A 72,089-nucleotide genomic window follows, 5' to 3' on the forward strand; every position below is an offset into this window, starting at 1 on the left:
TAGGAGTTCTAAGAGGTCTAGGATTACTACCCTTAGAATTTCTTAGCTTATCAAAACAAAATGGCTCCAAGTGACTAAATTTATCACAATAAGAGCATTTGTAAACAAGACGATTCACTTTCTTCCTATTAAACCATTTACTATGTGATCTACCATATTTAAATTCTAGTCCAGTTTTATTCAAGGAACGCCTTTAATTTGATAGAGACAAATTTAGGTTTTCTTTTCCCTTAATAAGTTTACTTATGGTTTCATGCAGGTCTTTCACTTTATTTTTTATCGAGACACTAGTCTCACAATTACTAATTTGGCTTCTAATATTAATCATTTCATATTTTAGTGTTTCATTACTCTTTTCTAAAAACTTAAGATAGTCTTTAAGATCTAAGTTATGCTTCTTAATATTGTTATTTTCTTCGATTAACTTAGCACCTAATTTAAATAGTTGCTTGTATGATAACTTTGTTACCTCACAATCATCTTCTTTGTGAGAAGCTTTCAAGAAAATTTCACCTTCTTCATTGGAGGAAGATTCTTCGAAGATTCTACCAAAGGTTGATTCTTCAATGTTGTTTGTTGAGACTTCTTTCTCATTTCTTATTTAAAATATTATACTGGATGAAGCTTCTTCTTCTATATATTCTCTTATTGATGAGGTTCCTCCATTGGACATTAAGTCTTCTGAGGATCCCTCAACTGCCGAGATTATTCTTTCAAATGAATCTATTAGAGTTAATGAAGTTGCTAAATATTCTTCTAGACTTGAGCTCATCACTTCATCCTTTAATAGTTGAATCAACTAATTCACTTTCTCGATGATTTCTTCCTTCTTAAATTTTTTCTTTAAATTGTAAACATTTTCATCTCTCGATTTAAGGGTTGGACCAGGTTTCTGATTCTAATTATTAACTATTTGATATTTGTTACCGACGCAGGTTATAACATAGTAAAGTTAGAAAAAAATTGTGAAAGAAGCATTCTTCTTCGCCTTGTGTGTTCATTCCCTTTTCTTCAATAATTGAAGATACTACATATATTGTTTCAAGAGTGTCCCACATTTCTTTGGCGGAATTACCCTTAAGTACATAAAGAAATTAATTTTCATTTAAACACATAACTAAAAAGTTTTTAGTTTTGAAATCAATTTTGAATTTTCTCTTTTCTTCTTTGGTCCATAGAAAATCAGGTTTATCTACTAATTTACCATTAATGTAGTGAGTAGGGATAAATAGATTGTTGATTATTCTTTCTCATAATTTAACATCAAAACTTTGAATGGACATCTTAAATTTAGCTTTATGTAATTCAAACCTATCACCCTCAAATGGTGGGTGGGTGTTTAGGAAAGTCCTCTTGTTAAAAATAGTGTTGGAAGTCATATTCCTCCTGAGACGATTAGTCTTTTTATGCATGTTCAGTGTGCTCGTGTATTGGTGTCTAGGGGTTTCGATCACGTTCGTCATACGCCTTAGGCATTTTAGACAACTACCCGAGTTTGTGTCGTGGGGCTTCGACCCTTCCGATCGTACCTCAGGCTCACCTCTACCTTTCATGATAAGAAAGGAAAAACAATTTAGTGAGAAATGTATTCTTTACTTTAATAGTTCCATTAGATTATACAAGTCATATATTTTTTTTCAAATAAAAGTGAATACAAAATATAACATAGCCACGTGGCAAGGCCACCGCTTATTAATCTTTGAGATATGTGTTACCTGTTTTCCTTCGAATTAGTCACTTTTGTTCATCAACTTGGATCACGGTGCTTTCATGGCTGGAGGATCAATGGCCATAGCCTTGAGTTGCTTAATCAACGAGGCCCTATTGATTTCCATATTTGTGGTCTCGCCTTCCTTGTGATTGTGTTGTAAATCCTGATAAATCCTGTTAGCTCATGTCAGATCAGTGTTGATAGTGATTGCCTCATTATAGATGTTATGGTACTTCAACTTCAAATAAACTGTGGAAGCTACTGCGTCTAACGTTGTTGCAAAGGTTCGGCGTAGAATACAATTATAAACGCTTCGACATGAGTTGACCAAGAATTGGATATCAATGGTTCTAGTATTTTGTCATTCCCCTAGGGTAACCATCGGCTCGATGTACCCCTAAGGACGATTCACTATTGCATTAAAGGTTTGTAAGTCAGGCCCCTCATACGGCAATAACTTATGTTTCTTCAATCCCATTTTTTCAAAAAGGTCAACGACTCAGCGTACATGATAGTGCATGAGCTATTGCTATCAATCAGAACTCGAGATACATCAAAATTGGCTATTGTCACTATTATCACCAAATGAAATATCATGTTCACGACTCCACCTACTTTATCGTTATTTCAGAGTCCGAGGATTAGTCTTTTCGGATCGGAAGATGAGGTGTTTTTCTTATTTATCGTGCCTTTGGATGGATGGATCGACTTGGGGGATCCTTTGATTATAGAGGCAATGTATTGACGATTTCTTTTATGTTCTTCACTCTCTTCGTTACATGTCTCTATACCCTTTCCTGCAGCCACGACTTCAACTGTCTTTTTAGGAGACTTTCTTTCTTTGGGATTCTTCTCTATGCCTCTTACCATCTTCTATGTATTCAGATTGTTGTCCCTTCTTGATAAGCCTTTTGATCGCATCCTTAAGTTGAATGCAATCGTTAGTATTAAGTTCGTGACTTTTGTGGAACTGGAAATATTTTGATCGGTTAATTTAGGCGGATTCTTTTATCACATATGGGTTCCTTATCCATGGTTCATTAAATTAAGTGTTGGGCACTTCGCCGAAATCTTTTTCTAACACTTGACCGAATCCAATCCATGGCTTCCTCCATTAGCCAATAATTTCTCCTCATAATTCTCATAAGATTGTGCCCTACTCAAAAGATCTTTCAAGTTAGGGGCTTCTTTGCGCCCCAATTTTTCTCAGAATGTGTTGTTAGGTCTTAGTCCTTTCTCAAAAATCCAACACTTAAAGCTTTCATTTGTTCATCTGGCGACCACTGCTACCTTGAACAAGTCGATGTACGCGCGTAGATTTTCCTTTTTTCGTTGAGTTACTCCACTAAGGGCGACCATAGTTTTCAGTTGCCTTTTCCTAGCAGTAAAGCAGGCAGTAAATTTTTTTACAGAACTCAGACCACGAATTTATGCTCTCGCTAGGGAGGGATTTAAACCAAGCTCGAGCAGACTCGGTCAAAGTGAGTGTGAAGAGTTTGAGGGATTTTTCTAGGGATCTTGGAATCCTGTTGTCTAGGATACGAGCATGTAAGGATTCTTTTTCCTCAATTGAGTTGAAGTAGTCTCCTGCTTCCTTCCCCTTCTCTTCAAAACTATTTTTTTTAAGATTAATTTACAAAATATTTTTTATAAAATGCATGTAGTTTAATCAAAGTTTCCATAACACCAATAAAAATGCATGTAAGTTATAGATTTTTATCGAACATTTTGAAAATGTCTGTAAAAATTGCATGGTTTTTGTAAAAAAAATGCGACAAACATCTTAAATATTCTATAAAAATTCAAAATACTAATGTAAAAAAAGGAAAAATCCAATAGAAGACTCGAAAAATCAAGTAAATCACACATGTATTGTTAAAATTATGAAAATTGACAAATGATATGAATTTTTTTTCTCTTTTTTAGTCTACTAAATTTTTTGGTGGGTGCTAGGTAAAATTTTGGAAGTGTGAGGCCAAATTCCCAATGCTTTGCCTTCAATTATAAAATTATAAATTATATTGGGTTTGAGTTAAGAAATGTCAGGGGATTAGTAATAAAGGGGGTTGAAATAGAAATATAGCTCAATACAAAATAGTATACCACAATACATAATCATTTAGTTTTTTAAAAAACTTCAAAAATAGACTTATAAAATATAATTTTATAGAAACTAACACAATTATAAAGAAATTAGACTAGTAATTTTTTTTTTCTAGTTACAAGCCTCCTTTTTTTGACCGTGCCATATAACAATCCAACTTGAATTTGTTTTGTTGAATAGTCTAATTCTAATTTAACTTCTTTTTCATTAGAACGTCATTTTAAAGAAATTACATAATATAACTTCAATAAAATCACTCTATTTCGTCGTAAAATCCAACATGCAGCGTAAGCAATTTTGACCTACCAACCAAAAACCAGTCAAATTTATTATATACACTTGTATATAAATGACACTAACAGAGAGAAGCATAAGCATAAGATTGATTAATCAAGTTTCAATTTGCAATTATGGGGGGTTTAATGTATTTGTTTGTGCTGTATTTAGGTATTATAATCCAAATTAACAACTGTTTTAGTAATAGCATGATCATGACATGCTTGCCCAAGAAACATGGTGCACTATTCATATTTGGAGATTCTCTATTTGATAATGGAAACAACAATTACATCAATACTACCACAGATTATCAAGCTAATTATCCTCCTTATGGACAAACTATCTTCAAGTATCCTTCCGGCAGGTTTTCCGACGGACGCATGATACCCGATATTGTTGGTACTATTTTTTTTTAAAAGCATGAGTTTATTTTGTTGTGCTAGTATATAGACTCAAACTATCCTCTAAACTCGAATGAAAGTTGATTTGTAAACGTCTTTTGAATCTTGATTGTGTTAGTATATGCTAGACTCAAACTATCCTCTAAACTCAAATGAAAGTTGATTTGTAAGTGTCTTTTGAATCTTTGATGTTTGCTCTAACTCTGATGAGTCTTGCAGCTGAATATGTCGGTTTGCCTTTGCTTCCACCATATTTGCATCCGGGTCACCCTGAATATATCTATGGAGTTAATTTTGCATCAGGAGGATCTGGTGCACTATCTCAAACAGCTCAAGGAAGTGTAAGCTCATCTTTAAATTCATTAGTTATTGTCTCGTTAAGCCAACTTAATAGTTGTGTAGGGTCATTAGATACAACGACGCGGGTTTGAACCCGCGACATCTCACTCATTCCACTCACTAGGCTACTTGACTCAACAAAAAAAAAAATTCATTGGTTATTATTTTAACTATATGCTAAATTTATGGTTATTACATATAGGTGATAGACTTGAAGACTCAGTTGAGTTATTTAAGAAAGGTAAAGAAATTATTGAGGGAGAAACTTGGACATGAAAAAACAGAGGAATGGATGTTCAAATCTGTGTACTTGTTTAGTGTTGGAAGCAATGATTATGGTACTCTTCTTGATCCAAACTCAGGTGTTCTTCTACCTGTTGATCATCAACAATTTGTTGATATTGTCATTGGAAACCTCACAAATGTCATCAAAGTAGGTCAAGTTTTACTAAATCATTTTTTAATATGATTAAATATCCTTGTTTTATAAGATCTTAAATACTAATTTTGTGATTTTTTTTTAGGAAATTTATGACCTAGGTGGAAGGAAATTTGGGTTGCTTAATGTAGGCCCTATAGGATGCTCTCCAAGCATAAGAATATTGGTAAAGAATGGAAGAAAAGATGAATGCTTAGAAGAAATTTCAGCAGTGGCAAGACTACACAATAAGAAACTCACAAAAATGGTTCAGAAGCTAGAGAATCAGTTAGAGGGATTCAAATACTCAATCACTGATTTCTACAGTGCCCTTTCTCAAGTGTTGGAATACCCTTTAAAATATGGTATTCTCTCACGCAAATATAGAGACGTGATCTGTTAAGCAAACTCAATTGATAGTTGTGCATGAACATCAAATATAGAGACATGGATTCAAACTCACGACATCCCACTTATTCATCTTTAAACGATGAATTTCAGCCACTAAGTTGCCTGACAAAAAAAAATTATTATGTTGTGATTTTTATTTGTTAGCATGTATATTATAATCATTGTTAAGTTTATGTTTGATTTTTATTTTTTTTTGGAAAGGTTTCAAAGAAGCAAGTAGAGCATGTTGTGGAAGTGGCCCCTATAGAGGAGAAGACAGTTGTGGAGGGAACAAAGGGATAAAGGAATATGAGTTATGTGAAAATGTGAATGAACATGTGTTCTTTGACTCTCATCATCCTACAGATAAAGCAAATCAGCATTTTGCCAAATTGATTTGGAATGGAAATGGAAATGTCACATGGCCTTACAATCTAAAACAACTATTTGAAATTTGAGTGTTGTACCAAAACAAAACAATGTTTTCTTGTTTTGATTAGAGAGTAATATTGTTTTAATGGGTTATTGCTTTAATGCTTTGTTTTCTTTGCATCTGTTTTCTCTCTTTGCTTTTGCTTCTGCTTTGAATTTCATTACTAAGGAAACAGACTGAAATAGAGTCTGTGCAACCGTAAATACAATCCAAGAGGAAAGTACAATTAAAAAACAGATCTAAATCCAGTGATAGACACACACATCATGCGCACAATCCAGTTAACCCGCACACGAGAACGAAACCAAATTGCAAAAGATCTGATGTGTGAACTGACCAACACTAAACCCAAATTTTAAAAATGGTTAATGAACTTGACTCCAGCACGGTAACAATACCATTAGCCAAAAAATTACAATGGTTAATGAACTTGACCGCCAACACGGTGACAATACCATTAGCCAACAACTTACAGACGAGTTGCAGCAAACAATCCAACCAATTCTGCCCAATCAAACTGAGGCACAAATATGAGGATGAAGAACTCATCATACAAAACAGCATCAAAGAAAGTGATACAATTGGTTTCAAAAACAAAACAACAGTCCATTAATGGCAAACCGAAAAACAACTGTGAGTTGAGAAACACGAACAACACAAATCTGAAAAAGCCACAAATCCACAACTTGGAAAAGCAACCAAAATGCATATCGAACGCATATCCAACATTGTATGAGGGAAGAACGACAAATCCAACAACCACGTGCCGGAGGAGCTGATCTGAGAGAAGAACAACCACCCAAAGATCAGAGAATGTGAAGATCGGATAATGAATCTGACCGCCAACACGGAAGCAGAACCACTTACCCACAACAGAACCTTGAACGCGTCGGTCACTGGAGAGCAAATCCGCCGTGAAAAAAGAACACATCGTCTAGGGCGAAGGTGAAAACAACAATCCCGGATGGGTTAAAAGGTAGTGCTGTTTGAGAACATCGCACCACCTCACCATGTCTCTACATAGTTACAGTAGCGTTTGGATATGGAAAGGATGGAGGAAATAGAAAGGGAACGACAGTGGAAAACGAGAGAGACGAGAGCTCTAGGTTTTGCTTTCAGATGGATCACCTTTTTTTCAGTATATCTCAATTATGCTATCTAAAGTAACTTCCTAAATTATAATTTGATGTCTCATCTTATCGCTTATCAAGAATACAAATACAAATTACATTTAAAAGGACAAAAATTAGGCAGCAGCCACACCCAAAAATCAGCAATCAAAATGAAAATAGTGAAGTTTTTTTCGCCCCCAAACCCAATACACTGGGTAATCAAAATAGATCAATCTTACAACACAGTTGAACTACTTCAAGGATGCAGAGAAGTCATTAAAGAAAACACTGGGTAATAAAAAAGCTGAGAGTTTGAACAATGTTGTATGCTAATTTTCTTTTGCGGTTAGAGTATAGGATGGTTATTTCACAAAGATAAAAAGAGTAAGAAAGCAGAAGAATTTCAAAACTCAGATGAATCTGATAGATATTATTACAAACTAACAATATATAACAATGCAAACAAGTTCAGCTCCTTAGCCATAATAAAGTTGATACTTGTTCAATAAGACACTTGAAAGGCTAATAAGATATGACGTTTAACTAGCCGAAGGTTTTACACCAAACCAACAAAGAAAAATGTATCTGATCTGAACAACTGAAATCTTGGCAATTGCACTAGACAGCATGAGAACGTATCTTAATCAGTTCACAAATATTCGAGAAATTGGCCAAAGAAAAAAGATTGACTTGGCACTACACTAAGGGTAGCTTTCTCATACACCTGGTTTTATTCATCCTATAATTTCAAAGCAGTTGACCATGTACCTTGGACACTAGGGTGTTTGGTTACATGCCTTGTCCTCAGTTTTATAACTTTCCTTCCCAGTGCATTCCTCAGCCGAGTAGCATGCAGAAGTATCTCTTCAGGGTCCATATTCTTCACACACACCACTCGATCGTTATGGTTCTCTGTTTAGCGCAAGAGAATCATTGGTCACAGTTACCAAAACAAAACTTACTGACAAAATTACGAGCGAGTCCGGGAAACTTACTGTAAAAAGCCTTTAGATGTGGATGCTGACCACGAATCATTTCAGTGGCCACCTCTAACTGAGGATTTGATTCCTTAAACGCTGGCATGTGCGACTCCATAAATGCCCTATCGAATATTTAAAACTAAAAGTAAGAATTCCATGTACAATACAGATGCAAGAAGAAGATGCATTCTGATTATCAAAACTATCTCAACTCAAACTTGTTTGTTAAAATGCAGAAACTAAAAAATTAACTGTAATTCATATTGAATTTGTTCTAACTGTAATGCAGAAACCTAATACTTATACATGAACATGATTTGAGATTGGGCATAAATCAAAAATTGAATAAAAGCAAGAAAAAATGAATCATTTTCCTAATAATTCCACAAATCGAAAAAGAAAAAAAAAACTTGATGGTTTGTGAAAGCATAAATCGATGAAATGGAAAATTTAAGGGGAAAGTGAATGTTGTATATTTATACCTTATACCTTTGCTACTTCCACCCCAATCGCTGTAGCTAACAACAAGCTTCTTAAGTTGCCAAACTCCTCGCAGAGCCATTTGATCCTGCGGCGGTTGTGGGGCGGATGACGGTGGACAGGGACGGAGGCTCTGTGTGATGTGCCGTGTTTAGGGTTATAATCTTTCAGCGTGCGTTTCAGTGAATAATAAGTGGTGAATTTTTCCCCATTTTTTAATCAAAATAGTTTTAATTTTAAAATGAGAAAATAGAATGTGAATGAATTTTAGATTGAGAATTTCTCACTCCTCCCCTTAGATCTCTCACGCACCACTGATTTGACAAAATTTCTCTTCTGTTTTCGTATATGTATTTGTGGAAGCTCTTTTTTTTTGTTTAACGTTGTTTTGTTCCGTAGATGTACCTACAGAAGTTTCTGTAAATGCATCTACGGAAGTATTTGATGTTATATTCGTGTCAGACTCTTGCTCTCCCCAATTCTTCACTTTCTCATTTCCAAAACCTCACTTTCTCTCAAACTCAAAAAACAAACTTCCAAACAAATTCATTTCTTGCTCTCGAGTTCGGCCGGGAACGTCAATATCAACTACCAACACATTCCAACAAGTTCCAAACTATATTTAATTAGTAAGTTTTTGACTTATTTTAGAGTTTTTTAAAAATAGAGATTGAATTCGATTTTTAGGTGTACGAATGATTGAGTAGTATTAGAAATAAGGCTTAGCTATAATGTAGAGCTTGTTCCAAGTGTAAAATGGACGATCAATCCATTAAAAAGTGGTTTTGAACCCTCTGCAACAGTGACCAGACGTCATTGTTGCGTTTTGAAGGTTTCAGAACCTTCCGTAGATGCATATAGAAGAGTGGAACGTTGGATCCTTCCGTAGATGCACCTACGGAAGAAAACATTTTTTTCAAATGTAAGACACTTCCGTAAATGTCGCGTGCCAGAGCCTAAGTCCCCCTCAGAGGGAATTAGGTGTCGGATCCTTACAAGCGTTGTCTTTACCACATGGCTGCTGAGGACATCCACTGCGATTGCTATGCTGATCACCGTGAGACGGTTCCGTTTGATGAGATCATACTATGTTCTGGATGATTGGCTGTCAGTTTGACCATCATTGTCTGTTATCTTCCGGAGCGCGTCATGCGTCAGTTCGGCTACCAGCAGACCATACCTCGCCACCCTTCTGACTCCGCTCCTATCGCCATGACTCGTCAGCAGCTAGATGAGGTCTTTGCAGACTGGGAGCACCATTTGATTCCTGACGAGGCTCAGGCGACCACATCAGAGGGGGACTGGAGTTGCGTCGACGGGTACATCACTTGGTACTACAGAGTGTCGCACCCATACATGCTTCCCACCGCACCTGGATCACCGCCCAGACCAGCCCACGAGGAGATTATGCGGGCTCATCAGGCTCAGATGGACCACACTCAGGATGTTCTTCCTCGGGGTTGTGAGATAGCTGACATGGCGCGGGAAGGCATTCCCGATGATTTCATCACTAAGGGGTCTGCTGGCCTACGTCTTGTGGAGGGTATCCTTAGGGTGACAGAGAGGGCATTTTTGTACCGTAGAAACCGTTCCAAGACAGGTGGGCCACTCGACGGTAGAGAGAGAGTAGCCAGCAGACGTCGCGGTGGACGTGGAGGCGGGGCCAAAGGCGCGGGATGATGTACGGCACACACAGTAGTAATGCCGACGGATTTTTAAAATATGTGTATTTTGATTTCATTTTTGCACGGGGATTTGATATATGTATTCGACATTATTGGGCGACGATTTATACTATGTTTATTTTTCGTGTACTATTTTCTTATTGTCTTTAAATCGCATTACTTTGATTGACTGAATGGGGTTTTTCATTGTTGTTATAAAACTTTTGCTAATTCAGACAAGTAATTGGGCTCGAGTGGTAAATGAGCTCCTGCTAAAGAACGAAAATTTGAGGAATACCGAATTTGATTCTTAGTGGGAATAATACTTAGTCAATGCCATGACCTGTCGGCACGACTACGGATGGCAACGGGTCGGGGACGGTTATTACCTTCCCCAAATCCAAACCTGAATCCCCAAACAATTCTCGTTTCCCACCCCAAGCCAAAACGGGGATGGAGAATTAAAACCTAAATTCGACCCAAACACATTCGGATATCCTCGCCCCGCTACCATCCATTTAGTAAAATCAATTTTTTTAATAAAAATACTTATTTCTTTCAAAATTAAATTATTTTATAAATAATAAAATGAAAAAATTTCAAAAAAATTCATACATACATTTCAAATATTTTAAATAATAAATACAAATCAAAATATCAAAATTTTGGCCACGTATTTAATATTCTAAATTATCAAAAATATATAATAATATACATATAATAAAATAAACGGGGCGGATTCGGGGTGGGTACTAGTATCCCCATTACCCGATCCGTCCACATATTTTGTAATCGGAGAAAACACAAACCCGAATCCAAACCCAGTCATAATGAATTTTTCCTGTCAACTTCGGGATGGGTTCGAGTGGGTATCCGCGGGTATAGGTTTTATTACCATGCCTAGGCACGACTATATTTAGCCAATGCCATGATCTCTCAGCATTAACTTTGGATTACTATAACCCATTTTCGTAAGAACCAGAGAGCATAAATAAAACTTTTGCTAATTCATTTTGAGTTAAAATTTCGAAAAAAGAAGGGTGTCAATCCAAGTAACATTGGGCTTAGAGATAACCTAGCCCATAAAGCAAGAACCGTTACAAGATAAAAAAAATAGTAATAATGAAATTAACCGTCACAATAGTAAATATGTAAACGGTAGGATGTTATCATAAACCACAAATCACGAAAAAAAAATCCAAATAACCAAGTTTAATAAATAATTTACACCAAAAACCATGTTTTCGGCAAAATTACGCATATGACCAGGTTTCAGAGGTGGCCTCCACATAGGAGCCACCTCATGTGGCGCCATAGGCCAAATTCCCTTAACTCATGCGCCACCCAGGGTGGCTTCAATGAGTATTTTGGCCTTTTTAGCCACCTAGGGTGGCGCCTACTCTCATTTGTTTTTTTTTTTTAATTTTTTTTTTGTTTTTTTTTTGTTGTTTATATACTATTTTTTAATTTTTTTTTATTTATTAATAAAATGGTTTTTAACATAAATATATAAGTTCAGTGAATCAGCTAAGTCGAGTGTCCACTGAAAAGAGTAGTTCATTGATTAATTAAAAGGTAGCATAGAAAATAACCAACAGAAAAGATAAAGTAAAACATCTAAGAAATCACCACGGTTAAAACAATGTCATTAGGTCCATGCATCATTTGAATGGCATCAATGTCGTATTCCACCTTATGCCAGAAACTTATCGTTGCTCCAGTCACAGGATCGTCCCTTGTTTTAAGCCTGTTGATGCTTCTTATCTGTTCGCCGGCCTCGTACTCCCCCTCTAAAAATCTCAGGAGAGTCCTCTTGAGTTGCTCGACGGAAGAGATATTCCAAAACATTACCGGCATGGGAGGTTTGACGGCGGAGAATATGACATGTCCGTTCCTTCTGCGATACTCCGGCTCAGGTTCGGCACGCCATGTTGATCTCCGGGGCGGCAACTCTGTTGTCCGGTGACATCCATCTGGCCTAATGGTTGTCCGGCGAGGCATGGTTGTGTTTGTGTGATTGTTTGGTATTTGTAGTTTGTGTATGTGTGTGTAAACTCAACCATAGGAGCCACTAATTTATAATAGTAGTGGGTAGAAAAAAGTAATGATGTTGCGTACTGTTTACAAGCACGCCTAACACGTATGATAAATGCAGACACACTGACTTGATGGGACTAGACGAAAGCATGCGTATTTGACTGACTGTCCAAAATAAAGAGTGGCAGTATGGGCCATGAAGACAATTTCACTACGAGACAAAGACATAACTAGTTGATTTAATAAAGGATAATACAAATACATAACAAATACAAATACGAATACCAATACAAATACAAATACAAATACAAATACAAATAGGAATAATAATACAAATACAAAAACATTGTCAATAAAAATACAGATGACATACAACTAATTGTTGGTGGAATTTGATCCACGGTTAGGACAGGTATTTTTATTGTGCCCGACTTCACGACATATGCTACACTTTCGTACCATTTTCTCATGATCCATCTCGGTTGTGATCCGGGTGCTGTTCGGGCGACCTCTTTTCTTTCTCCGCATGTTATCATTATGCCAAACCACGTCCCCTTCATACGTAGGCCAATAATCCTCCTTTGCCATCACTTGAAATGAGTTGTTGTACACCCCGAGCAAGGTATCTGCCTTGTAAATGGGAGATAAAAGTGCTAACGGATCTTGATGCGCATACGAACATGCTGCAATTACATGAGAGCATGGCATCCGAAAGGCTTGAAACTTTCCACAATCGCACCACCCTTCATCTATAAGAACCCTGTATTGTTGTCTCGGAAGGCCCTCGTTATGGTCAATCGTTTCCTTAACACTGAAGGTCCGGTTGAATCGATCGAAAGATGTCACAATGTGGCTGTTGGCTTTGGCAGATTGCTCTTTCATGAATTTGACGCATGTTTCGCTCCATAATTGTCCGGATTCTATAACTGCATTCCAACGCTCACCTCTTCTTGCGAAAAGAGAAGCCATCCTATAGTATGTTGCTTCCACCAAGGCAGTAATCGGAAGGTGTCTGATGCCCTTAAACACCCCGTTCATAGACTCCACAAGATTCGTAGTCATGTGCCCCCATCGCTTCCCGTTGTCATATGATCTGGTCCATTTCTCTCTAGCAAGACTGTCAACCCATCTGCCTGCATCTGGATTTGCCGCTACAATTTCTTGTCGATAATATTGGAACGTCGGTTGCGTCAACGCATATCCGGCATTTACGAGAGTCTTCCGAAGAGCCCTGTCCTTTATCTCCCGCGTGAAATTTTGTGCGATGTGTCGAATACAATAAACATGCGTTGATGTAGGGTTTTGCCACCCGTTTGCTGGATTGTTGTACGCACTCTCGATGGCAGCATGTCTGTCTGAAATCAAGCAAAGTCCAGGTTGGGGGGCAACGTGTGTCCGAAGATTTCTGAGAAAGAAACCCCAACCTCCAGCAGTTTCTCCTTCCACAAGAGCGAAAGCAACAGGAAAGATGTTACTATTTCCGTCTTAAGCCACAGCCATCAACATGGTGCCTTTATATTTTCCGTACAACCAAGTTCCATCTATTTGAAGAATTGGTTTGCAATATGAAAATCCTTGTACACATGGGCGGAAAGCCCAGAAGAGCCTGTTGAATATCACATTTCCTTGAAGTGATGTTCCGTCTGGAGATTGCGCCGGAAGGGTCTCTAAAATAGTAACAGTTCCAGGAGCATAAATTTGAAGCGCATATAAGAAATGTGGGAGTCGTTTATACGAATCCTCCCAATTTCCATACACAACTTCGATCGCCTTGGTCTTCGCCAGCCACGCCTTTCTATAAGACGGAGTGTAGTTGTACGTTGCAACGATATGAGAGATTATCGTTTTCACCTTTAACGATGGATCTTTTTCAACTAGAGGCAAGATTTCTTGACAAATGATGTCATAACTGAGCTTACGGTGATCTTGTGAAACATTTGTGTTAATACATGTGTGATCTTGGGAAATATATCCTATAACCCATGAGTCACTTCTCTTCCTGTATGATGCATGCAACCTGAATCCACAATCAGTGTTACTACAGTAAATTTTGTACCTTTCGACATTGGCGCGATCAACTCTAAAGTCAACATTGTTTGCCATATGAAATCTTTTTATGGCCATGATACATGCCTCCTTAGAACGAAATCTGTCTCCTACTTTTAACCGTTGATCTGTTTGGGTGTATGGATCATAGAAAATATCAGTCGATGGTTCGTCATCCCCATCAAAATTCAGGTTCCTCATGTGCACTGGAGGCATATGCACTTGATCTCGTGGTACAACAACTTCCGGTTCATCTTCACTTTCCTCGTTTACCAGGTTATCAACTTCTATTTCCGGTGCTTCTTCTTCTTCATCTACAACGTCGACCTCTGCTTGCTCGTCTTCAAGTGCATCAATGACTTGTGACTCAACCATTTGTGTGGTTTGAACTTCTGGTAGAGTAACATACAGTTCTATGCATTCGTAACCAGAATACTCATGATTGGCAAACATATTCTGCATGTCTTCATCGTCTTTGATCTCAACTTGGATAAACTTGACCGGGTTGTCTCCACGAAGAAATCGATATTGGTAAAAAATCTGGGATACACCATCCATTGCAAGCTTCGTCTCTAATCTCCCTTTGAAGTAACTGAAATTTGCTTTTCTGCTTAAACAAAATCGTTTAACCTCAGTGTTTCTAAACAGAAAACCAACTTCTTCGTCGTCATAGGTCTCGCCAAAAATATGAGCGTTGATGATGTATTGCGGAGGGGCCATTGTTGAGTGGGTAGAGAGTTTTATTTCAAATATGTAATCAGATGTGTAATGTGTTGTGTTAGTTTACACGTTATAGGTTTCCTTTATGTAGACGAACATTGAGTGATGACATTTGTGAGATGTGGAGGCAGCGTCGCAGCCGTCTGTTACAATTCCCTGTTGCCCAACTCCCCATGTTTCCAACCGCGGGATACCTTGCTTGGTATAGAACAGTCACAACCCCCGATATGTATGTGTCCGACCCCTACTACCTACACGACCCCCGCCAACAACAACACGCACAACAACCACCCCAACAATACGCACAACAACCACCCCAACAATACGCACAACAACCACCCCAACAACCACCCCAACAACGACAACAACGCCAACAACGCCGACAACGCCAAACATCCGAACAACCTGACCATGAGGAATTTCAAACAACACCAACAACGCCCTACCAAAGTCAACCCTTCCAACAACAATCATGGGGCTTCACCCAACAACTCCGTGACGCCGACCCCTCCACTAGGCTACCCGTCCAACAACAATCGTGGGGCTTCACCCAACAACACTACGACGCCGGCCCCTCCTCCTCCACTAGGCAACCCATCCAGCAACAATCATGGGCCTTCACCCAACAACACGGCGACGCCAGCCCCTCCAGCTACAATAGGCAACCCAGCCCCGACATGGGTCTAGATGACAATTACGACCCAAACGAGCAAATGACCACTCAATCGTCACAGTACGAATTTCCACAACACCAACAATATGGGTACACCACACCCCAGCAAACAATGCCATTTTTTCAAGGTCAATCAAGCGCTGGGTTTTACCGACCATGTGACGCAACTCCACCGCCAAGACAAATCTTTGAGGGCATGGGGACCCGACTATTTGACAGCAACATACAAGAATACATGTCCAATGAGCGCATGGAGGGGCTAATCCGAGGACCGCCTACCCAGACACAACAAGAACAACCAAGGAATAGGGGGGGTCGTGGAGAAGTCGGTCGTCGAGATCCTTCCAACCGGATTCGAGTAGTTCCAGATTGCGGAACTGGCGGTGAGAGGGGTCATGGTCCGGCGCCGGGTCGGGGGGGTCATGGTCGGAGGGGTCGTGAATAGCATAATATCCATGTTTTATTATTTATCTTTTTTGTACCGTATTTGTAATGTTTGAACTGTATGACCGTATTTCTAATGTTGTTTCTGCATTTCTTGTATTTGTAATGTTTGGAATGAATGACATGTGGTGTTTCATTATTTATTTAATTGTTAAAACAATTTTGTTAATAAATAAAAAAAATTTAAAAAAAAAATAGTATATAAACAATTAAAAAAAAACAAAAAAAAAAACAAAAAAAATATATATATATATATATATACATAGGCGCCACCCTAGGTGGCTAAAAAGGGAAAAATATGCATTGATGCCACCCTGGGTGGCGCATAGGTTAAGAGGTTTTGGTCTTTGGCGCCACCTGAGGTGGCTCCTATGTGGAGACCACCTCTGAAACCCGGTCATATGCGTAATTTTGCCGAAAACATGGTTTTTGGTGTAAATAAATTATTAAACATGGTTATTTGGATTTTTTTTTCACAAATCACATTAGTAATAGGTTTATGGCCTTTTTTCTTTAATTGAAAAATAAAGAAAGATAGGTCAGCCTTGCAAGCGTGGTGGTTATAAACTTGCAAGCATCATCGGAACAAGATGAGTAAAAGCAACATTATTCAGAGCACGTGAAATTTTTTACACTTTACATAAATTGCGGGTTATGTCTCTTCAATTATTTACACAACAGTCTCTATCCCCATCTATATATAATTTTAATTCAGTGTAAGTATTAAACTTAAGGTAAAAAGACTTTATCCCCAACTCTATCACTATGGGGTAATGCAGCAAAGTCTATCGAAGCAAAGGACATAACAGGAACAAATCAACAAAAAGCTATATAATTAGTAAAAAAAAAGTTAATATACATTTAATAAACCTTTCAGAAACACACAACAACATAGATAAGGATAAACCATGTAAATATATATATATATATATATATATATATATATATATATATATATATATATATATATATATATATATATATATATATATATATATATATACACACACACACGCCTGAGAGACATATGGTGGATCTTAACCCTCAAAAACATTAATCATCAATAGAAAACCATAATTCTTCAATCAAGAACACTCTACGACATGAATAAAGTTTAAGACTCTCAACCAAGCGCTTGGGCTCGAGTGGCAAACGAGTCTCTGCGAAAGACGACATTCGAGAAATACCGAGTTCGATTCCTGGCAAAAACAACGTTTGGCCAGTGCACGTGCTTCCGTATCACGAGCCAGATTAGTCGATCTACTAAATAGGTTGAAACTGGTGCGAAAGAAAAAAAAAGTTTAAGAAAAAAATGTAAAACTTGATGACAGATCTATATATTAAAATATTGTTTTCAAGTCAAAAGTTATTATTTTTCTTCCACGTCCTTTATATTAGTTGATAAATCTGAAAAAATAATATCATTTAGTGTAAATCCTCATTCTAAAAAGACGGAAATATAGAAATAATAAACTCTAATTGAACATAAGAAATCGAGATCATCCAAAATACTATATTCTAACATGGCGCCACCATCTTTTTCTATAGAGAGTCGCCTCATGGATAATAGAGCAAAAGATTGAGAACCAAGTCATATTCAATAATTAATATAATAAAAAACTCATAAACTAAATTTGTTTGATGATAAATTACTATTATTTTCTATTAGGGTTTGATGACAAATTATAATAAACAAACAAAAATATATAAATACAAAAAGTAACAAGCAGAGAGTATGTATTTTTGAATATTATTAAAATTTGTTTGATGATAAATTACTATTATTTTCTATTAGGATCATTTATAGATGATGAACTAATTAAGTATGTGATAAGTTGTATTTTTATCATTTTTAAGGGCTTGATTTTATCATTTCATCTAGTACATTTGTCCCATTTTTGTTCTATTTCATTCACTTCTCTTTCCTTGTTTTCTTCATGTTTCAGGAGGTTTTGAAGCTGTAAAGTCATGACCGAGTGGATAGAAGCTGAAACGAAAAAAAATACAAGAAAATGCATGGAAATTAGACAATAGATTATCAAGGGACATTACGGCTGGGTCGTAATGGCCAATATATTTTTAATGGCCCCAAAAGCAACTTCCTATTTTTGGCATTTTAACAGCACAAAGCTGAGGGCATTACGGTCTGACTGTAATGGCTCCAGCAACCTCTAGATTTTATGTGTTTTGTTATTTCGCTTTTGACCCTTCCACTTCTCAGACTGTTACATTTTGTTTTTAAGCCTCTCTAATTGCAAATTATGGCTATTTTTAATAGGTTCGTGGCTATTAAAATACCTTGTAATCTCATATTACGCGCTCTTACCATTTCTGTTTTTTGTATACACTAGTTTAGAACACTTTTATTTTCCTAGCAATTTTACATTCTTGCAAAAAGGTCTCCAATTGAGCATGTACTTCGATGTAATCCAGTTTCATAATCCAGGTTCAATTTCCTTATTCCTTTATCAATCATCTACTTTTATCTTATGCTTATGTATAGGTCTAAAAATATGTATGTGCTTTTCTTTAACATGTGTTAATAGTTTTATTTAGATTTAGGACCGCGGGGACTATCTAGATGATAGACCTCATGTAGATTCTAAATTCTATTAACAAAAAATTATGTGTTTGCTCTGCTCTTTTAGGACTTAATGTATATCTCTCTCTGAAAGCAGAGATAGTCTTGTATATCAGTCGTATACGGAAAGAGAATGATTGATATCCAAGCTAAAAAGACTATATGGTTAAATCGATGCAACAAAAGTGTCTCTAGTTTGACTGAGAAAATCTCTTTCAAAATAGCTTTTCTTAAAGGATCCTAAACTAATTAATTACGCTACAAAGTAGGTGGTTCATTGGTTTAGGACAAGATCATACACTGAAGAAATGAGGTATGATCATTTTTATCAATTCATTTATGCAAAACATGAATTCTCATAAAAAAATGTAACACACGAGTTTTAGATAAATGAGGCATAGGTTGAAATTGTAGTCCTATGTCTGTTTTTATAAACTTTAAATGAACCAAAATCACTTCAAATCAAATTGATCATAAATTTAGCTAATTAAAAAAATAGAAAAATATGTACTCCGAACGGTCCTCAATTGAACAATATTTTCTTACTATTTTAATATGTGTGCGTTTGCAGTCTTTCAGTATGAAGGTGCGGTTTCAGAGCTGAAATATATTGTTTGTGAATGCAATTATTTTGATTTGGCAGGTATAGTTAAGAATATGGGATATAGGGAAGTAGATACTATATCGTACATGGACTTAATGTTTGGGATGAATATTTTGTCTGATGACAAAGGTACCCAAGATATTACAAACATATGTGAGGTGAACTTAAGTGTTGATATTTATGTACAACATCCACTGTCTCACCTAAGTTTTATGATGGTCCTATAGAGGATGAAGATATAAATCTTGACGATATTGTAAATCTTTATGAAGAAGATTTCTAAATTGTATGAAGAAGTAATGAAAGGTGATGAAATGTAGGTGCATGAAGATATAGACCGTGGTGATGAGGTGAAAATAGTGAATCCAGTGAAGGTATGTGACATGGTGATGAGGTTAAAGATGGTGGAATGAATACAAATGGAGTACAAATATGTGTGGTGAATGATGGTGGAGTGTAAAATAGTGAGGTTAATATATGTGAGGTGAATGTAGGCTCTGAAAGTGATGATGATAGGAATGATGTGACTTTCAATTATGAAAGTGCATGCATGGGATATAGCATTTAGTTACTTCAATGATAATGATGATTTTATTTAAGACGAAATGGATAATTTGTTAGACTATGATCATGGTCCACGTGGTACAAGAAATATATAGAAACACATGAGGGAAATTAATGAAAGTGAAAATGACATTGAGAAGTAGGAAACTGGGTATGAAACTCGTGAGAATATCATAACAAACAAGAAGAAACAACTAGTTTTCAAGTTGCAAAAATATATGACAAATTATAATTGGGAGTTATGAATTTATTTTGCTATCAATTGTGATTTTTTGGAAGAATAAAAAATCATGATGTGCAATCTAATAGGAATCTTAAGCTCATTGAAAATGAAAAATTAAGGGTTAGGGTTAAATGACGAAGATATCATTGAATGTTAGGTGCACTAGGTGCAAAAATCTGGTCATAATAAATCAACTTGTAAGGTTCAACGATTAACAATCGGATTTGTGAGCACATACATGAGTGAATCAAGGGTGTCACACATGAAGGCTATAAGAAGAATCCTGAGATACTTAAAAGGATCGATAAACTGTGGAATTCTATTTCGACGAGATTCTGAAAACAAAGAAGCTACGGTTACTTGCTATTCATATGTTGATTGGTGTGGAGATAAGGAAGATCGAAGAAGTACAATTGGTTATTTCTTTTAAGTCTTTGGTGCCTCAATCTTATGGTACTCGAAAAAACAACTTGTGGTGGCATTGTCATTGTGTAAGGTTGAATATATAGCAGGATCATATGTTGCATGTCAAGCAATTTGGATCAGATATGTGTTGGAAGATATCGTAGTCGAAGTGAAGAAACCTCTGGTGCTGCAGACCGATAACAAGTCAACTATTAATCTTGCAAAGAATCCAATTCTGCATGGAAGAGGGAAGCATATTAAGCTAGATTTCACTTAATCAAGGTGAACTTAAAGTAAGGCATTGCTCAAGTGAAGCACAGTTGGCCGACTTTTTCACCAAAGGATTGAAGATCGACAAATTCTTGAATTTGAGAAAGAAATTAAGAATAATTCATATTGACTATCATTAGCGTATGCTCGACAATTTCGATTATAGTGGATATGTTGAGATTGAACTTAGGTACAAGTAATTGTATATAAATAAACATAGTTTGTAAGTTCAACTCCATATCAAAAATATTCTTCATCTCATTTGAGGTCACCCATCATCAACTACTTGTGATTCTTAAACGGAACAAAATTCAATAATTATTTTATCAATGGTAAAAAAATATTTAAATACTAAATTTACTTTACATATCAAATAAGTCATGTATAGCACTACGTATATATATATTTCTATTCTAATGGGGAAAAGTATGAACGTGATCTCAATGATTAGATAACTAAGATGACGGACGATAAGGGAAAACGTAGTGGAGGCTTAATTACCATTCATTTTTCATTTATGGTAATAAAGACATGTATTTCACTTTAAGGTGGTTGAAAATGATCATTCATTGAAAACGAGTTGCATTGCATGCACACAAGTAGGTGATAGTGGATATGCATGTACTTTAATTATCATTTTTGTTTCAACTCAACAATAACTAGTGGTGTGTAATAATTGATTCATAGTTTGACATTGATTTCCAATCTCAAGTCTCGACCAAAATTCAATAATATGTTACCCACCTTATCAATAATATATAAGAAGAAAGAGAATCATTGAAAAGCTTATTTTCGACGTTATACGCATTTATTTGGCTTCTCTCATTACACGTTGTCTACTCAATTATTTGCATCTCATTCTCATGTATCTTTTGAAGGGCATGTGTCGATTTTGGGTCATGTCAAACTTGGACAAAGTTACTTGAAGTTGAATAAGTTGAAGACTAAACAAGAGTGCCATGAAGAATGCGTTAAGAGTGGGGTTTCTAACTATTAGGTGTTGATATTTAGAAATATTTGGTGTATATATTTTGAGAGAAATAAAGTAAAAAAAATTGATGTGATAAATAAGATAAATTAGTGATGTGATGGAAAAAAAATATAGAAATAAATTTAGATCTTGAATAGATGTTAGAGGGGGTGTATATTACTAGTAATTTGTTTATTATTATAAAAGAGTCTAGTAAAAAGTATAAAATGCAAAGGAAGTAGTAGCACTTTATAAATAATAGAATTAAATGTATTTTTTTATCTTTTGATTTTTCAATTGTGTTATTTTAGTTTTTTTACTGAAAAACTCATTATTTGATTTTTTTTCCCTTTCGCTTAATCATATTCCACCCAATTTTTTTTCGTGAATCGTTTGAAATTATCTATATTCTTCACTTTAAAATTTGTTGAAATTAATGAACAATTAATATTCATGGATATGTTCCAATATGACAAAAATGAGCAATTGGATTAATGACAATGTATTGCAAATAGTCTCACATAGAAAGTTCAGCTAACTTTAAGAGCAATTTATAAAGACCTTGGAGCATTGAACATAACAAAAGGACAAAAGAGAATAAAGTGCCACATGGACTGGTGTGTGGTCCCAAGCATTATGACACTTGTCTCAATCATACAAACCATCGTCGGGTGGCGACACCCGCTCTGGGACCGGGTTCGAGGGCGTGGGCGTGGAGGCGCTAGTGCCGACTTGTAGGCAGCACTTAGGCACGACGCACCGAGCAATCGGATTATTTGTCGCGTTAATGAGGCGACGCCTACGGATAATTTAAAACATGCAACACTTCATAAAGTGGTGCAGGATGTATCTATAGGAGAACCATTGAAAAATTTATACTGAAAAGTGTTGTTTCATCAAGAGTTGCACACTTATGAAACAAGACATGCATGACCTATAAATATATTATTCATAATTTTGAAAAACACATAGTCAAACGTACATCCTCTTCATTATTACACACACTCTTCCTTGCAAATTTGGTTTTCTTCACCAGTCTTGTGCAGACTCGATTAATAGGCTGAATTATCCTGGATATTCTTGTTTTCCAACTCTAAGACAATAAAGAGGGTGCTTGAAATACTCTTAAGGAAAGTGACTTTATTCACGATTCAGACCTGGATCCATTTAATCTTACTGAAATTCCTAACAGTCTTAAAAGTATTTACACAATGGCTTCAGAGCTGCAGTTTCAAGAATCAAAGTTATGAACCATGACCTTTTCAAGTTGGATCGCTTTGGTGGAACCAACTACACCAGATGGCAAGACAAGATGATGTTCCTGTTGAATGCCCTGAAGGTTTACTATGTCCTAGATCCTGACTTAACACTGATTCCTGAACCAACAGAGAATGACTCTATAGAACTCGAGAAGGAGCGCAAGAAACATGAGGAGGACGAACTGCTGTGTTGTGGACATATTTTGAAAATGTTGTTTAATCGTCTCTACGAACTTTATATGGATAATTTATCTGCAACAAAAATGTGGAAAGCACTCGAGTTTAAATTCAAGGTCGAAGAGGAAGGTACAAAGAAGTTTTTAATTTCTAAATATTTTTATTTTAAATTTATAGGCTCCAAGTCCATTCTTCCCCAAGTGAGTCCTTGTGAATAAAATAAAAGTTGTGAAAATAGAAATCCCTGAGACCTTTCAAGTCAGTGCAATCACTATAAAATTACCACCTTTATGGAAAGGCTATAGAAAGAAATTGTTGCTTAGTTCTGAGGACTTCTCTTTGGAGAAAATCTAAAAATATTTTCAAATCGAGGAGGAATTGAAGGAGAGGGAGAAATCAGAATCTGCGGGTCTTTCCAAAGCCAATGATGTGATCGCCAATGGAAAGAAGAAACATGATAGCATGTAGAGTCATCTTGGACCAAAAAATGAACATATTAATTTCAATAATTGTGGCGGTCAGAAGGGTGCGGAAATTGGATGTTTTGTTTGTGAAAAACTTGGATGCTATGCTCGCTATTGCAGGTACAACAAGCCAAAAAATGAGATCAATGGAGTTCATACAAATGATGTCAGAATTGCTACAGTGAGTGAAATAACGACAATGAAAGACAAAGTTCAAGGTCGGTGGTACGATACATGTGCTACAGTACATGTCTCTTATGACAAGGCTGCATTTAAAATATATTTTGAGGCAAATGATGGACAAGAAGTACAAATGAGAAATGAAGTATGATCTAAATTTGTTGGAATCGGATCTGCCGAACTCAACTTCACTTCCAAAAAGAAAGTCACTCCTGTCAATGTCCTTCATGTCCTCGACATGAATAGGAGTCTTGTTATCGGGGATTTGTTGGGAAAATCGGGTATTAAATCTTTTTATGAATCGGGCAAACTTATATTGACCCTTAATGGTGTATTTGTTGGAAAAGGATATTCTGCTGAGGGAATGATCAAACTCTGTACTACCAACAATATTAATAATGAAATTTCTAATTCCACTTACATGCTTGAATCCATTTCTTTATGACACAATAGATTAGCACATACCAGTATTAGTTCCATGAAGATACTAATTAATTATGGATTGATATCATGTAATATAAATTATTTTCAAAAAATGTGAATTATGTGTTAAATAAAATATGATTAAGAAACCTCTCAAAGGTGTTGAAAGCAATACAAATCTACTTGTTCTTGTACATTCAGATTTATGCAAATTTAACGACAAGTTAACCCGTGGGGGAAATATATACTATATTACATTCATCGAAGATTCTTTTAGATACACACATGTATATCTCTTAAGGCATAAAGATGATACTTTTAATGCCTTTAAAATTTTTAAAGCAGAAGTAGAAAATCAATTAAGTAGAAATATAAAAGTCCTTAGAGTGATAAGGCCGGTAAATACTTTTCTACTGAATTTAATTCATTTTGTAAAGAACATGGCATAATACATGAATGTTTTGCACCTCGCACGCCACAACAAAATGGCATGGCTGAAAGAAAGAATAGATCATATCAAGAGATGTTGAATTTCATGTTGATGCACTTTGAACTACCACTCAATTTGTGGGGTGAGGCCTTATTATATGCTTTCCATATATAAATATATATATATATATATATATATATATATATATAATAGAATTCCTTTAAAGAAAACCGATATATCTCCATATGAGGTATGGAAAGGTAGAACACCAAATATCGATTACTTTAGAGTATTGGGGTGTGTAGCCTACTATAAAAATATGGATCCTAAAAGAACCAAGTTGGGTCCTCAAGGGATAATGTGCACTTTTGTAGGATATGCACAAAATAGTAAAGCATGTAGAATTCTAAACTTAGAGTCTAATGTAATTGTAAAATCCCGGGATATAGAATTCTTTGAGAATCTTATCACCAAGGATAAAGAATCTGAGTGGGCCGCAAATGAAAAATCTTGTGAAGAAGATTCCTTTCGGGTTGTAGAAATATAACCTGAAAGAACTTCTCAGATCATTGAATTACAACCCAAGCCTAGGATAAGAAAGAGAGTTCAAAAAACAAAGAATCTAGGATCAGACAAAATTGATCCTCAACTTATTTCCTTTTATCTAATTGAAGGAAATTGTAAGAATTTCATTCGAAATATTCCTATTATTCTTCAAGTGGAGGATAATCCCAAAATCTATAAGGTAGCAGTAACCTCAAGGGACTCCTCCTTTTGGAAGGAAGCTATCCAATATAAAATGGATTCAATTGTGTCAAACCACACTTGAGAACTTATTTACTTCCAAGGGGATCAAGACCCATTGGATACAAGTGGGTGTTTAAAAGGAAGTTCCATAGTGATGATACCTTAAACACTTATAAGGCCAGATTAGGGGCAAAAGAATTTAGACAAAAAGGTGTATATTACTTCGACACATATGCATCAATAGAAAAACAACCACAATTAGATTATTTTTTGCCTTAGCCTCTTTGAATGACCTTATAGTTCATTAGATGGATGTTAAAACAACATTCCTAAATGGAGATCTTGATGAGGAAATATACATGGAACAACCAGAAGGCTACGTGCTTCGTAGAAATGAACAACATGTGTGTAAAGTTGACAAATCCTTATATGGCCTAAAATAGGCACCAAAACAATGGCATCCAAAATTTGACTCTGTAATAATCTCAAATGGATTTATTCGTAGTTCTTGTGACAAGTGCTTATACACGAAGGTGTGCAAAAACATTGTAATATTTCTTTGTCTCTATGTTGATGACATGTTGATAATTAGCAATGACTTGAATGGAATTTTAGAAACAAAGAGGTTTCTAACTTATACTTTAAAGATGAAAGATCTTGGACTGGTTGACACAATTTTAGGGATCAAAGTTAAGTGAAATAGTGGGTTATGAACTTAACCAAACACATTATATTGAAAAAATGATTGATATGTTCAAACACCTAAAATTTAAGGAAGTAACCACTCCATTTGATAATGTCGTCAAACTTCAAAATAACAATAGAAGAGCAGTGGATCAATTGGAATATGCAAGTGCAATAGGGGGTTTTATGTACTTAATACAATGTACCAGACTCGATATAGCATTTGGAGTCAGTAAAATGAGTAGATTTACTAGTAATCCAAGTGAAGAACATTGGAAGGCAATCACGAGGATTTTTGGCTATCTAGCCTTCATTATGGTTGGTTCCCTGCCATACTAGAAGGATATATCGATGCAAGTTGGATATCTAACATTGAAGACCATAAATCTACAATTGGGTGGATATTTACATTAGCTGGAGGAGCAGTTTCTTGGAAGAGCAAGAAACAAACAAGCATTACTCTTTCGACCTTGGAATCAAAGTGCGTGGCTCTTGCTTCCGCTAGTCAAGAAGAGGAATGGTTGACGGATCCTCTGTTAGAAGTTCCATTGGCTAAAGACAATGTTTCAAAGGTGATGATACACTGCGATAGCTAAGCCACCTTAGCAAGAGCATTCAACAAAGTGTATAATGAAAAGTCTAGACATATAAGGCTTAGATATTCATTCGTGAGAAAATTGATCGAGGATGGAATCATTTCACTCACCTACATATGAAAAAGCTATACTTTGGCTGATCCATTTACTAAGCCACTATCCAGAGACTTAGTAAAAACAACCTCGAGGGGAATGGGTTTGAAACTTCTTGAATAAGAGTTCTAACAACGACGACAACCCAATCTTATGTTAACAAAACATTAACTTTAAGATTTAACGGGTAACAAGAAGTCATTGAATTGGATGTATGTCGAGCATTGAGAATAATGTTGACTATTTTAATTGGAGGGTTGGGGTTTTTAAAAAACCTCTTAATGAAGTTCAAAACCGATGGAAAGTATCTCATGGTAAAAGGATACAACATGAACTTCACCTATGTGAATTTCGAGATGGTGTCGTCTAAAAGTGAGAGTTGGAGTTTTTGTCATGGAAAATTCATGAAATAAGATAACATATGGCCATAATAAAGTGCTAAGTGAGATATGTAGATTAAGAACCTGTCGCGGGGAAAAATCGTTTGTGGGAATAAGACACCTGATGCCTTCTTTGGGCTCGAGTGCTCAAGAAAAAGATTTTTCTTTGTTTTTGTCACGACCAAACTTTTTATTGTTTCCAAAGTAGGAAAAGGAAAAAAGCTGCAATAACCTTAAAAGTGGGGGAGAGATCTTGGGTAAGAGGGTTGGTTATACGAAGGGAGGGTGGAGATCCTCTCCATTTCTTAAAAGAATGGAAGACTCCATTACTATAGTTTTGAGTATATAAAATTAAATAAATGTGAAATAAATGTCACATATCATGAAAATACGTGTTATTTATATACAAAACTATAATAATGGAGAAAATGGAAAGAGAGAAAAATGGAGAGGATCTTGACCCACGAAGGGAAGGTATTAGCACCCAACGTATCTATAGTACACTATAGGCTTCTTTGTTATGTTTGTTTCATTCTATGCTATTGAGGAGGTTCTGTTGTGAGATAGGTGGGAAACTAAGGTGTTTGTTTGATTATGCTCGCAAAGATCATCGCGGTCCTCTGCATACATATCCCTTAGAGGGAATCAGAGCATCTGTAGCTCGAGGTCCACGGGTGCTAAAGTTTGAGTGGTTTGAGGGAGAATTTTTGCTCGCCAAGGATACGACCTTGTGCCTACGTATTCTCAAAGGGATGTTGAGAAAGTCAGAGCAATCGTAGTTCCCACTTATGCTAGTGGAAGCAAAGGATAAGAGACAAATGTCATCTAAATGTTCGATGTATCTAATCTATATCATCACATACATCTATTTTTTTTTTGAAATCTTTTCATTATAAGCCCTGGGCTGTGCCACTTATGGCGCTTAGAATGATAAAGATGTTTTTTTGTTTAGCCAGCCTTGTGGCAAAAACAAGTTGATTAGTCAGCCTTGTGGCAAAAACTTTCAATGAAGTCAGCCTTGTGACAAAAAGTTTTGATTAATCAGCCAGCCTTGTGGCAAAAGTTTCGACGAAGCCAGCCTTGTGGCAAAAACTTTGATTAATCAGCCAGCCTGGTGGCAAAAAGTTTGATTGATTAGCCAGCCTTGTGGCAAAAGAGAAATTTGATTGATTGATTGTTTGTGATGATATAGATGAGATACTCCTATCATAGAGATGATAAATGTCTAATCTCCTAGGGTATTTGTTTTGGATATTGGGGATGCTTATAAGAAGCCCGTGGGTTCTTGTACGAAGCCCAAGAGGAGGCTATCCGAGGGTCCTTGCATTGTAAGCCCAAGAGGAGGCTATGGGAGGGACAATCGAGGGTCCTTGCATTGTAAGCCCAAGAGGAGGCTATGGGAGGGATAAGTCGTTTGTACGAAGCCCAAGAGGAGGCATGGTATAGTTGGTTTGAGCTATTAGAGCGATTTCACCGGGAAACCATACTCTATGTCCTAACCTAAACTAGGGAGATTCTTTGCACGAAGCCCAATAGGAGGCTATGGGGAACCTAGTGTTGTACTAAGTTGAACAAGTATATATAACACGATCACAAATATGAACAAGTACAAACAAATATGAACAAGTACATGAACAAATATGAACAAGTATGAACAGTTATATATGACAAGGTGTGTGTATACAATGGAGTTTATGAAGGAAATATACCTGTAAGGATGATCCGTTTGTATACACGGGGCTCAGGACTTATACTCGGGGAGAGGCCCATTGAGTTTATTCATGGCTATGTAAACAAATATTTATAAATGGGCTTGGGACTTATACCTTAAAGGAGGCCCATGTTTTATTTTATAAAACATGGTTGATTGTTTTGTTAAAAAACACGAGGTTTCGTCGTTTGAAAACAGTTTGAAAGTTTTGTTTTGAAAAACGTTTTCTATTTAAAGAAAAAAACTGTACAAAGAAAAAGGAATGAGACTTATACTCTCTAATATTCGAGAGGCCCAGTTGTTTTGAAAATCAATTGATCAATCCAAAAAGATTTAATCAATAGTTTTCTTTTGAAAAGAAAACCAAAAAGAAATGGTTTATCGTTTTGAAAAACTGTGATCGTTTGTTTTAAAACGGTTCGAAATTTGAAAGAAATCAACTTAATTTAAACAAAGACTAAAATTATGTTTAACTAAGACCTAAATGATTAGGATTTGATCACAAAAAATATTTACAAGTGATTAGGTTAAAAAAAATCAAATGAAAAGTAATATTTAAAGTATTAAAACCATTTAAAAACATGTCATTTTAAATTTAATAAAAATATATCAAATAAATATTATTTTTGTGATTTTTTGGATATTCATAAAATATATATATTAAATGAGAAGTGTACAAAAATGAAGTAAAAAAGAGTTGATTTGATTGGTTAATTAATTAAGTGAAGTTGTATAAAAATGAAGAAAAAATAAGTGTTAAAAAATGGTTTTGTCTTCACAAGGGGTTGAACCCACGCCCTCACTCTCACCAACCAAAACATGAACCAACTGTACCACGCTTGTGGCTTGTAAATCATACGCGTTCAATTAATTATATTATCAATCAATTTTCCAGAATTCATGAACAAGAAAACGCGCCAAGAACACAACCCCAACTGAAATTTGAAAATCTCTAAAACTGTGTTGTTTTGATCAAGTAAAGGGTCTATCTCAATCGGTTTTTCACGAGGAACATGATGGTGATCTCATAATTCATTTATTTTTGCTCTAAGGTGATCAATTTTGTGATGAACACGAAGAACCCTAAAACTGAAATTCAATGTGAAATCGTGTAGGTGCAAGTTATGATGCAATTGATTGAGGGTTAATGATCCTCATATATGCAGAAACAAGATGGTAAACCAGTTTTTCATTTATGATGCATGTATGTATGAGTTTGAAGTTCATGAAGCTTACCTTCAAAAACGACAAAACTGGAAATTGAATTCTTCAATAGAGGTGTTACAGATGTTGTTTCTTGATCTGGACAGCTTCAATGATGATTATAGAACATGTTTGAATGCTTGGAGTGGATTGAAAACATCTGGATCAGTTGGTGGTACCCGATCTGCAGTAGGGTCAATTTGAGGATCAAGCTTGATGATTCTGATGTTGCAGGCTATATGTGATGGATTGGATAGTTCATATGTGATATATGGATGATGTTAGAAGTGTTAGTTTGGACAGAAATGAACTAGAATTGATTTTGGCATGATAAGGCTAGTGTTATGCATATTTGGGAAGTGAGGTAGTGATTCTGAGATTTAGTTGTTTTTGGGGTGTGTGAGTGGATCAAACAACTTCCATGTGATGTTTAGGAAGTGTTAGAAGCAACACTTTGCTCAGAATTTGCAAGAGATGGAAATTGCAATTCTTCCTCTTTGAAACTCATGAAACTTGCAACTTAAGAAAGAAGAGAGAAAACCTATGATTTGTGAGGTTTTGGTGTGATTTTGAATGCGGATATGACCTCTATTTATAGGCCAAGTTTTCTGAATACAAAGCCTTGCAAGTTGATCAAAGAATGGTGATTTGGCATTTGGAGATAAAGTGGAATCTTTCACATTAAATGCAAATGGTTAAAATGACTTAACCATGGTTAATCTTCCAAGCTTCTTATCTCTTTCCAATCTGATCTCAAATCAGAAAATGACTTGAAATTTTAAGTGAAATGATCACTAATAGCAAAATCCAAAACCATAGCTATGCTCCATATTTTTTCATGCTCTTGGACATTTTGGAAAGCTCATGTTATGTACTTCAAAACCCTAGTTGAAAGTTTCTTCAAGGCCTTTAAGGAAATGGGTGAAAAAGAACCATGAACTTTGAAGAAAATGAGATTTTAAGTGAAATTTTCAAAAGATGGTGGCTTTGAAGCTCCATATCTCTTAAATGGTTGATCTTTTGGAAAAAAATCTTATGTGACAAAGTTGTTTATTGGATCAAAATCTATAACTTTCATGTTGGAAGTTTTTTTCAGTTTGTAGGTGAAATTTTGAGTTATTCCCTTCCAAAGTTTGGGAAAAACCATTGAAAAACACTTAGAAAATTTTCTAAGTATGAAAGTCAAACTTTTGACTTTTTGATTCTTGATTGATTTTCTTGATTTTCCTTGATCAAATGACTTCATATATCATATATTGATGATTTAAAACTTCAAAAGTCATGGTTGACCAAAATTTCAAAAAGTCAATGGTGATCTTGTACAGTTGACTTTTTTCAGACGAATCGCGTTTCTGGAGATTTCAAATGAACCAGACTATCCTCACCAAATGAATGGTATGAATGGATCACATTGAATTATTGGAGGACCTTGAGCCATAGTTTAAGTTGTGGTACCATGTTCTGATTAAAAAGTCAGTTATTCAGGTGAATTAGGTCAAAAACCCTAATTGTCGACCTGATGAAATTGATGACTGTGGATCTTGAAATGAGATAAAATTTCCATTGGATATTGTCATAGGGATTATTTGAAGATGATTGAAACCTTTGAGTGATTGCCTGGAACTTTTTAGGGTTTCCCAAATGTGATCCCTGATTTTAGTCCCTGATAGTTCAAAACCCTAATCTGTTGATTTGAAATTTCACTATTGATCAATCCTTGTGTGAGAGATGTCTTGAGTCAATAGATTAGGTCAAAATGATGTGCTTGGGGTCTTGAGGTCATGTCCCAAGTCATTAGGTCAAATCCTGAGCAAAAATCAAGAGTATGCTATCTTCAGTCAAAACCCTAATCTGGTTGATTCAGAGCCTTTGAGCTTGTTGAAATGAACCTTTGAGGACCAAATGTTGATTGTTGATGAAGATGATTCATTTGAGATAAAGGGAGAACAAACCCTAATTGTTGCTTGTACTGATGAGTGATTTCTTAATTAAACCCTGCTGAGTTACAAGTAGCAAACACAAGCTATGCAATTTGTTAGAGATGCAAATGATGCATATGCAAATGATATGAGGTGGTATCTTAGGTCAAAAATTGGGGTATGACAGAACCCTTAAAGAGTCTGTGTAAGGTAACGTCGGTCTGATCATATGGATTAATGGTTTTAAAGCTTTGCTACCTAACATTTTGATTAAACTTTATGTTGTCCTTACTAAGGTTAAGTTTTAAATCAAAAGATACCTAACTGTACTAACACTTTTATACCTCATTTTTTTGAATTAGATTTGTCATTATTAGAACAAGTGGGAGATTGTTGGAAATTAATGAATAATTAAGGTCATGGGTATGTTCCAATATGATAAAAATGGGTAATTGAATTAATAACAATAAATGCATTGCAAATAGTCCCACATAGAAAGTGGACTAACTTTAAGAGCGTTGATAAAGAAATTGAAGCATTGAATTCAACAAAAGGACAAAAGAGGATAAAGTACCATATGGACTAGCGTGGTGGTGGTTCCAAGCATTATGTCACTTTTCTCAACTATACAAACCTCCGCCGTTGTCGCCACATGTGACACCTGTTTCGGCTCCAGCTCCAGGATTGGCTTTGAGGGTGTAGGCGTATAGGCACTAGTGATAGCTTGAAGGTGTAGAATATATCTATAGGCGGACCATTGCAAACTTCTGCTGAAAAGTGTTATTTTATCAAGAGTTGAAAACTTATGAAACAACACATGCATGACCTATAAATACATTATCGAGAATTTCAAAAAAACACACAATCAAACATTACATCCTCTTTGTTATTCCAAAAACTCTTCCTTGCAAATTTGAGTTCTTCACCAGTCTTGTGCAGACTCGATTAAGAGGCTGAATTATCCTTGGCATTCTTGCTTTCCAATTCTAAGATAATAAAGAGAGTGTTTTAAATACTTTTAAGGGAAATGATTTTATTCAAGATTCAGACCTGGATCCATTTAATCTTATCAAAACTTCTAACAAGGTTTGCATGAGTATTTTCCATGAAGAGCTATGATGGATTGTAAGAACAGAAAATTATTTGGGTTTAAGGTTTGTGTTCTTAGATATTTTTAAAGGAGAAAATCATTTATTTATCAATCCTTTTTTATCTAACCTTTATTTGTTTATATCATAAACAAATACATAAAAAACAATTGAGAATATAGTGGTGCTCACCATTTGATCTTGTCTAAATATCAAGGATTTGAAGATCTAACATATGATCTTCATGGACAAAATAATTTTTATTTTTAATATTCTGTGTAAACAATGTAATATTTCGGGTAAACATTGTAGTTTGTAAACAAATTATATTATTAATTTTATGTGTAAACAATATAACAAGTTTTAATTTAAAAAATAAAAAGAAGACAATTTATCTTACCCCTCGATTTTATTTATTAACAATATGTATAAGGCGCTAGTTTTGTAGATAATAAAAGTGCAAATGATGGGTTTCGAACCCATGTGCAAATAAATTTACCATTCGGTGTTTTAAAAACCGAGGTGTGAAGTTGTTACTTTTCATAATGCCCTTCTTTACCTCGCTTCTTTAGCCTAGGTAAAATTCATTTTACGTTTGAGGTTAAAAGTACTTTTGTAGTAGTGATATAATACAAAACTAGACAACCGATAAAATATATGGTAAAACATAAGCAAAAGCAAACTATTAAAGAGGCCGACTACACCATCCTCAGTAATCAAAACCATCAGTCCTCAGCCTCAACTTGTGGATTACCTGTATAAAGTAAAAAAGTAGAAACATAAAGACAAGAAAGGGGTGAGAATACATTCCACAATTTATATGGTATTAAAATAACGACACTGAATACGGAACTATACAACCAATAAAAGATATGACAAAACATAAGCAAAAGAAAATTATTAAAGAGGCCAACTACGCCATCCTCGATAACAAAAACTATCACTCCTCGGTCTCAACCTGGGGATTATATGTATAAAATACAAAAGTAGAAACATAGAGATAAGAAAGGGGTGTGAATACATTGTACAATTCAAATAGTGTTAAAATAGTAAGTATAGTATAATCATCATATACACTCAAATCATAATCAGATAAAATAGATAATTATGCATGCAATGTTCATCTCTTCTACTTTCATGCATGTGGTACTAATCTCTTTCATATCAAAGGTGTGTTAGTGATGTGTCCAACCTGTCACTGGATCGAAATCATACTCATCACTGAATCGAAGTCCTACTCATCACTGGATCGAAGTCCTACGTATCTCCAATATACATGATGCCTAAATTCTATAACTAATACAAATCGGCATCCACAATACTCCAACTCCAATCCTCTCCATTGAACATCAGTCTTACATATCACTGATTCTTTCGAACCTAAACACATTGTCATCATCATTAAATAATTGTCGGTGTAAGGCCACATCACTAGTTCTCTTGCATCTAAACATCTCAACATGGATTCTTTCGAACCTAAGCATATATCACATAAACACTTGCACCATAACCTTAGTAAATTAACTCATATACATATTATCAACCATTGAACATGTGCCCTAAAATATTAACAACTAAATTCACATAGTATCTAATCAAAATAGCCCCAAAATCATGTTTCTTGTTAGCCATACCTTAGATTCGAATAATTATGAAAAATATCAAATAGAGTTGAAATCAAGCAAATGAATATGTTTCAGAAATATTAGAGAGTCTATTTTAAGAATATTATTTTATTTGGCATTCGACGTGTAATATATGTTCACTGAGAAGTGCCAAAAATGTACTTATTTTGTGTATGTAAATAGTGGCACTTATCGATACTTTTGTTAATACGGTTTGAATAATTCCCCGTTTTGTGTATAAATACGTATACTTTGTGAATAGTTGTATTTTCATATACTTTTATACCATTTGATAGTTTTTCCTGTGTTTTGTAGGTAGTTATGCATATTGGAGCCTTGAAGAATAAAGTGTCAAAGGCACGACTTCGATTTCGCAGTTTTGGTGCAAAATTATCATTTTGGATGATAAGGATGATAAAAATTATCATTTTGGTTTCCATTCATTCATTATTGGATAGAGCATTGAATAAGCTTTCCAACGCTTCGAACCGGGCGCAATTCGGAGTTACGGTTCTCAACTTATGGCGAAAACAAGATTTCACTTTTGCTGTCAGTCCGCTGAGCGGAGGGGGTCCGCTGAGCCGAGCTCCAGCGGAGCAAATCAGAGTCTGGATGCAATTTTGAGTCCGCTGAGCGGAGGGGGTCCGCTCAGCGGACCTGCTAAGACAGCAGCTCGTTAAAAGGGGCAAAAATCACATTTTTAGGTTATGGTTTGGGTATTTTTGAGTCCCAACACCATCAACTTCATTCTTAGAGTAGAATTGGCTTAGAAAACAACTTCGGAGGTTGCATAAGGATGATCGGGGGTGGATTGAGCGTCGAGCGGAGCTGACAAACCGGGAGATCTTCGGTTCATTTCTCTTCTTCTTTGTGTATTTCTCCTTGGTTGGGTTTGTTTGTATATTTACTTGAATCTTATGTATATTTACCGATTATAATGTTATATTTAACTTGCTTTACGAATCTGCGTTGATGTTATCGTGGATTTTTGCTCTATGCTGGGGATTTAGGGTGCTTTAGAGATAAACTTCTTGAATCCTTATCTAGGATGATAATCTGTTGGCTCTGAACTCTAGAGATGGATTTAGAGCTAGCATTCACTGTTTGTATCTGTTCTTAATGCTTTTGTGTTTGAGCGGCGCGCGAGAGATCGCCGACGCGAGAACACGGATGTTCTCGCGACTTCGCGTTATAGATAACCTTAGTTGTGAGATGATCTCGTTTGTGCTCCAGAGATGGACGCATATGTGAGAGATACGTGATGACATAGATGAGTATCGTAGGTTGAGTATACCGGGTTGGTAAGTGTATGTTTGTGAAGAGTGAATATATTTACATTCCTGATAAGTTATTTCTCTTCTAAGAATGTGTTTATTCTTTTCCTGTCTATATCTTTGTTTACTTTTTGCTCATTCAAACCCAAGCTCGAAATCATAGAAAATATTGAATGGCATCTCTCCATCTCTGTGAACGATAATTCCTGGATCAATATTTCCAAATCTTTTTTGTTGCTTGCCCTATGCTTGCTTCAACATTCACACACGAGGCATTTGTTAATCATCAAGCGTCCTATAAATTCTAAAAGAATTCCAAACTTTTGCATTCAACTCAGATTCAAACCAAGGCCACATTGGTTTCAAGAGTAAGTAGCTTACCACTGAGCCATTACGCCATTTTTGTTTAATCTTGAAAATATGCTATTATTTATAGGTTCTAAATACATTTATAAATAAACAAAATAAAAGCAATCAAGTATAGATTAATGTTACACTGAAATTCTTAAACAAAAATGAATGATTTAATTAAATTTAATTGCTTTAAAAAAATAAATTCATCCTAACTGTAACCAAATAACTAACCAAAGGAATCATATTGTCATTAAAAAAAACAAATGAATTATATGATCCCTTTAAAAAAGGTTGCAAAACATTTCATTTGAATGTTAACCTTTGTTCCCCATTCACTTTAGTTTCTACCTAGAAAATATCTTTTCAATTTGAAAACCTTTAAATCATTGGCAAACTTTTGTTTTAATAACAAGGCTTTAATCCGTTTCATCTTTAATCGATCCATAACAATCCCTAGATCCCTTTCATTTTATTATATAAATCCTAAATCTCTTTCAATTGCAATCAACCCATAACAAGGTTTTCGTGTATGCTGGTGAAAGTGAGAGTTTGAGAATGAAACTTCAGTTCTCAAAGTTCTAGAACAAGGAAAAAAGGAGCTCATCGGTTATACATGTGGATGACAATGTTTCTCCTAATACTGAATTTCCCTCTACTTTGTGGCCAAATTAATTACTCTATACTAGCATATACAAATTGGTTCTATGTTGTTGGTTTTGGAATGGTAAAGTTTTTGTTCCCAGATCTACCAGTAAGTTTTCAAAATCCCATATATGAAAATAAGTCTTCAAATTCCCAAATCTAAACTTCAACTTTTGCATAGGAAAATGTTGAAAAGACTGGTTTTTTTTCTGATTTTCTTAGGTTATGTAAGTTGCATTGTGTAGCGGTGAATTTTGTGAGACTAGAGTCATGGGAAGACTTAGCTCATTTTAAACAGAGTCGCCACTGCGCTTTTTTGTTTCCAAAAAAAAAAAGGAATGGGTGAAAGAGCGAATAAAACCCACATAAGTTTTTAAAATCAAAACTAGTAAACTTATTAGAGTTCTGGCTACGGAGGGTTTGTTATATAAGTGGAAGGTTTTAAGCACCCCTCATATCCATGGTACTTCACGGGAACCTCTTTGTTTTTATGTTATTATCTTTTGTTTATAAATAACCTTTTTTTTTGTGAAAAACCTATGTGAAAAAAACTTGTTTGAAATAGAGGGTGGGGATGGGAAGAGAAGTTTTTGAAAGTGAGCTCGATAAGATATCGCATTTTAGGCCTACGTACCCCTTAAGTGCAATAGGAAAGTCAGAGCTTATATAGTTCCTCTTTAAAAAAAAAAGAAAAAAAGGGGCCAAAGTGGCCAAAATCTTTTTGGGTGTGAGCTTTAAAATACTCACAAGTTTTTTTTTAAAGAGGGTTAAGCTTTAAAATACTTAACAAGTTTGAAAGAAGATTAGGCTTTAAAATACCTAATAAGGGTTAAGCTTTAAAATACTTAACAAGTTAAAAAAGGGATTAGGCTTTAAAATACATAATAAGTTTTAAAAGGCTAATCTTTAAAATACTTAACAAAATTTATAACAAATCAAAGAAGGACCAAGCTTTAAAATACAAGGTCAATGGGTTAAGAGAAGTTTCACCGGGAATAATTCATCTCTTAACACCAAGGTTTAAAAATAAGATCAATGGATCAATAATAGTTTCACCGGGAATAATTCTATTCTCAATACCAAGATTTCAAAACAAAAGGGTTTTTGGCTAAGCTTGAACAATACTAGACCATAAACAAGTGAAAAGCTTTAAAATACTTTGCACAAACATAAAAGAGATTGGAAAAGAATTTAAGTACCTTGACAATTTAGTCAATATCATTCCCATCCTTTGGATAAAACATCAAGCTTAAACAATTAACAATAAATACCTCATGTACGTACAAGAACACACAAATGAGTGTTAACAAGCAAGAGATGGATATATCTAAACCCTTGGATTCAAATCATGTATGAATGATGAATGATTAATGTGATGATTAAACATTGGGTTAGATAAACAAAAATAATAACAAGTACAAATTACATGGATATAAAATCAACAAGTATATGTACAAGACAAGGTTTAACATCTAAGTACAAAGCATGGATTAGAAAATCAACAATTATGTACAAAGATTAACAATTAAGTACAAGACATGGATTAAAATTAACAAGTGTGTACAAAGATAAACATGGATAAACAAAGATCAACATGTTGCAAATTTTTTGGTTAGGGTTTTAAACCTAAGGCTTTTAAAATTAGGGTTTTCAAATTAGGGTTTTTAAATAAACTCCTAAACTTAATTGATTTTAATTGTTAAATGCCAAATTCTTTAAGAGAATTGGTCTAAAGGGTACATGAGAAAGTCAATAACATTCTAACCTAACCCTAAACAAGTATTTATAAAAATTATACTAAGTCACCTTATAGAAATGTTCAAAAAGAAACATATTTTTGTTGATTTTTTTAATATTAAAATACTCTAATTAAATAAAACACACAAAAAAGAAGGGATTAAAAAGGTTAATTTACCTATTTTTGGTGATTTTCCAAAGATAAATAAAATGCTTGATAAAACAAGTGATAAGAAATATGGAATGTGGGAGCCAAGGCTTGAACCCACGCACCCTAGGTCACCATACAAAACAAATACCATCAGGCTAGCGCGCGTTTGTTGAAAGTAAGGGGAATCCAATTGATTATATGTGAAACTTGGTTCTAAATGAGAGAATGCAAAATAAATTCACAAAAGTGCAAATGGTGGGGTTTGAACCCACGCAACAGAGGTCAAGGGCGCGCGTTTTAGAGGCAAGAGGAGAACCAAGTGAGCTGTGTACGATGTAGTCAAAGCAATACACACAATTCATTATATTTTAAACTTGCGCGCCATTTTCAAATTTAAAAACTCAGAAGATCTTCATCTTCTTCCTCACGACCATCACCAACACAACAATGGTGATTTTCCCATTTCCTCAAAACTTAATCATTTTGAACGAAATAAGGGTCTAACATGCTCAGATTTAACACACGAATTCAACCATATCACTAACTAACATTAATAATCAGAGATGAATGAGAATTTCTGGAAAAATAGCAAGAACCCTAAAAATCATTTTCAAAATTAAATTCTTAAAGCAACCAATCAAGCCCTAAAACCTTAGGGCTTTTAATCCTCACATGTTTTAGAGTGGATTGATAACAAACTTTGTTCAGAATAGTACCTGAATGAGTATGCCCGAGTTTAAGCTCAATGCCTCTGAAAATGGCTTCAGGTGGAGTAATTCAATGGACCTGGGAATGCTTCAAGGGTTCAAATAGCTTCTATGAACCTCAGGGAAGCTATTGCAATGCTTAGAACTCTTTGATTGTACCTGCAAAACAAAACTCGATTTCCACTTGGAAGAGAAAAAGTTATGGTTAGTGTGCTATAGAAATGATGTTCCAGATGCAAAACAGAAGTTTAGATAGCTTCTATGTGATGTTTAGAAGATATCAAACTCAAAAGGCCTCAAAACGCACGAGTAAAACTTGATTTCCAAACTTTGGCTCAAAGGTTCTTTAAAATGAAAATTTGAAGGGTGATTTTGGATTGTAGGTGTTTGGAAAGTGTTTGGGGGTTCTGAATAGCTTCAATATGGTAAATATAAGCTATTAGAACAATTGGTTTGGTTTGAAATTGTTTGGTTTGAAAAATGACAAGTTATGAGCTTAAAGAAAGCTTTAATGGAGTGAAAAATGTGATTTTTGGTTTGGAAGTGTTTGAAAGGCTAAGAGAGATATGGACATCTTCTAATTGATGTTTAGAAGTTGTTCAAACTCTTGTTTGACACCCAGAACTTGTAGAACAAAAATTCACTATAAAAGTGAAAAGAAGAGAAAATGGAGAATTTCAAGTGACTATGGACTTGGAGAATTCTGGTGTAAGGGATGAAATGAGAAATGCCCTCTATTTATAGGCAAGATGTAGGATTTATGGAGGGAAAAATCTTAGAGATTTGAAGCTCCCATGTGATCTTGTACCATGTTGCTTATTTGTGAAGAAATGAGAAAATTGGAGTTCCAATGGCAAGGTACAAGTTCAAGCATGCTTCCATGACTTTATTCTGAGTTTGGAGAGCTTGCTTGTGGTGTTAAATTTGCTTTTAGTTCAGAAGAGACATTGTAGTGGCTCAAGGAGTGGACTTTGTGCATAAAGCTTGCCTTACTAGAGTGGAAGTCATGACTTTAGTCCATAAATGGCATGAATTTTGAACAAAGCTTATAACACTTGGTCCATAGCTCAAAATCAAGTGAAATCATCTGATTTTGGCCATTTGAACAAGTTAAAATGGTTGTACTTGAGATATTCTTTCAGATTTGCAAGAGTTTTGGATTTGGTTCTTCACTTTCTTCATAAAACTTCTTCATTTCAAGTGTTCATGGTGCCATATTGACAAAATCATATCTCATGAATGAAGCCATGGATTTTCATGCTACTTATCTCTTTGGAAAGCCCTTGTTACATAATTCAAATGAGTAGTTAAAAGTTTCCTCAAACTCCTTTTGGATCTTGGAGAAAAATGGACTTAAAGTGGAGGAAAAACTAAGTAAAACACTTAGAAAATTTTCTCTGTTTTTTGAACATAAACCTTGTTTGCTCAAAATCACTTATAAATAATCACTTTTTGCCAAAATGTGATGCTGACAAAATGATTTTTATTTGAAGAGATCTACAACTTTCATGTTGGAAGTTTTTTGAGTTGTGTAGGTGAAATTTTGAGATCCATGAACTAGGTCAAAATGCACTTAAAAAAACCTTAGTTTGACTTTTGTTGACTTTTTGATTCTTGATGAATTATTTGAATTTTTTTGATCAAATGTCTTCAATATCCATATGATGATGATTTAGGCCCTTAAAAGTCCATGGTTGACTATTTTCCTCAAAAGTCAAAGGTTGACTTGTATAGTTAACTTTTTCAAGATGAATGGTTATCTTGTGATTTCCAAATGAATCAAGCTCTCCTCTTCAAGTGAATGATGTGAATGGACTATAATGTTGATTTGAATGCCTTTGAATCATATTTTGAGTCTTGGAACCATCTCCTGATTAAAAGTCAACCCTCCATAGAAATTAGGTCAAAAACCCTAATTGGAGCTTCTGATGAACTTGAAGGTGATTGATCTTGTATTGAACCATCTTCGGGTTTTGATTTTGATTGCAGAACTCCTTTGAATCATAGAAGAATGTTGAATTTATTTGTGGGCCTCAAAACCCTAATTTATTCAGTCTTCTCTAGATCAGTCTCCTGTCTTAGGACACAAGCAACAAACAACAATTTTTTTTTGTATTTTTGGTTAGCAATGATAGATGCATGATGATTATAATGACAATGATGATCCTAATATTTAAGCTATGGTGGGATCTCAGTGGTCAAAATTTGGGGTGCAACACATTGTAACTTTCTTAGTGAACATGTTTGTTGGATATGATGTGAGTTGCAGTTATTTGATATTAATATGAAGAAATTGAAATTTTTGTTAAGTTGGAACTGTCTAATTTCTCCATTTAGAAAATGAAAATAATATAAAGAAGTTACATATATTTTCCCTTTCAATTTATTTATGAACGTAAGCTACAAGGTTTTCGCATATTTTATAAAAATCTTGAATGCAACATTCGGCGAAAATGGCGAGTGGTCTAGTGGTAACTATTATGTTTGCCAATCAAAGTGGCATGGGCTCGAATCCTAGATGAATGCAAAAGTGTGTAATATTCTTTAGAGTATAGAATATTTTTTAGAATTTTGATGACATTGGTTATAAATATATGCCACGTGTATGAACATATGTTACACGTCTCAAATCCTAGATGAATGCAAAAATGTATATTATTTTTTAGAATTTTGATGACATTGGTTATAAACATATGCCACGTGTATGAACATATGTTACACGTCGGATGCCAACGTAGAAAAATAGACGCCATTTATGAAAATTAGACGAAAAGGACTTAAATGACACAGTTTGAAGACATAAGAACTACATTGACACTTTTAAAAGTTAAGGGACCAAATTGAACCCCAATATATAGATAAGGGACCAAAAAGTGTATTTTTACTATTTTATTTTAAGACTTAAGATCTAAATTGGTATAGTTTAATCAAACATTTGAAACTGAAACAGACACCGGGCAAAATGTTTCGTCGGACTTGTAACTAGTATTTCTCCTACTGAACTTAGTGAAATGGGATGCTTATTAAGTCTAATATGTAGGACTTGTAATGTTTAATCTTATGGTGTAATGTTTAATCTTAAAGGACTTGTAAAGAGTGAGTTGTGTCCAAAATACTAACAGCTTGTACAATAATTATGCCGTAGAGTTCTTAAAATATTAACTGAACTTGAAATTCAATTTTTTAGCCTTTGCCACAATATAATTGATCCAAATCGAAGTCTATTTCGTGCTAAATCTTGTCTAGTTTCTAACGGTCTTAGTTTCACTACTAAAAGATCTATATAACTAAAGTTATAGGCAAATGACTAATAGGGTATACTAATCGCCAGTTGTAAAATTAATCAACGTATGATAACAACAATACTTAAACATCTATTATCACGACTAATCATCATATACCATTGGTTCTACATCTAATTTCTCAAATTAAATATACTTATGTTCAATTTCAATACTAAACTCACATTAAGTACACAAATATTACTTACCATAACATTATTCATATAAACCTCGTAAGAATATACCATATTCACAACATCATTAGCACACATAAGCATTTAAACAACCTCATTTACACATTTAAACCTCAAGAATTAATTACCCTAAGAAAAATCTATGTCTTAGTTTTCCAACGCAATTGACCCCACCTCAAATGGACTTACGAAACTCAAGTTATGCGTGAAACAAGATGACCAATACTCTCTTGTGTTTTTTTGCGACTTATCTGACTTATTTTAACTTATGTTCCCAAATTCAATTTACACATATAAACTACAGATTTCACATCAAGGAACATCAATCTAACATATTTCACATCAAATATTCATGTTTTCTTCGTCAACTCATCATATAGCATATGAACATCAACAATCAACTTTTATAACATAGATTGACACGAATTTCACATGAACAACAACAAAATCAGCATCAACAACATAAAACAAAATCCACAATAAATATAATCATGGAGGTTTTCCACAAATCTCTCATAATTCAATCAACAACATCAGAAAAGAGAAAAGAGGCTAAGGGATCCCCATTATCCCTTAAACTTAACACCCATCACGAAATAATTAATCTCCCCCTTACCTCGATTAAGCCAAATTTTTTGAGTTCTTTGTGATTGGAGATCGTACTATTGCAATTCTCTCTGCTAGAGTTTGCCTCCTCTTCTTCTTCTTTTTCCCAAAACTTATCGTTCTTTAAATCCCTCTATGCCTATATAAAGAAAAATCTTATTTTATTCTATTTGTTTTATTTTTACTGAATCTCTTAATTTTTAATTAATTTTATCTAATTCCTTCTATTTTATTAAAAATCTTGATATAAACCCAACACTTCTAAATAATTGTAATTATTCGAATTCTCTACTATTTCTAATATTTTTAAATAAATAATCTCTTAATTTAGTATTATTATTACTCTAAAAATATTTAGGTTATAAACCAAAAATTAAACAAAATCCTTGATAAAATTTTGGGGTGTTACATGTATTTATTATTTATGAACATGTGTAACCTTTATTTCCTCACCTTTATGGTCCCAAAGAGAGGTAGATAAAAAAGAGTGTAGTAGGAGAAAAATAGCAGACAATTATTTTTATTCATAATGAAGTAAATTTGTTACAATGAGACAATAGAATGACTAGATAAGTAATCTTTCAACTATAATATCCCTTTAGCTTGCCTTTGTGATTGTAGACAAATATCTTAGGGTCAAAAGTATGGTCAGATAAAGGTGAATTTCCTTAAGAGGCTCGTCCCCTGACTTTTATGAAAGTAGGTTGGTCTGCTCCCTTAGGACCAATGTGTAACTACGAGACACAACCTAAGAAGGGGGGGGGGTTGAATTAGGTTTTATGAATTTTTCTTATTATTTTCTAATGTTAATTACTTTTTACTTTTCTAGAATAACAATCATGGATTTATGAACAATAATGTATAAAAATAAAAGTGAAGAAAGACTTAATGACACAAAAATGTATACTAGTTCTCCTTATCAATCAACGGTATGTCTAGTCCATTCACACCACGTGAAGAATTTTCTCTATGTTAGATTTTTGTACAACCTCACTCCATAACTCTCCTAAAATCTTCTAACATAAACACCAAACTTATAGTGAACTTTGAATCAACCCAAATCAAAGGACCTTTTGACAAACATCAACACTATGATAAACTTTGAATCTCCTCGAATCAAAGAACTTTTTATGACACAAACACAAAATATTCCATGTTCTAATTGCACACACTTTCTTTACAAATTAAATCACCACACACTTGGTGATAAATTACAATACTTAATCTTTTATCCTTATATTAAGCGTTATACAGGATTGCATAATGTTCTCCGAATATTCTGCATCTGTAACAACTTAATCAGAATCCAAAAGCTCAACTTAACCCTTAGTCACGATGTCGAATGATTCTGCAAAGGACATCTTGTTCGACATGTTATACCAGATGCAGTTATAGAATATTTTGTTCAACATATTGATCTGCATATATTTTCTGCAATGTCGAACCATTCTATCTAATATGTTGCTGCCTAATTTGTTTTACTAAAATTAATGCCAACCATACAGATTAGAGAAACTACATTGACCATATACATATCTAATTGAATTAATAAATAAAGGAGAGAAGTTCCTGGTTCATCCTTGTCGTCCTCAATAAGCTCAAAAGAAGAGAGAGCAACAACAACACCCCCTATAGCGACAAGCCTTATGGACAATTGTTCTTGGCTGTCCATAAGTCTAAAAGGCTAAGACCTTATCATCAGTCCAAATTACTCCACCAAAACATCAAAGGTACAATGCAAACCTATACTAGAGCCCTACACTAGATCCACACCGTGGGTTGTTGCACACTGTCAAATGTTATTAGACAACTTCCCACACTCCACATTGAACTAGAAGGAAACACTCATAACTATCCTTCATATATAAGACATCAGACGTAAAACCTGATGTAATCTCTGGACAATAACTCATATCTTTATCCCTCATTCTCTTACTAACTTGTACATTATAGTGTTAATCTTGCAAATTCACTATGCATTGCCATATCAAAGATCGACTCCAACACTTCAAGACTCTACTCCATCATTTCACTTACAATTTCTGCGTGACACATAACTTTATATATCTATTAATAGTTATTAGTATATATAGGTGAGATATTTCCTTACCCATAGAAAGAAATGCTATTGGATTTTAAGAAAAACAAAGAAGGATGTGAAAGAAAGAGAGTGGAATATATCTAGCAAAGACGTGGTAAAGAATAGAAAGAGAATATTTGCAAATGATTGGTATGTGAGTATCCGATGCCATCCAATTGGCACATTATTATTTTCTACTAGGATATTCCTCTCTGCGTGGAATCAACTCTATATATTTTATTTCCTTCCCAATTTATTATTCTCTACCATTATTGAAGTAAACGCTTTGTTTATTTACAATGATAGCTATAGTGGAACATTTAAATAAGACAAATATTAGCATCACTCCATTGTGTTGATGTTAAATATATACAAATTAATTATTTTTATTTTTAAAACTATCAACAAATAGCCACAGTAAAACTAAAAATAGAATTTAAGTCATCACGTATATTTAATCAATATCACACTTCATTATCTTAATTTTTTTACCATATAAATAATTTTAAGAAATGATGCTATGATATGATGATAGAATATTTGTGTAAAACCTACTTCATTATCATTATATGATTATTAAACTACTGCATTTATTCTGTCAAGGAAAATTTTCATTAATGTTATTTGTTTAATAAAAAGTCTATGTGTTAAAGTATTCATAATATTAATTTCAAAGATTTGTACCAAAAAAATATATTAATTTTAAAGACGGTGGTTAGAGAATATGCTTTAGTGGTATTCAATAATATACCAAAATTGCCACGACCTAATCTAATGTGTAAGTTAGCTAATTCAAAATTTCATTTTATTTGAATAAAAATTACAAAAAAAATATAAATGTAGATTTAATTTTTTGTATGGCTATTTTTGTAATTTAAATAAGAGATAGATTTTGTCTATCATATCTAATATTAATAAAATTATGGATTATCTCCTTTTTTTAAAAAAAATTGAAATGTTTGATTTAACCGTGTCAATGATTTCCATTTATAAACTTTTAGTATTTTTAATTAAAAACACAAAAGTTAAATTTTAAAACTAAATGTAATTATTATATATATATAATATAAGAAAATTGGTTGTTCTAAAAATCACAAAAATATCTTTTTGTTATCTTAGTCTAAATTAATAATTTTGGGACAAAAAAAAGTCTTCTGTTAGTTTTTTCCAACTCATTTTTTTTTTTGACTTTCCAACTCATTTTTCACTTTTTACTTTTCACTTTTGACTTTTCACATTTTATTACTTTATTATTATTATTATTATTATTATTATTATTATTATTATTTATAATAAATTATTAATCAAAATATTCTAATAAATTATTTTTTAATAAAAAGATTATTAGAATCATTTTAAATGATTATTAATTTACATTTAAAATAGTATTTAATTTTTAAAAATTAACTTTAGTAATTGAATATTAATAACAAAGAAATATAATTTAAAATAATTTTTATTTTAAGATACAATACTTTTTAAGAAAATAATAATAATTTTAGTTTAAAAAAATTATTTCAATTAAAATGATTTTAAAAATATACTTAAAAAGGTGTGTTATTGAATAAAATACAAAAGACGTGTGTCACTTATCATTAATTTTAATTTGTATCATTCAAAATATTATTATATTAATATATGTCATTAATGAAATTTATACAATTAAAATAATGTATGAACAATTAAATATTTCATAAAATATATTATCAATATAAATAGGATATATATATATATATATATATATATATATATATACACTTATTTAATTGTAACATACTATTATTATTTATAGCAAATTTTATTGATTCAGATATTTTTGTAAATCATACCTAAACAAAATTAATATTTGTATACGAAAAAAATCTATAATTGATCTAAATATTTTTATATACGAAAAATGGTATTTATGATCCAAAAATTTTTTATTCAAAAAAGGTATATGAGAAAAAAACTATTATTGACCTAAATATTTTGATGTAAACGATACCTAAACATAAATAATATTTGTATATGAAAAAATCTCTTAATGATCTAAATATTTTTATATATGAAAAATAGTATTTATGATCCAAAATATTTTTATTAAAAAAGGTATACGGGAAAAATGATATTTGTGATCTAAATAATTTTGATTTAAAAATGGTATACGGGAAAAATAATCTATTATTAATTCAAATATTTTTATATACGAAAATTTACTATTGATCTAAATATTTTTCTAAATGATACCTAAACATAAATAATATTTGTATATGGGAAAAAATTTATTATTAATCTAAATATTTTTATATACGAAAAATAGAATTTATGATCCAAAAACTTTAATTTTGATTTAAAATAAATATGTTATTTAAATAAATGCGCGTACCAAACCTGAACCCATGCGTATGCACGAGTTTATTAATAGTATATATATATATATATATATGTATATATATATATATATATATATATATATATATATATATATATATATATATATATATATATATATATATATATATAAAGGTTTAATCAAGTCATAATAACAATTAGTTTTGGAGATTAAAGGTAGTGCACTCTGTATATTCTTTTTTTCTCATAGTTTTGTTTTTAATCATAAAATTTTAAATAAAACATATTTTTCTTAAAATTAATTATATTGTTAATTTATTGATAATATTGATAATTGTTATTTTTAAATCTACTTTCACAATAGATAATTAGTTTATAATATTATTAAATATTTATTGCAAATTTTAGAATGTGACATAATAAAAGATATATTTATAAATTAATATAGCAATTTTTTTAATAAAAAAAATTAAATAGCACTTTATAATAAAAGTGCAAATACATTTTAATAATAACTTAATTGCTACATGTTATTTAAATAAAATTAGTGTAGACAATTAATATATGGTTCAATCTCTCATAATTATATATATATATATATATATATATATATATATTAAGTTTTTTGATATTTATAAACCAATACATTTTAAAAGATATTGTTTAATAATTTTGTCTAAAATATAAGATAATTTAACAGTAAAAGTAATTGAAATTAGAATACGTCTTAAAAATTTAACTTTGAGTTATAAATTATACAAAAAGCATGAAACATAATTGAGGTTGCAGTTTTAAAATTATAATTCATGTTGTAAATAAATAAGAGAAAATGAAGTAGATATATTAGAGGATGTAGCAAAGAGACCAAGTCTATTTTATCAGCCTTATCTTATATTATTATAACTAGCTAATGAAATTCATTTCCCTTAAAATAAAAAAAAATGATTCTCGTGAGCATTACAATATTCAAACTTTTTTTATTAATTAAAAGCTTGCTTCAAAATGTTTTCTTAAATTAATTTTAAATTTCTTAGCTTGACTAATACTTGGTAGTAATGAACAAGTCATTAATTTCCACAATTTCCTTATTAATCTCATTTTGTCTACTACATGATATTCATGCCATATTAATTTCATTTTTAAATGAACCTTAAAATATTAATATATACAATACAACTACCAATTAAGCATTTAATTGTCTTTCTTTTAATGTTAAATTAAGGATAACAAATTCAAATTAAAGCAAATTTAAATTTCAGAAACTTAAAATTCTTGAGTATAAAATAAGAAAATATTATATTATTTAAAATTCAAATTATATACATATAAGAAAAGAGTATAATATAATAATAATAAAAAAAGAAAGTGTAGACTCAGACAAAAAAAACTGCTGCCAGGTTAAGAATAGAAAATAAAGATGTTCACATTCACACAATTCACACGCAAAAGAAAAAGTTTTCGTTTTTTATTTAATAAATTTAAATTGTTTACATCATCATCATTATTACCTTGCATTTTTCTCATTTTTATATTCATATTTATTTATTATATATTTTTTTTCATTTTTACTTTTTATATTTTTTTTATGTGGATGCTATTGTAGTTCACTTGTTTCTGACAAATCTCATATTTTCATTTTTCTCTGAAACTCAAAAGTTGTTTGTGTCTGTTCATCTCCATTCCCCAAAACCAAACAAACATAAATCTTGTGCTGTGATTCCTCAAAAAGCTACTTTTGTTTTTGTTTTTATTTTTGTTTCATCATCTTATTAAAAACTCATCCTTTTGTTTGTTTTTTCCATTTTCCTTTTCTGGGAATTTTTTTGTCATTGTTGTATATTGTAAACAAACAAAACTTTATGAGTTGTGGACCATTGATGTAAAGTTTTGAGCTTTTTATTGTACTTGCTTTTGGGTTACTGCTTTTTTTTATTACAAGAGCTTCTGTTTTTAATCAAACAGAAGCTCTTGTTTTTGTTTTTGTTGAAGTTTCTTGCTGGTGATCTCTTTGGAACAAGGAGAGGTGAGGTTTGTTTTGAAGTTCAAGGGATCTGAATTGTGATGGAGAAAAGTGTTGGTGTTGTTGTTGATGGAGTTGACTCCAAGTCTTGCTACATGCAGAAGTTTAGGCTCTATGAAACTCGTTCGGTAATTATCATCTTTTTCTATTCCTATCATTCATGCTTGCATTATCTTGATCTGAAACATGTGATTTTTTTGTTTTTGTTTTTGTTGTGTTACTATGTTTCTAAGATGATGTTTTGTTTGTGTTTGTTTTTCTGCTGTTTTTGTTTTTGGTCAAATTCATATTCATGTGCTTTGTTTGTTCACATATTCATTCATTGTTCATGAGATTTTTTTCAATTGAGCAAAGGAATCATTGATTTTTTGTTTTGTTTAACATGAATGGTTTTTGAGTTGGGATTTAGATGCTTGTCGATGTTGTCACGACGATGATGGGATTGACGAGTTTTTGAATTCTGGTTAATTGGATTCGTGTGGATTCTTTGAGAAAATGCGTTTTTACGTTTGAGTTCTTCATGATGCTTGTGATTATGGATAACTATTATTGAGAAATGATTTTGCAGCTAATGGCTTATGGAGTACTATACTTGTTGTTTTTCCCGTTATGGGAGTGTTTGGATATACAGCTTAAGCTTAATTAAGTGCTTGTTGTATAAGAGCTTATGTATAAGCTGTTTCTCAACTAGACGAGGGAGTTAGAGTTAAGTTAACTCTTTTCATAGTTGAAAACAGCTTATGCCAGTAAGCTATTTGGAAGAGCTTATGAAAATGAACTGATAAAATTGTCTGATGTACACGTCATAAACTATTTTCATAAGCTCTTTCAAACTCTAACACAAGCGCTTATTTTCCACCATCACTGTCATGCATGGTGAAATTTTTGTCTTTTTTTTTCTAAAAGGATACCTAGAATCTTTTGCTGAAAATGAAGCAAAAGCCAATTAAGGAACTAAAGATATTAACTAAAACGCCGCTTTCTTCTTCTGGAAATGAGATCAAAATGGAAACATCATTTTCATCCATAGATAGTATAATGATAAGCTATTGATATGGAAAGATATCTAAGTTTCGGTTATGACATTACGTCGCCATGCACTTTGCGCTACGTTCACGAGTCTTTTCTGACAATATTTTTGTTTGTGTGCTCAGAGATTCTACATGATTGGAAGAGACAAAAGCAGAACATTTTGGAGGGTCTTAAAGATCGACAGATCGGAGGCATCCGAGTTAAATATCGTCGAAGATCCGACATTATACTCAGAAGCCGAGTGTTGTGACATTTTGAGGCGTATTCATGACGGAAACAAGTCCACTGGCGGGCTTAAATTCGTAACAACTTGCTATGGAATCATCGGTATTTTCTATCTTCTATATAATAGCAAAACATTTATTGCTATACTAGTGTTTATTTTTGAACGTTATTCGTTTTAATAACTCACCCGCGTCTTTTTATTTAGGATTTATCAAGTTTCTCGAGCCATACTACATGCTGCTTATAACAAAACGGAAGAAGATTGGCACGATATGCGGACACGCTGTGTACGCTATCACAAAGAGTGAAATGGTTCCGATTCCACATCCAAGTGTGCGATCGAAATTGGCATATTCTAAGGATGAGAACAGGTCTTTAGTCAATTTTACATGTACCTGTAATGTGTCTAGGATACATTTCAGGAGACGTATAAGAGTAGCATTGAGAACTATACTTTGTCCATTGTACTTAGCTGAGGATTATGTTATGAATTATGTTTTTTCATTCGAGTTAATTAAATCGTGTAGTGAAAAACGTTATGTTAGATCATCGTAATTATACTTGTGCTATATATTTGTTGATTTGTGGATGTCTTCAGTGCATATGCACAATACGGGCTTCCACAAGTCAAGCCTCTCGTCTTTCTGTGGTACTCTCTAATTGTTATAGAATTCATTAAGCTTCTTCTAGATTTCGGAGTCGTGTAATATGTATAGTATAGTAGATAGTAGATAGTAGATAGTAGATAGTAGATAGTAGATTCCTCCTTGTTGTTTTCATTTTCATGTTCTACAGGAGCAATCTTCATTGCTGTTATGATGTAAATATAACTTTTTGAGTAAGACAAGGTATTTCCACGGTTCGCATGGGAGATCACTTTCTTTTCATTTTTAAATATACATTTGGTTAGAGTTATTGGTTTCATAAGTTGTTTTTTATGTTCTTTTTTATTTTTATACTTATATTCCGCCGTTTAATATAAACCGTCATGTTAATTGACTTTTCTCTTTTTTTTTGTTTGTTAATTAGATACAAGAAGCTTCTATGCAGTATGGATCTTACAAAGGACTTCTTTTACAGCTACTCGTACAACATCATGCTAAGTCTTCAAAAGAACTTATCTGGTCATAATGTTGTCGGACAATCACTTTACGAAACACTGTTTGTTTGGAATGAGTACTTAACTCGTGGAATCAGGAATACTCTCCAGAATACTTCTTGGACTGTTGCCTTAGTCTATGGTTTTTTTAAACAGGTACATACCGATTCTTCTAAGTTTTGTTTTTGGTGTAAAACGTTCCTTGACACGGAAGAAACGATCCTAGTGGTACGTGTTTTTAGAAAATATTTGGTGTTTTCTTCTTGACAAATGTTTGTTTCATGGTATGGTGTGTAGGTTAACCTTTCTATATCTGGCCGTGAGTTCAACATGATAATCATTGCTAGGCGCTCGAGGCACTACGCTGGTACCAGGTTTGTACTTCTTCTCTTTAGTTTTGCCGGAATAATGGCCGCCGTTCTTTACTGGTTTTTTCTGAGTACTTCATTTCTTATTTCACGTTTCCTGACTTATTCAAGGTTTCTTTATCTCGTGGTGCAGATATTTGAAACGAGGAGTCAATAAAAGAGGTAGAGTTGCTAATGATGTTGAGACGGAGCAGATAGTCTTTGCAGATGCTAGCGATGGATCACCGATGCAAATCAGTTCTGTCGTGCAAATACGGGGTTCAATCCCTCTCTTCTGGTCTCAGGAAGCCTCGCCATTGAATATGAAACCTGATATTATATGTACGGTATCTAAACATCTTTCCTTTGTTTTATGTTAGGATAAACAACTTAATTAAGTGCTTATAACATAAGTGTTTATCATGTAAGTCTTTATGTTTAAGCTGTTTCTATAACATGATAAAATTAAATCACATTGTTTCTTATATAAGTTATAAGCCATTTTCATAAGGTAAACTCCCAAATTGTCTCACAAGTGCTTTTGCTATAGCAGATTAGTTCAAATAAGTCAATCCAATTTCCAAACAGGCACATACTATGTAATTTAAACTAACTTCTAATTTTGGTTGTTTTTCTCTAGTATCACATAAGGATGTGATGTTTGAAGCCACTAAACTTCATTTTGACAATCTTGTCACGCGATACGGAAATCCGATAATTATACTGAACTTGATTAAGGTAGGCTTATCTGAATATGTAAGGAAATCATCGAGCATGCTTATTTTCTGTCGTATGTTTAAACTAAAAGATTTTCTACCTTCTATATTATTGTATCTTTTGTGTTTAAGACTCGCGAGAAAAGGCCCCGTGAAACTATTCTGCGAACCGAGTTCGCTAATGCTGTTAAGTCTATTAATCAAAATTTGAGTAAGGAGGAACAGCTGAGGTTTCTTCATTGGGATCTGCATCGACACTCAAGACGGTAAGTTTCTCTTCATTTTCGGTACAAGCTCTATAGGTTTTTTCAAGGGTGTTATGTTGACATTATTCGATCAACGATTTTTAGCAGCAAGGCCACCAATGTGCTGTTGCAACTCGGAAAAGTGGCTGCGTTTGCGTTGAAGCTAACTGGCATCTTCTACTGTCCAGTAACACCAAACATGAAGCTAGAGGGATTATTCCCCTATTCCTTCTCCGAGTAAGTGCCGTAACAAAACAACCCACTTCGTCGACCCTCTTCGTTGTTGAAAATTGATTTGATTATTTATTTTAATGCAGAAATAACAATGCCATTGATGAGAACAAAGATGACAGTGGGGATGATGAGAGCAAAGATTACGGTGTCAAACCCAAGACACTTCAATCTGGCGTGTTGAGGACAAACTGCATCGATTGTTTAGACCGCACCAATGTTGCGCAATATGCTTATGGACTAGTTGCACTTGGAAGTCAGTTACAAGCATTAGGATTTACCGAAGACCCACATATTGATCTTGACAACCCTTTGGCAAAGGAAGTAATGTCAGCTTATGAGTCCATGGGAGACACATTAGCCTTTCAATATGGTGGTTCTGCAGCGCACAACAAGGTAATATGTCTATCGTTTAGCGATACCATCTCATTTTTTTATGGAAAATTTTATCTGATTACGGTTCATTCCTTCGGATATCATTTGATTTGTCTTGTTATTTAGATATTTTCTGAAAGAAGAGGTCAATGGAAAGCAGCAGCACAATCCCAAGAACTTATTCGAACCATACAGCGTTATTACAACAATACTTATTTGGACGGTGCTAAACAAAAAGCAATTAACATGTAAGTCAAATAGACCTTTTTTGTGATCTTACTATACAAAAAGTTATATATTTATGGTAGTTGCATTTGAATGAAATAGTAGTTAATGTCGTGTTTGATATTATTTTGTTCAGATTCTTGGGGCATTTTCAGCCACAGCAGGGAAAACCATTACTTTGGGAGCTTGATTCAGATCAACATTACAATGTTGGAAGTTATGGCCCGAATCTAGCCGATGGAATTGACGGGTATAATTGGATTTTTCACTTGCACAATTTTTTTTGTTATTTTCATTTAAGAAATTGTTTTGGAGGGTTGAAAAATGCTATTTGTTTGTTTGGTAGGTCGTTTATTAGAAGATCACAATCTGATGGAGATATTATCAGCGAAAGTGATGCTACAATTAGGAACTTGCATGCTCCAGACTGTCAACACTCGTTTAAAAATCCCGATAAACGGTCTCTTTTGGAGTCTACTTCAGACTCGTTTACTTGTGGAAGTTCTATTTGCAATTGCAGGTATGCTTAATTCACATTCCGCACAACGCAAACTATGTGTAATTGGATACATAGTTTTAACTTGATATGATTTTTTTTTTCTCAAGTCATCCAAATGTTTTGAAATTTACGTGTTAACGATTTATTATAGGCAAATTTATGGAGGAATGGGAAAGGACCAATATAGTGAAAGCGATCACATTTGTTATGCGGAACATGAAGATGCATGTGATTGCTCCAATTTCCTTGATGTGGACTCGCTTTCTTCTGGAAATTCTTGTGAAGAGGAACTACTTGAAAGGTCTAGTGTTGAGACTTTGATTGATATTCTTAAATCCATGCTATAATTTTGTTGCTTTCTTCATCGTTGGCCTCGGGTTTTCTTCAAGTCTTGATCAATGGTATAAGGGGATATAGTGAATTTTGCTAGTGAGAATGAGAAGCTGTTCTGGCGTAACATAGTTATAGAGGCTAAAACAAACTTTAAGCGAGGTCTTTTTTAATGTAAAATACCGAAATGAAAATTTTGGTGTAGAGGGTTATAATACCGAGTTTGTTACAATGTCATTGTCAAACAAAGTGGATTTTGTTAGTTGTTATGGTGGGAAAGAATTATAATTCTTTTTGTTAGTTGGACTGAATAGAAACATGGTCGTAGATAGAACATTATGGCGAAAGTTGATCTATCTAGTCAACCTTACTTAGTGAAATAAGACTTGATTGTTGTTGTTGCTGTTGTTGACTGGGAAACTTTATACTTGAGCATCTCACATTTTGTTCAAATCCGCTAGATGATAGTTTTTTTGCTGTGTTTTTAGTATTTTCTGTTGCGAGTAAAGACAATTACATTAGTTATGCCGCGAGTAAAGACAATTACATTAGTTATGCCGTAGATTGAACTCGAACTCATGATCCATAGATTTTATGCTCCGCTCTCAACCGCTACACCACGTACACATCCCTAAAAATATTCTAATATCGTTTCGCCTATTAGTATTACTATTTTTCGAGGCCTAGCAAACGTTAAGTTCTCTAGCCAATAATATATCTAGAAACCTTCACTCACTTTCTTCAATTTGCATATTAGTGAAAGGATTTATGACCTATTTGAGTTGACTTATTTGAGCTTATTATTGACATAAGCACTTTCGAGACTATATGGGAGAGTTTATGGAAATTGCTTAGGAGTTCAACTTATTTCCTTAAACTGCTTAAGGTAGCTTATGAACACAACTTGTAGCTTATATACAAACAATTTGACTTCATTTTATCGTCTGTTTTAGAAATAGCTAATACATAAACACTTATATGATAAACAGTAACGCTATAAGCGCTTAATTAAGTTGTTGATCAAAACGAGGCGTTAGTTTGTACAGACAGTTATTTGTGAATTCTCATAACATGTTAGTCTATGGGTTTATGATGAAATGAATCCTCGAGTGGAATTAGGAGGCCATGAATTTCATTTTTGACGCATATAAGTCAATCTGAAAGGAGCTTCACGATTTTTAGTTTTTTTGCGATATAACTATTTGGTTTAGAGGTCTAAATATTGTTGATGATGATGATACAGGTCAATCAGCATCGCCTCAGACAATATTGCAAATGATCAAATAACTGAGGTGCCTGCAACTGAATCTGGACCTATTTTGAAGGTCAGTATATATTGTCAGTTCTAGAATCATTATGGAAAATCACTTCCTTTCGAATAAGTGCTTAAATATAAACACTCACGAGACTGTTTGAGAGAACTTATGAAAACATGTCATTGGAAACAACATGACACATTCATAACCTCTCCAAGATACGTTATGAAAACAACTTAACTTATATTTTACCTTAAAAACGACGTTTTTTATATGCATTACTTATATTTAAGCACTTATACGATAAGCGCTTATGTTCAAAATTTTTATGTGTTTCAGGAGAAACAAAGTGAAGAAAAACCGAACAAAAGTGGAAAACATACTGATAGCTTTGAAAAATGGGTGACTCATGGTGAGATGCTTTATGTTTGAGACTTAAAAATACCGCCTTATCCGAAGGATGAGGAATTCATGACTTTGATGTACAGAAAAATAAATGGTAAGATATAATCGAAAAGCTAATAGAAGTTGCAGAAGCTAAGAAGCTGAGTTTTGTTCAACAGGGCATTTGAGTTGCATATTATACTTTCATTTGGGAGGTAGTGGTAGAGATGTTAATAAGTCATGAAAATTTTTGTGCCTCACCAATTAGGTACATTATACCAAACATTCAAAGGTTATTTATCATGTATATAGTTTAATTTCATTGAAAAAAAACTAGAAAAAATACATAGATGGTACTCAGATTATTACAATTGGCTTGGTCTTTACAATATTTGCATTTACAATGGCCGTTCCATTCTGTCCCGTTTTTTTCGAGCTTTTACGGGATAAGCTTAAATGGGGCGAGCATGCCCGTTTAAATCGATCATGACATCTCTAATGTGCATTAATTTTATGATTTTTGTTTGTTTGTTGGTGATTCACTCTGTCTTTAAGATGTCAAGTTTGGTTTTGGTGAGGATGTGTTTGGAGAAAAGTGTTTCTAACGTGTTATAGTGTTATGTGAGAACAAAAATAAAAAGTATAAATAGTATTATTTTCATGCTCTTATTTACAGCAAACTCTTTTAAATTAGTAAATGAATGTCAACCATTCTAAATTTGCAAGTAAGTTGGTTGAATAGTTGGATTGGAAAATTTGTCAACACATATGTGCTTCAATAAGCTACCTCATATCTCAAAATGTTTGTGTTGATAATTTTTTCTTTGAGTATTAGTTTTTCCAATGTTTGAACAACTAAGTGTGATTTCATTGGCTTTACTTATAGTCTCATAACATTTCTTTTGTAAACATGTTCTAAAGAATAAGTTGAAGTAAAATCTCCAAATTCATGCAAAAACCTTTTAAATCGGAGCACGTGCTCGTCGGGATCTCCTTTCTTATTTATTTCTCTAATTTGGGAGGTTTTTGCATAAATTTAAGAATTTTGCTCTCCAAGATTTGAGCACATAGAGGATGCTTAGGTTGTGCTTGGTTTGGTTGACGTTCATTACGGTCCGGAGAAGGAGCATAACTCCCTCGGACTCCTCCCAGACTCTTAGAGGGAGAATTATGCTTACCGCCTTTGGAGTGCTCTTTCGATTTGTGAACTTTTCTTTCTTCTTTCGCTGTAGACGACTCATCTCATTCGAATTAATGTTTTCTCAAATCGGCTTCTTGCACTGTATTTGCCCGAGATTTAACGTGTTGGAGGCTTTCCTCCAAATGTAGGAACCTTTCTTCCACCACCTTAGAATTTTGTTGCTGAGTGATGTTATAAATGTGGTTAATCAACTCATTCGTGCCTTGAGATCTGAGGTTTGTCTCAAGAATGCCAAAACCTTGTAAGATCTCAGGTCGCTCCATAGAAATTATGTTTAATGCACTAGTTCCAAGTTTATTACCCTCAGAACACCCTTCCTTTTGATAAATTCATAACTCCAAGAAATATGCCAATCAAATAAAGTTTTTAATTTAGAACCTTAGGTCGCTCCTCCTCGCTCATTCGCATTTCATTTACACCTGCTGACCATTCAACATGGAGTTGATTCACAAGATTTTCAACCAAGGAAACATCTTCTAACTCGCAACCCGATTCAGTGCCCTAAGACTCATTTTCCTCTTTATACTCAACTAAACATGCGTCATCTGCTAAGCCAAACTCTAGATCCTCCACAAATCTAATAAAGTATTTCATCCAGTCGATCCAAAAATCCTCTACCTCATTTATTCCCCCACCAATTTTATAATAATCAAAGTACGAGCTTAGTATAAACTCCTTTTATTAATAGTGCACTCATATCAACAATCTTCCTTTAACCACAATAAATTCAAAAAAAACCCCTCACATTCCATGAATGCAATGATGTACCATAACAACAAACCCACACCCTTTTTCATAAACCAAATCACTATCCTTCGACCAAGCACAACATAAGATCATGAAACTCAGAATCTGATATAGATTGTTGAATAACTAGAATGCTAACACCATCTCGAATTCTAGCCACCATTCCATTACATGTCCATTCAATGTCTTCAGATATATTTTCATAACTTCTATCAACCGGAACCACTTCATTACATGTCCATTCAATGTCTTCAGATATATTTTCATAACTTCTATCAACCGGAACCACTTCATTACATGTCCATTCAATGTCTTCAGATATATTTTCATAACTTCTATCAACCGAAACCACTTCTCTCTTCCCATCTTAGACCACGCCAACCTTCTTATTATTCCCTTTAATAACGAGTCCTCCATCCTCTCCTTTAACACCTTACTTACCACACCCTCATGAGTCACTACTTTGAATTTTTTCTTTTCCTCTTTTCTCTTATCTACTTCCTCCTTTAACTTCCCCAACTCATTCTTCCTACTAATTCCAAATCCGACCTCGCTTCTCCTTCCCTCTTCCCCAAATTTCTACTATCAAACTTCTCAAACCTATCCTAACAAGCTACATTCTCAAACAATCAACAATCTTCAAAATAAGTGTTTAAATCTTTGCTAAAATTCTCCACATCCCCACCTTTGCAAATTGAACGAAACTAAATAATTGAACCCTTGCATTTCTATTTCGAAAAACAAAAAACATTGGATAAAATTTCACATCCCTATAATTTCTTTAGTAATTCCACATACCGAAGATTATCTAGAAAATTGAAAAAATAAAAAAAGTCATTGTTGCCCAAGTAACATACTCTGCATAACTCAAAGCCCTACGCGTACGTGAACATTCCTAGAACTGTCAACCAAAACATCATAGCCTCCTCTAATCCGAAGTTTATAATGAAGGAAGTGATGATATTATTATTTTCACTCGTTTCTTGAGAAGATTGTTCTTTGTATTTCTCTATTAAATTCGAAATTCCATTACAGAGAAACATAATAAACACATAAAAAACTACAAACATTGATTTAACACTTCAATTCCCACCTTAAACCCCACAAACTCAAAACCAAAAAGCACTTCTGTAGAAACTTCTAAACTGATAAACAAAAAACTACAAAAGACCTATCATCCAATATATCACAAATAACTATCCTTATGCAATGGCAACTTCAACTGTTTTTGCTTTTGGAGGAGGATTCTGCTTCTCTACAACCACAGTAAGAACTCCATTCTCACATTTAGCTGTTATAGCCGACACATTAGCATTCTCTGGTAACCGAAACTTCCTCACCATTTTCTGTGGTGCTCTTCTCTCCAGTCTTAGGTACTTGCAGCCTTCTTCTTCTTCTCCATCTCGGAGTTTCCTTTTTCCATTGCTCTTTTCATCTTCTCCATCTTGGCGTTTCCTTTTTCCATTGCTCTTTATCACAAGTGTGTTCTCTTCTTCAACTGTCACCTACAATACCAACAAAACATACATTACAAGACCACAAAACATAAATACTTGTCCCTATCAAACACGTCTAGTGTCCAACTAATACTTGTGATTACGTTTTAAGTTTTGATGAGAAAAGTACCTGAATTTCAGATTTAGAGAGACCAGGAAAATCCATGATGAATATATACTCTTTTGGAGTATCCAGAATATCAACTGGGATACTGGTGGAAGTTTTTCTGCTCTCATGATTGTCATGAATCCTAGGAGTTTCATGAAGATTGAATAAACTGTTCACTACACCACTCAAATCCATGTCAAACAAACTCATCTTCAAACAAATTCTCTCTTCAAATACTTGAAAGCTGTGTTGGATAGTTTGTGATGATTGAGATTGATGCTTAAGGAGGTGTTTGGTTGGTGAGAAGCTTATACTTTTGGGTATTTATAGATATAGAAATGATACTAGTGATTAGTGAATAAAGAGAAAGTTCTAGAGTTATATCCCAAATATTCAGGAAACATCTATAAAAGTTTGGTTATGCGGTTTCTGGAGTATTGTGGAATCAATGACAAGGTTCTAGCTTTTTTAATAATTTTTACACGTGTCATAATGAGGTAACAATTTCACACGTACTCTAAGGCTATGTTTGGGAGTTTGGAGGGGAGGGGAGGGGAAGGCTTCCAAAAATGAAAATTTAAAAAAATATAGAAAAATATTTGACATTTTTTGAAAAAATAATTTTGTTTAGAATGATAAAAGAGTCATTATAATTACTAAATTTTTAATTTTCAGAATACTATAACAACCTAAAAGATATTTGGAAAATTTATGTAAGCCCTTCAAAACCCTTCAAAACCCTCCTTCAATATAATTTTTGAGTTCCCCCATTTTATGGGGTTTTTGGTGTTATGAATAAACTCAAACCCTCCAAAACCCTCCTACCCAAAATCTTTTTATGATTTTCACCTAATTCTTCTTATTTTTCAAAGCCCTCCCCTCCCTTCCCCTCCAAACTCCCAAACATAGCCTAAATGTTACATACTGTATAACTGAGTTTTATTTGAGTGCCTTTGAAGTGGAAGGCAATATGAAATTGAGTTTGTGTTTGTCATGTGATAAACCTCTTACTCTAGATCATGAAAAAAAATATAAGGGTTTCTAATAGAAATGTTGGGTATGGGTTCCTTTCGTGGAGAAAAGTTCAAATAATAGTCTATTTGTCTTATTTATTTAAGTGGAGAGTGTCAATCTATTAACAATATATAAAAGTTAAAGAGGAGAGTGTCAATCTAATTGAGTTTAAGCTAAACTAATCTAATAATTAAGGGTGAGTTAGTCTAATTGTTAAATACTCAAATGTGGTTGATTGAAATCTTAATTTTGGTGACATGTCAAAATAATATTTTTTGTTGCTTTTCTAATACCTTTTTAATTTATTTTAATTACATCCATTATCCCACAAAATAATCAAGGTTTTGGGACAAAAAACACTCATTAGTCTGCAAACCAATAAATATTAGCGTGAATAACTGTTCCACACAGTATTCAAAGACATGTACACAACTTCCCACACGTTTTTTCAAATTTTTTGTCATTACCTAAGTTATTGCTATCATTATCCTAACTTTATCTATTCCAAACAATTACAAATGCAGTGTCACTAATAACATTTTTTCACATGCTAGGGATCTGAAAGGGAAGGGTTTAGAGAATACAAACCACAAATCTTTCTCATCTTATTTTCATTCCTCCTCTCACTCTCCGATTTTTCTTCGTTCAGCCTCCAGTTGAAAAAATCTACAATTTGTCAAAACCCTTCTTCTTCTTATTCTTCTAAATACTAATTTATATGTTTCTGGTGTTTGTTTCCATTTTCAGATCCAGAAGCTGAAATATTCGCTTTATCTCCTAACACTTTATTAGCGACAAATCTAAAATTCACCAGCAAGGCCATAACATGTCGTGGGGATTTGGTTCGAATGCTCTGTCCAATGAAATTCACCGGCAAGGCCAATACTAATGTTATTTCATAATATTAATAAAATATTTTATTTTATTTTATGATAGTCTTAAATATTTTTAAATTAATGATTTGGGAATTGAGTTTTTTTGGAAGATCAATCATTAATACAGAAAAATTTCAAAGTTTGGGTTGTTTTGAGAAAAGAAATTTTGTTTGTGTTGAAGAAGTGTTGTTGTTTTCGGTTTTGATTTTGCTAAAAGAGAAAAGAGAATAGAGATTGGAGAAGATCAATCAGTTGCTATCTTTTTGGAATTTTGAAAGTGGAGCAAAAGGATTAAGTGATTTCTGAAAGTGAATCACAATGGATGAAAGTGCAATAACGTTGTTTTTTTCAAATAATTAATAATATAATAATGGTTAAATTAACATTTAATAAATGCAATTTTTCAATGTAGTTTTTTAAGTTTCAATTTCAATTTTTAATAGTTTAGATCTTAAATGGAATTAAATTATAACAACTATAATAAAAGTTAAAATATCATTTAATATTGTAATTACAATTTATTACTTATTTATTTTAATGTGGTATGTTTATAACATATATTGGTCTTTAGGTTTTTAATACTACAAATTAGTTTTGTTTTAATCATTTATACAAATTTAAAATTAGAGATTCTTTTCTCGAAATAAAATATATTTTTTTTAATGTTTTAGATTTTTATGAGAAAATTAATAAGAATATGAAACACGTTTAAATTAAAAACATTACCATCTATTTTAAAAAGTTTGGCCTCAATTAATGAACCAATTTATAAATTATAGTTGGTGCCCACATTAAAATATTAAATTATAAAATTTAACATTTTTTAATCTTCTAAGTTATAAAAATACTAAAACAAAATAAAAATTTTAAACTAAATTTTTTATAAATTAGAAGTTAAAAAATTATTTTATCATAAATTAAAAGTAAGTGTTACTTTATTTTTTAATGTATATTGTTGATCCAATTTTTTTAAAACGACATTCTTTTTAAATACGGGAAAAGATGTATCTTGAATATAAACATTTTTATAAACGAAAAAAATCTATTTTTGATGCAAATATTTTTATAAAGGGAAAAAATTATTGTTGATACAAATATTTTTAAATTAATCTGTTTTTATGCAAATATTTTTATAAAAGGGAATAAATTACAAATATTTTTATAAACGGGAAAAAGTAAAAGTCTGATGTTGATACAGTTGATTTTATAAACCGGAATAAATTACAAATATTTGTATAAACGGGAATAGTCAACTATTGATACAATTGATTTAATAAACGGGAATAAGTTACATATATTTTTATAAACGAAAATAAATCTATTGTTGATACAAATATTTTTATAAACGGGAATAAACTACAAATATTTTTATAAACAAAAAAAAGTCTATTGTTGATACAATTTTTTTTATAAACGAAAAAAGACTATTGTTGATACAATTATTTTTATAAACGAAAAATAAATTGCAAATAACTTTATAAACGGGAAAAGTCTACTATTAATACAATTATATTTATAAACGTGAATAAGTTAAAAATATTTTTATAAATGCGAAAAAGTATATTGGTGATACAATTATTTTTATAACGGAAACAAGTTACAAATATTTTAATAAACAAGAAAAATCTACTAATTATTTTTATAAAATTATTTTACCCAGCGTTGGATCAAATAAGTGTTTTTATAAACGAGTTCTAAGTATTTTTATATTGGATCAAATAAGTATAGTGTTGTTATATTACTTTAATAAATGCTTAAAGGTTGCTATATATTATTTGTTTATATTTGTGATTATGTGAATGTTTATGATCCGTAAAACAAATTTAAAAACTGACAAATGACATATTGCGACGTGTAATTATTGTTTTAGTTAAAGAGCTAAAAATTTGGATGTATTATTAGCTCTTACATCGTTAACTATTATTTAACACACTACATGTTTTATTTTATTTCCGATAGTCATCCAATTAATATGTGTATTGTTTAAATATATACGGAATAACTTTATAAGATAGATCTTATTCACGTAATATTAAACCCAAACGGCCCTGTGCGATAGCACGGGTATCCCGCTAGTTTAGGATTAAGAAAGGTATAGAGATAATAAAGATTCAAAAGAGAGAAAAGAGGAGAGAAACACATTCTCGTTTTTTTTTGCACCAGCCCTACTAAATCGACGATTCCCTATTCATTCATCATTCGATCGAGCTGAAATTTTGTGGATATGTTCGCAACTTATGTATCTAATTTTTGACTGTTCAGAATTGAAAACAAAGTCTGAGCGGAGAGATATGTGCATCGCATTGGAGCTGTAGATTTGAGTTATTTTTCAACTTTTTGATTCTTACTTGTAAATTAATTGTGCTTTGTGATTTGCAGTTGTTAGAACTTGTTTGTGAATCACTTTAAGACTATCTTGTATCCTCAATTGATTATAGTGAAACTATTTCTTTGGTCTGGACGACTCGTAATTTTTACTCTCAAATTGAGGGATTTTACACGTTAAAAATATCGATGTTCTTTTGTGCGTTTATTTTCCCATCTTATAATTGTTGTTGATCCTTAAGATTCCTACAAATATGAGAAATTTTATATCCGTTGCGTATTAGTCTCTTATTATTGTATCTTAATTTCTCATAAAAAAAAAAAATGGACGACGAAGATGATAGAGATATTTTTCACAAACCATCAACCATAGCTTGCAATTTGGATAAATTTGTACCTATATTGAATTGCCCTTCTGTGAGCAACAACAAAGCACCACAACTAGAAGTTCTCGAGTTTGCAAGCAATTTTCAATTTGTAAACAAAATATCCAAAGGTCATCTTCGTCAATTGCATGCCAAGAGATTACATGCCCTCTTCCAATTGAATAGAATACTTCTTCACAAAAGCAATCCTCACCATTTTGTCTTCAATGCTTGAGTGAGGTAAATTTTCAATCACTCTCATCTAACACATTCAATATGTGTGCACAATCAACTCATTAAAGCCTCGACAATATCAAAAATTTTGATCCTGGTGGGACGAAACGATGCTCCTTACTACCAAGACATTTAATTTTGATTTTGTTTCAGTTTTATGAGGTTGTGAAAATTGCGTTGGCAATAATAGTACTTCCTCTATTTCAAAATAAGTGTCATAGTTAATACTTTCACAGATTAAGAAATTGTAATAAATAAAAGAGAGAATGATAATTTTATCAAATTATCCTCATTTGTTATTGGTGTATCATTTTTATCATTAATGCAATGTGAGAGAAATAGTAAATTAAGAGTATTAATTAGAGGATATAATCGGAAGATAAGAGTTAAAATTATATTGAAAACTAAAAACGACACTTATTTTAGGACAAATAATTTTTACAAATGTGACATTTATTTTGAGAAAGAGAGAGTATCATAGAGGTTAACATCATTCAACCAACCATTGTTAAACTTTGTTCTCTCTATGAAAAGAGAAACATCTTCAAGAAGACAGTTGCCCAAACCTCTGAGGAGCATTAATGAGAATCCATAGCCTCCACCAAAACCACCTGATAGGGTTTACATTATGATGTTATCACAAAATCCAATTTCTATCTGTTATCACCACTAAGTGTATCACAACAACCCATACTTAAGTATTAATTCCAATAAATTATTACTTCATATTCTCGATCTATTTGATGAAATGCCAATATGGCAAATAAATTTTTGGATTGCTCTTATAGGGTAGGGTGAAAATAGGTTGGGCCGAGTTAGGTTTTTTAAGTGTAAGTCTTGCCTGTCAAAAAAATTGAAGTTTAAGTCTGACCTACACGTAGGTTTATTTTTAGACCCGAGCCTAGCCTTTTCAAGACTGGTTTGCCTATTAGTCTACATATAAACCTATTTATTTTAGACATATATAAATAAGCAATTAAAATAATATTTAAATAGACTAACTAACTAAAAGATCACGAGACTAAAATTTATTTGCATTTACTTATTTTAACTTACTTATTAGCATAAGTTTCTGGGAGACTATTTGTTTGAGACAACTTGTGAAAACAATGTTCATCGGGTGTTTTCATCTTATTTTCACAAGTTCTTCAAGATAACCAAGTTTTATTTATGTATTTTAATTCAAAGTACAAAATATAATATAATGATAATAAAAAAAATTATATTTATTTAAATAGGCCTAATTTTTAGGAGCTGAGGCCTAATTTTTTAAAACTAAATAGACTTATAAAAAAGCCTATGTATTTTCTATTTAAAAAAATGTGTGATCTGACCTGAGTGTGTATAAGTTAACCTGTATGTCCCTATTATCGGCTTGACCTATTTCAATCCCTAATTGTAAGCTTTATTTTTCAGGAATTTTTGTGGAGAAAATTTATGTAAAACACAAATCAATCCACAACAAGGATCCCATATCTTACAAGGTATTTCACAAGTAGGAATGACAAGCACACTCAAACCCGCGGGGCCCACCCGCACCTGAGTTTACGGATGAAAACTCGAGTTGATTGGGTTCGAATTTGGGTGCCACCCGATATTTTGAATGCGGGTTTGGGTAATGTGAAACTTGTACCCGAAATTACACCCGCTTATATATATATATATATATATATATATATATATATATATATATATATATATATATATATATATATATATATATATATATTGTGGAAAGTTGTAGGAAAAATGTATTTTGCTGCGGGTTCGGGTTCGGATGTAAAAACCCAAATTCAACGAGTGTGAGCGTGTGTATTATTTTGCCACTCGAATAACTTTTGGATTCGAGTGACGATTTCGTGTACAGATTTAAGTAGTGTGAAACCCACACTGATCTGACTCGTTGTCATCCCTATTCACAAGTTCCATATGCTTGAAGATAGTGAAAATTGCTTTGAGATTTTTTGTGGCGGTTGGATATGCATGAGAACTAATTTTAGGAATAAGAAGAGTCACATTCATATTGTTTGGATATAGTAGAATGGTAGTTTATCTAATAAAATTATGTTAATTAAAAAAAGTTAGTTAGAGTATTAAAATTATTGACTATTTGTACAATTTTATAAATTTATATTTAGGAGAGATAAATAATTGATTTTAATACATATGCATTTATTATTGATTGTAAAAACAATTGTGATATAATTAGGGACGTATTTGAAAAAAATAAATAATGTACTTTAAAAGTTGAAGAGAATCTTATAAAAGGGGACAATAAAAAAACTCAGGAGAGTTTTATAATTAGGGACAAAGATAGTATTGCTCAGAGAAATGACTAGGAGAAAGGAATCAAATGGTCTTATTAGTACTCTAATATTGGAATCAAATGTGTTTGTCTCCACTGCGTTAGAGAATTTTGGTTTCTTCAGATTGTCGAGGTTTGTGGATTCTAGGTCTGGTTCGAGTTTACCTCCTCTGCGGATTTAATTTCCGCTATTTAAAATGACCGTGATTACTTACCACTGTTTGTGAGTAAGTTGTTGGTTAATGAAGTCGTTATAGTGTTGGCGGTCGATATCACTCGCCATTTTCAAAATCTAAGTTTAGTGATTGTCAATTCATATATCATTTTTTTTATAATTTAGTTTCGCGCTGAAAGTGGTTCGCTAGATTGTACGTGTGATATATAGATGAATATCTTTAATTCTTATTTTCTTTAATATTAGGTTAGGCACTATGTCCCCTAAATATCTTCTCAATATCTTGTAATGCTCTTTTATTTTATTTTATTAGATTTCTAGTTGATTAAATAAAAAATCTGGTTGTGGACTTTAAGGATCAATTGTTGAGTACTAGCATTATTATTCCTAATCAATATGTCTATCACGAGAAACCCTAAGAAGTTAAGACAAATTAATTTCACATATGCTATAAAAATGCTGCCTTTGAAATATGGTGATTTAATTTTTTAAAATTGATGGTTAAATTCAATTGGTTCAATCCTCTATTACTTCTCTAAGTTTCAAATGGAAATTTTAATCATTGGAAAGAAATATACACTGTGTGGAGTTAAGCCCTTAAATGTTGTATATACTTTATGACTATAGAATTAAACTATTTACCTCTTAAAAAAAAAATACTATTTACTTATTATGTCAGTAACAATTTTTTTGAGAAGTGAATCACTTTCAGGTCCCTATATATTTTGCATTTCATTTAACATTTTTCTTATTTAAAAATTATTTACAAAATATTTATTTTATATTTTAGGTGAATATTTTCGCATTTAATTGAATATATGTTTATTATTCAATTATTTAATGTTATATCACTTTCTTATGTTAATTTATTTTGAGAAAATGGGTGATGCACTGACAGTGTAAAAAAGTTTTACACTGTCAACCAATCACGATCATGAATCATAATCAAGTCAGACTGTAATTTTAAAAAAACTTATATGACATGGCAAAACGATTTGTTTCTATTGGATGACAATGTAAAACTTTTTTACACTGTCAGTGCACTACCTTTAATCTCATTTATTTTAACATAAATTTTAATTTTAAATAAATTTTGTTTACATATATTGGTACCATTGCACCAACCCGTGTACCAATAAATCAATGGTAAGGTGATTCTTAGAAATTTAGCTAAAGGGCACAAAACGAATGAGGTTTTTTCCCCTATATTTTACACATCTACAACTCATACACTACAAAGATCATGACCAAGTTGCTACTACATAGCAACTTACAACTTAACCATTCATTCATCTTTTGTGACACATTAAAATATCATTAATAAGTTCATTTTACATGTCATAAAAATGAGACAAGATACAAACCTCACAACATTTTCTCCCTTAAGAGATAGATAACAACATGGGAGGGTTAATCATATTGATATGCATGTTTGTTTCATGGATTTTCACACACAGATGGAGTCAAAGAAACAAAAAAGGTCCCAAAACTTGGCCTTTTCTTGGAGCTGCCATTGAACAATTGATGAACTATGATAGAATGCATGATTGGCTTGTTGAATATTTTTCCATGTCCAAAACTGTTGTTGTCCCCATGCCATTCACAACTTATACATACATTGCTGATCCTGTTAATGTGGAACATGTACTTAAGACCAACTTCAATAATTATCCTAAGGTAACATCTTTTTCTTATAATATGTTGAAGACGTGTTTAGTGTCTGATACGTTTTGCTGTAACATATATATTTTTTTATAATATCTTGAAGACATGTATAGTTTGTAATATGTATTGGTGTAACATCTTTTTCTTATAATATGTTCAAGATATGTTTAGTGTCTGATACGTGCTGGTGTCTTATGACGTATCTGATGTACCCTCATACGTGTGATTACGATTGTAGGGTGAAGTTTACCATTCATATATGGAAGTGCTACTTGGACATGGAATATTCAATGTTGATGGAGAGCTTTGGAAGAAACAAAGAAAAACTGCTAGCTTAGAATTTGCATCAAGAAATTTAAGAGATTTCAGCACCAAAGTTTTCAAAGAGTATGCTTTAAAACTCTCATCAATTCTCAACCAAGCATCTTTTCACAACCAACAAATTGATATGCAGGTGTTAAAAGTACAATAATTTTTTCAGTGAAATTTTAATATTTTATTTTTTTAGTTATTGATGCTTCAAATGTGAATTTTTTTGAAGGAGTTATTGATGAGAATGACATTAGACTCTATATGCAAAGTTGGTTTTGGAGTGGAAATTGGAACTTTGAATCCAAACTCACCAAAAAACTCTTTTGCTCAAGCTTTTGATACCGCTAATATCATTGTAACGCTTCGTTTCATCGATCCTTTATGGAAAATTAAGAAAATTCTAAATCTCGGCTCAGAAGCGCAACTTGATAAGAGCATCAAAATCATTGATGACTTCACTTACTCGGTTATTCGAACAAGAAAGGCCGAGATAGAGGATGCGAAAAAGAGTGGCCAAGAAAATCAGATAAAGAATGATATATTATCAAGATTCATAGAGTTGGGAGAAGACAATGCAAGTGACAAGAGTTTGAGAGATGTTGTTTTGAACTTTGTGATTGCTGGTAGAGACACAACTGCGACAACTCTATCATGGGCTATATATATGGTGATGACACATTCTCATGTTGCTGAGAAGCTTTACTTGGAGCTCAAAAGTTTTGAGGAGAATCAAGCAAGAGAAGAGAATGTTACTTTGCCTCAATGTGATGATGAGGACATAGATGAACCTGAATTGTTCAATCAAAGAGTAGTGCAATTTTCGAAATTGTTGAACAAAGATTCATTGGAAAGATTGCATTATTTGCATGCGGTTATAACTGAGACACTAAGATTGTATCCGGCCGTTCCTCAGGTTTGCATCTTTTACATGTTAGACTTAGATATTATGTACAGACGCGACACTAACATGTCGATATCAATAATAATTTGAAAAGTAAAATAATTGAATTTTAATATATGTGTCTCAGTGTCATGCTTGACACTGATACGTGTTGAGAAATAGACATGTCTTAAATATAAAGTGTCTGTGCTACATAGCTTGCTGAAATGCGTGAATGTTGATGTAGGATCCGAAAGGTGTGATGGAGGATGATGTGTTGCCAGATGGTACAAAAATAAAAGCAGGGGGTATGGTAACTTATGTTCCATATTCAATGGGAAGGATGGAGTATAATTGGGGCCCCAGTGCTGCTTCATTTAAACCTGAAAGATGGTTTCATGAGGGTGTTCTTAAAAATGAATCTCCATTCAAATTCACAGCTTTTCAGGTAAATAAATTTTACATAGAAAATCAATCACAAATCGCAAATATAATAAAAAATTACGAGTCTTCCTATTTAAAATTTGTGATTTGATTACTGGCCTATACTGTATTGATCGAGACACTCAACGTATAGTCAGATATTGTAACTATATGTCTCTGGTGTCAGTGTGTGACACCAGACATACTTTTGATCTGAAATGTCAATTTTATTATATGTGAACTATCAAATACCTTAGTTTGATTTTAATTTTGATTGACAGGCAGGGCCTAGGATATGTCTTGGCAAGGACTCTGCATATCTTCAGATGAGGATGGTGTTAGCAATTTTGTGCAGATTTTACAAGTTCAATTTGGTGCCTGGTCATCAAGTGAAATACAGAATGATGACTATTTTATCAATGGCACATGGCTTGAAGGTTACCATAGAGAAACGTTCTTGATATGTGTTCCATAAGGATTGTCATTACATATTGATGGGAAGAATAAATTATGATTTTGTTGAGATTTTTCAAATTATGATCATTAGAAGTTAGAAAACTCAAAGTGTATTATCATGGTTGGAAATTGTATTTTTTACACAAAGGTGAGTAGTTGGTTGATTTAACATTATAAAATGATATATATTAGCCATGATATTTTGAAGCACGTTAGGAAAATAATTAAATATATGACATCAGACTCAATTTTCTTGAATTTTAATTGAAATTTCAAGATTACCAGATTTTCTATAAGTAAACATGCGACCCTTCTTTCCTTACAAATATTTCAATT

At 33.1% G+C, this 72,089-nt stretch overlaps 6 protein-coding genes across 7 annotated transcripts; 3 read left to right on the top strand and 3 right to left on the bottom strand.

Annotated features, from left to right (window-relative positions):
- Positions 1–4,106: 4,106 nt before the first annotated feature.
- Positions 4,107–6,454, top strand: LOC131639328 (GDSL esterase/lipase 1-like). Its single transcript, XM_058909830.1, has 5 exons — positions 4,107–4,493; positions 4,715–4,836; positions 5,037–5,267; positions 5,359–5,617; positions 5,865–6,454. The coding sequence occupies exons 1-5, from the start codon at positions 4,226–4,228 to the stop codon at positions 6,098–6,100; spliced, it is 1,116 nt and encodes a 371-aa protein (XP_058765813.1). The 5' UTR covers positions 4,107–4,225; the 3' UTR covers positions 6,101–6,454.
- Positions 6,455–7,588: 1,134 nt separating this feature from the next.
- On the bottom strand, positions 7,589–8,842 carry LOC131639329 (large ribosomal subunit protein mL43-like). The gene is made up of 3 exons (XM_058909831.1): positions 8,650–8,842; positions 8,183–8,289; positions 7,589–8,099 (listed from the first exon to the last, which is right to left on the bottom strand). The coding sequence occupies exons 1-3, from the start codon at positions 8,727–8,729 to the stop codon at positions 7,927–7,929; spliced, it is 360 nt and encodes a 119-aa protein (XP_058765814.1). The 5' UTR covers positions 8,730–8,842; the 3' UTR covers positions 7,589–7,926.
- A 2,992-nt stretch (positions 8,843–11,834) lies between these two features.
- Positions 11,835–15,114, bottom strand: LOC131639320 (uncharacterized). The gene is made up of 3 exons (XM_058909821.1): positions 13,930–15,114; positions 13,293–13,590; positions 11,835–11,854 (listed from the first exon to the last, which is right to left on the bottom strand). Exons 1-3 carry the CDS (start codon positions 15,112–15,114, stop codon positions 11,835–11,837), a joined length of 1,503 nt encoding a protein of 500 aa, XP_058765804.1.
- A 34,671-nt stretch (positions 15,115–49,785) lies between these two features.
- Positions 49,786–57,560, top strand: LOC131639323 (phosphoinositide phosphatase SAC2-like). 2 transcript variants are annotated; one of them, XM_058909825.1, is made up of 16 exons: positions 49,786–50,335; positions 51,362–51,566; positions 51,670–51,835; positions 52,494–52,719; positions 52,861–52,937; positions 53,065–53,252; positions 53,551–53,648; positions 53,759–53,892; positions 53,977–54,108; positions 54,189–54,498; positions 54,604–54,725; positions 54,839–54,952; positions 55,049–55,222; positions 55,353–55,502; positions 56,775–56,856; positions 57,127–57,560. In XM_058909825.1, exons 1-16 carry the CDS (start codon positions 50,249–50,251, stop codon positions 57,217–57,219), a joined length of 2,358 nt encoding a protein of 785 aa, XP_058765808.1. In that variant the 5' UTR covers positions 49,786–50,248; the 3' UTR covers positions 57,220–57,560. The 2 variants fall into 2 exon arrangements, with proteins under 2 accessions (XP_058765808.1, XP_058765809.1); XM_058909826.1 differs by having other exon boundaries at positions 53,980–54,108.
- Positions 57,561–60,098: 2,538 nt separating this feature from the next.
- Positions 60,099–61,039, bottom strand: LOC131639324 (17.4 kDa class III heat shock protein-like). Its single transcript, XM_058909827.1, has 2 exons — positions 60,746–61,039; positions 60,099–60,624 (listed from the first exon to the last, which is right to left on the bottom strand). The coding sequence occupies exons 1-2, from the start codon at positions 60,932–60,934 to the stop codon at positions 60,322–60,324; spliced, it is 492 nt and encodes a 163-aa protein (XP_058765810.1). The 5' UTR covers positions 60,935–61,039; the 3' UTR covers positions 60,099–60,321.
- An 8,379-nt stretch (positions 61,040–69,418) lies between these two features.
- On the top strand, positions 69,419–71,787 carry LOC131639325 (cytochrome P450 704B1-like). The gene is made up of 5 exons (XM_058909828.1): positions 69,419–69,694; positions 69,921–70,136; positions 70,224–70,907; positions 71,122–71,322; positions 71,579–71,787. Exons 1-5 carry the CDS (start codon positions 69,419–69,421, stop codon positions 71,756–71,758), a joined length of 1,557 nt encoding a protein of 518 aa, XP_058765811.1. The 3' UTR covers positions 71,759–71,787.
- Positions 71,788–72,089: the final 302 nt, after the last annotated feature.

The sequence above is a fragment of the Vicia villosa genome, unplaced genomic scaffold, assembly GCF_029867415.1.
Source record: "Vicia villosa cultivar HV-30 ecotype Madison, WI unplaced genomic scaffold, Vvil1.0 ctg.002596F_1_1, whole genome shotgun sequence".
Taxonomy (NCBI): Eukaryota; Viridiplantae; Streptophyta; class Magnoliopsida; order Fabales; family Fabaceae; genus Vicia; species Vicia villosa.

Excerpts from the sequence above, each read along its gene's own strand:
- LOC131639329 (XM_058909831.1), bottom strand. The coding sequence starts at position 8,729 with ATGGCTCTGCGAGGAGTTTGGCAACTTAAGAAGCTTGTTGTTAGCTAC. Across the intron at positions 8,290-8,649 it reads GGAAGTAGCAAAGGTATAAG|GGCATTTATGGAGTCGCACA; the intron begins GTATAAATATAC and ends AATATTCGATAG. Across the intron at positions 8,100-8,182 it reads ACATCTAAAGGCTTTTTACA|AGAACCATAACGATCGAGTG; the intron begins GTAAGTTTCCCG and ends TGCGCTAAACAG.
- LOC131639325 (XM_058909828.1), top strand. The coding sequence starts at position 69,419 with ATGGGAGGGTTAATCATATTGATATGCATGTTTGTTTCATGGATTTTC. Across the intron at positions 70,137-70,223 it reads ACCAACAAATTGATATGCAG|GAGTTATTGATGAGAATGAC; the intron begins GTGTTAAAAGTA and ends ATTTTTTTGAAG. Across the intron at positions 71,323-71,578 it reads TCAAATTCACAGCTTTTCAG|GCAGGGCCTAGGATATGTCT; the intron begins GTAAATAAATTT and ends TTTGATTGACAG.
- LOC131639320 (XM_058909821.1), bottom strand. The coding sequence starts at position 15,114 with ATGGCCCCTCCGCAATACATCATCAACGCTCATATTTTTGGCGAGACC. Across the intron at positions 13,591-13,929 it reads TCTGGGCTTTCCGCCCATGT|ATAAAGGACAGGGCTCTTCG; the intron begins GTACAAGGATTT and ends TTCACGCGGGAG. Across the intron at positions 11,855-13,292 it reads TTCTCTTTTCGCAAGAAGAG|TGGACACTCGACTTAGCTGA; the intron begins GTGAGCGTTGGA and ends TACTCTTTTCAG.
- LOC131639323 (XM_058909825.1), top strand. The coding sequence starts at position 50,249 with ATGGAGAAAAGTGTTGGTGTTGTTGTTGATGGAGTTGACTCCAAGTCT. Across the intron at positions 51,567-51,669 it reads AACTTGCTATGGAATCATCG|GATTTATCAAGTTTCTCGAG; the intron begins GTATTTTCTATC and ends CTTTTTATTTAG. Across the intron at positions 53,649-53,758 it reads TTATACTGAACTTGATTAAG|ACTCGCGAGAAAAGGCCCCG; the intron begins GTAGGCTTATCT and ends TTTGTGTTTAAG.
- LOC131639324 (XM_058909827.1), bottom strand. The coding sequence starts at position 60,934 with ATGAGTTTGTTTGACATGGATTTGAGTGGTGTAGTGAACAGTTTATTC. Across the intron at positions 60,625-60,745 it reads TCTCTAAATCTGAAATTCAG|GTGACAGTTGAAGAAGAGAA; the intron begins GTACTTTTCTCA and ends TTGGTATTGTAG.
- LOC131639328 (XM_058909830.1), top strand. The coding sequence starts at position 4,226 with ATGGGGGGTTTAATGTATTTGTTTGTGCTGTATTTAGGTATTATAATC. Across the intron at positions 4,837-5,036 it reads CTCAAACAGCTCAAGGAAGT|GTGATAGACTTGAAGACTCA; the intron begins GTAAGCTCATCT and ends TATTACATATAG. Across the intron at positions 5,618-5,864 it reads GGAATACCCTTTAAAATATG|GTTTCAAAGAAGCAAGTAGA; the intron begins GTATTCTCTCAC and ends TTTTTTGGAAAG.